At 34.2% G+C, this 57,133-nt stretch overlaps 5 protein-coding genes across 5 annotated transcripts; all 5 read right to left on the minus strand.

Moving 5' to 3' along the window:
- Window positions 1–19,307: 19,307 nt before the first annotated feature.
- LOC108201523 (uncharacterized) lies at window positions 19,308–20,111 on the minus strand. The gene has a single exon (XM_017369810.2). It carries the CDS (start codon window positions 20,109–20,111, stop codon window positions 19,308–19,310), a length of 804 nt encoding a protein of 267 aa, XP_017225299.2.
- Window positions 20,112–30,528: 10,417 nt separating this feature from the next.
- On the minus strand, window positions 30,529–31,731 carry LOC108201522 (F-box protein At5g07610-like). Its single transcript, XM_017369809.2, has one exon. The coding sequence runs from the start codon at window positions 31,729–31,731 to the stop codon at window positions 30,529–30,531; it is 1,203 nt and encodes a 400-aa protein (XP_017225298.2).
- Window positions 31,732–37,068: 5,337 nt separating this feature from the next.
- Window positions 37,069–38,700, minus strand: LOC108201521 (disease resistance protein Roq1-like). Its single transcript, XM_017369808.2, has 2 exons — window positions 37,977–38,700; window positions 37,069–37,789 (listed from the first exon to the last, which is right to left on the minus strand). The coding sequence occupies exons 1-2, from the start codon at window positions 38,651–38,653 to the stop codon at window positions 37,069–37,071; spliced, it is 1,398 nt and encodes a 465-aa protein (XP_017225297.2). The 5' UTR covers window positions 38,654–38,700.
- A 504-nt stretch (window positions 38,701–39,204) lies between these two features.
- LOC108201520 (disease resistance protein Roq1-like) lies at window positions 39,205–40,879 on the minus strand. Its single transcript, XM_017369807.1, has 2 exons — window positions 39,896–40,879; window positions 39,205–39,303 (listed from the first exon to the last, which is right to left on the minus strand). The coding sequence occupies exons 1-2, from the start codon at window positions 40,877–40,879 to the stop codon at window positions 39,205–39,207; spliced, it is 1,083 nt and encodes a 360-aa protein (XP_017225296.1).
- Window positions 40,880–41,795: 916 nt separating this feature from the next.
- Window positions 41,796–42,293, minus strand: LOC108201519 (TMV resistance protein N-like). Its single transcript, XM_017369805.1, has one exon. The coding sequence runs from the start codon at window positions 42,291–42,293 to the stop codon at window positions 41,796–41,798; it is 498 nt and encodes a 165-aa protein (XP_017225294.1).
- Window positions 42,294–57,133: the final 14,840 nt, after the last annotated feature.

Here is a 57,133-nt window from a genome sequence, read left to right on the forward strand (position 1 = left end):
GTATATTATTCTTGAAAAAAAGGTTCTGTTCGTAAAGAATCACAAGTGTTTAATGAGAGTGTTAGATCGAAGTGTTTGGTCAAATGATTTTTTCATATTGTAATCAGCTTTATAACATGCATTAATAAATATCTTAATAGCTATTTTGGTGTTGAAATTAGGGTGGAGACCATGTATATGTATAGGTACTTAATCAAGACAAAAGATTTGAAATTCCATATTTATATTCTTATTATTGTTGCACGTTTATTTTCGTCTCATTGCATATATCAAAAAAAATTAATCGTTAAGTTATCTTTTATAGTATCATTGATTTAATTTGTCATGTGTGACTAAATAAATGCCTTTTAAGACTATTTTCATGAATAAGACCGTGATATTTTGTTACGGTGAAGAATAGTATTCCATTGATCTATATAGTTTATACGGGTATTTCGTCTTTTTGGTCCCATTTTTTTTTGACAAAAATCTTGGAATATTATTACGAAATCAAATCCAAAGCAATACAATTTTGAATCGATATAGGAACAGAACTCCTATCGATAATACGACCTGAGAGAAAATATGATTCCCTAGCTACTTGATGGGGATTGTTTGACAAAAAACAAAGTGATTTTGTTTAACCATTGTAGAAGTCTCCGGCACTCCTCAATAATCAAGCCGAAGTATGATCTCATGGGACCTTTGCTTCTGACAGCTTGAACCATGGGTCAGCAATCGGATTCTATAATAGCTTCATGCCAACCTCGTGCATCCATCCAGCTCAATGCTTCTTTAAAAGCCATGGCTTCTGCTACTACTGGTGCAACCAAATGAGGGTGAACCACAGCCCTGGCTTCAATCAACTCACCATCAGAATTTCTAGCTACGAAACCAAAACCAACTCCACCTCGATCTTCAAACACAGCAGCATCCACTGATACCTTAACTAAGTTTTGCTTAGGCTTGACCCAAACAGTAGCTCCATCTCCTTCTACATGAGGCTGAAGAGGATACACGAATGTCCTAATTTGGGTTACACTCCATTGTGTAAGGTACTGCCTTGCGACTGCAACTGTTCTGTAAACCATCTTGGATTTTTGATTCCAGATTAGATCGTTTCTAGATCTCCAAAGTGACCAGCACAGAGTGATAATTTCAGCATATTTACCCTTATCAACATTACTGAACATACGCTTCAGCCAAGTCATGAAACACGCGGCCTCGTAAAACTGAATATCAGGAAGGAGAGTTGCCCAACATTCACGAGCGAATTGACAGGAAACAAGACTGTGCAAGATAGATTCAATCTCCTCATGGCAGCAAAGGACCTGTATTGGAACATGTTTTTGAGCCAGCTGGTATAGGGTCGGAAGACATCCTGTCAGAGCTCTCCACACTAAATTGAGAGTCTTTTTGGTCCCATTTAATATATAATAATATTAAAATAAAAATCTTATATGCGTATACTATATGGAACGGAACATGTCCAATTTTTAACGATGCTTGAATATGTACTTGTTCGAAGTGCCTATTTAAGAACTTCTACATCTTCATTTGATGATTAAATCAACTAAGAAGAGATCACACTATGGGCATCATCTTAGCTTTCATACATGAAAAAAAATGTGACTTTTCATATAAAATGAGAGAAATTTTGGGAAAATTTTTATGTAGTTAATTTTAAAATATTTATGAGGCAATGATTATTTTTGAGAATTTCTTGAGGAATTAGTTGATTTCAACGCAATTTATATTTAAGGAAAGGCCTTCTCAACTTTTAAATTCATCAAACTCTAGCTCTTGCATAGATCTATGGGCCGGGTTTGCTTATTTTAATGAAGAAGTTAATTGCATATTTAGGTGTCAAAAGGATGTGATAGTGTTTTATCATTTTGTTTAGTTATTGAACAATGTTTTTAAGTTATTTATAAAACATATATTCTTCTTAATCAATTATTATTTTAGATAGTTTAGTGGAGTAGGCAAAATTAGAATGTAATAGAATGGATGTGATATTCTAGTTGTAGAGTTTTTTTTATTTGGGCTACTATGAGCTTTTTTAGATCATAATTAATTATGGATGGCACGAACTTATAAGGAACGGGCTTCATTATCGAACTCATGTTTAAATCTTTTGACTTCAAAGAGATTATATAAATAGACACCCATCTATTGCCGTCATAAGCATGTATAAACAAGTTCTAGTCCACGTAAATTTCAAAGTAAATACTCCTTTTGACATAATTAAGCTTACATATTCTAGCCAGATTTATTCATATATTATTACTCATCAATTATTAGTTTGATTAATTCAATAGATGATTTAATTGATTCCTCTTTCTAAACAAAAAGTTCTAGGTCTAAGCGATCCATAATCTTAAGTAAAGAGTAAATCTATCACTTACATTTATATGATGCATTTGATTTCATTTTATTATAATCCTCTTATATATTTTGTATTATTTCACCTACATATGTATAGATGTAAATTGAGATTGCCATGAAAAAATTACTAAAGGAAGAGAGGAGAAACCAAAAAACCAATATATTTGTGCCACGATAGTTTTATAAAAAAATATTTTAATAAGTAATTTGATAATAAAAAATAATTCAACAATTTTAATTTTAAGATGTAAGGTAACTTTTGTAAAGATAATAAAAAACATAAATCTCTAAACGTATTCAAGGAAAAATTATATACTTATGTTTGTTTTTATTACATGTTGTATTAATTTTATTTTATATAAATAATTTTGTACAAATTATACATATATTTTTATCACCGACCAAATATTAAATATATATTTTTATCAAGCCGGCTAAATTGGGGTTATAATTATAAATTTTAATTTTAAGTTACTTATAAAACATATACTCTTAATCCATTGTCATTTTAGATAGTTTAGTGAACTAGGTCAAAAGAGTTTTTTTTATTTGGGCTTGCTATGGATTTTTTTAGGTCATAATTAATCATGCAAGATATGAATCTTATAGCCCATGGGCTTTTGTCAAACCCATGTTTAAATCTTTTAAGTGCAAAGAGATGATATAAATGGACATCCATCTTGCGGTCATAAATATGTATAAACAAGTTCTGGTCGAGATAAGTTTGAAATTAAATACTCATTTTGACATAATTAAGCTTACATCTTCTAGCCACATTTGTTCACATATTATTAATGTAATTTGATAGATAATTTAATTGATTGCGCTTACACGTATTATTAGTTTGATTTGATAGATGATTTAATTGATTCTCCTTTCGAAACAAGAAGTTCTAGTTATAAGTGATTACATCTCATAGATTCAGACATCCTAAGGTAAGAATTCCGACTTCGAAAGTATCATATCTATCACTGTATGATGTATTTGATTTTTTATTTTAATTTTAGGTGTATATATATATAGTTGTACATTATATAGTGACCACCTTAATATCGAAACAAATTTGACCGTATAAAAATATATCTGGTGAGTAATTTGATAATAAAAAATAACTCAACAATTTCATTATTAAGATGTATTACATCTGATGTAATAGGATAGCTTGTGTAAAGATAACAACAATCATAAATCCCTAAACATACTTAGAGAAAAAACTCTATACTTATGTTTGTTTTTATTACATGTTATATTAGTTTTATTTTATATAAACATTTCTAGTATCTAAAGTTTGAATGCAAAAAATCAGATTTAGAGTTCGTAAAGTCAAGTTGTTGACGTTTAAGTAGAGTTATTTGCATCACGCTCAAGATTAAACTTCATATGACATGTCAACTTGAATTGGATATAGTTGATCCCAAATATATTTTAGAATTTAAATCTTAAAGTAAAGATAAAAACTTGCACCATATATATAACTTTAATTCATTAACTTTATTTTACACATTTGACGTATAATTGATAATTCACTTGTATATGTCTCTCATAGACAATAACTTGCACTATGTTAACTTTTATATGTTTGTTGTTTTACCAAGATGAACAACTAGTTTATGATTTGGTTCGTATCATAAGTTGGTTAGTGACAGATGAGTTTATACATACTTTATATTTGAGGAACAAAAAAGGCTGAAGACGGAAGGTTGGAAATGAATAAATTTGGAGAGTTTTTTGTTTGAGATATAGTTTTTGGCACTCGAACTTCTTGATATTAAAAAATGCATTTAGAGGTTAAGGATAGTTATCAAATTTAATGGGGTATATTCAATTGGGATTTTAAAAGGATTTTTGCATTCATGAAATCCGAGGGTATTCCACTGAGATTTTAAAATATGTATCACAATCGTGGGATATTCAATTGGTATTTTAAATTATGCTACAAAATTTGGTGGTATTCAATTAGGATTTTAAATCATACTTAAAAATCCTATGGTATTCAATTTGGATTATTTAAAATTCATTAAAATTTGATGGTATTTAAATGCTAATGCATTTTTTTAGGCTTCGTACAATAATGGATTTTGTGGAATTGTTCGGTGTATTTTAGGTGTTTTGAAATCCCACCAAAATCCATGAAATTTTGAAGAATTGCTCGTAAATTCTAAATAATTTGTATCAACTCTGTTTCATTTTATCAAAAATCCGCGAAAAATCAAAATCAAATACAATCCGTTAAAATCCACGTATATTAAATTTTGTCAAATGACTGATTTTAACTATTTATATGTGGGTCCCATTATGAGTGAAACCACTTAAAACTTGCCAGCTATGCAAAAAATCAATAATAATTTTATAAAATTTTGCTGGATATATATTTATCATTTTCCTTATATAAATGTGATTCTCACTTACTTGGAGCGATTGGCAGCTGTATCAAATTCAGATCTGAGGGAGCTCCAAGAAGCTAGGGTTTAGGATTTCTGGTAATTTCATATCTCTGGTTTCTTACTTATTCACAGGGCTAGTAATCTCACATCTGATTGTTTGTCTGGAAATGTTTGTATATGTTTTTCTGCTTACATGCGTTTAGTTGCATCTGAATCCATATACCTTAATATTACTCTAAATTTTAGGAACAACTACTCATTTTGTTAAATTATGGGTTCTCCTGTAATTTCAAGATGTTTTGGAATTGACTTAATTGAGCACTTTAATGGAAATCTCATTTATGGATCAAGAAGTAGATTTCTAAGTAGAGAATTAGTCTGTTTTAGGGTTTAGCTTCCAATGAAATTTAAGTTACTTGGGGGAGATCTGGTCCCATCATTGCGCCACCATAGCATAATAATCAGTGTAGAAAGCTTTAATACAATGCTAAGTCAACAGTTTAAAAATCTTAAGATGGATTGAAAAAACTTAATTGGATCATATGATATAATTCCCCAAAACTTGCACACCCGAAATTGGTTTTCATCAACCATTTACGTTAGAGATAACTGATAGCCTTGTGATTGACGTTAAAATTAGAAGGATATAGTTATACACAAGGATTGGAGAGGTGATCACCCAGTTTAGTTTCTCTCTGCATCCTAAATGTACAGTCATTTTTCTAATGAAACTAGCTCATATATAAAATATTTCAATTCATTTCTCCATGATATGTATATTGTTTCTTGATTAATGTATGGCGACTTATTAGCTTCTCGCTTTGTGTCACGTTAGAAACAGTGAGTGTTTATCTCTACTTAGATTGTGTATCGTTAATTGCTGGTGCAGTACGTTTGGATTTGACATTGACTGAACATGACAAACAAACGAAGAAAGAATATTAATGGTGCGAGTGGTTCTGGAACAAAAAATAATGATGTAGTCAGCAAAGTTGGCAACCAACGATCTGTTGTTGACTTCATCAGCTCTCTTCCGGATGACATTTTGACTAGAATATTTTCTATGTTGTCGACGAAAGAAGCTTTGTCCCTGTGTAATTCAAGCAGGAGATTTAAGCATCTGTCAACCACCATACCAAATGTTGAAATAAGAGTAACTATAAATGGCTTTTTCTCTAAATTTCAATCTTTTTCGAGGTTCCTGGAAAACCATGGTAGTGTGGTTGAAAAGTTTCAGCTGTCAAATAGGACTGCTGGAATCATTTCTCATGTATTAGAATGGCTCCGTTTGGTTGTTAAAGATGGTATTGAAGAGATTGACCTTAAGTTTGATTATTCGGACTTGTGCCCCCATATCCCTGCATCTCTTTTGACTGCCAAAACTCTGAAAGTGCTGAAGTTAAGAAGGTGTATAGTTGATGATCTCTCATCTATCACCGGCTTTAAATCGCTGAAATCGCTTCTTCTTGAAGCCATGTACATTTCTGATGATGTGATTGGTCTACTTTGTTGCCATTGTGAATCACTTCAAGACCTGGCCATCCATAAATGCACAGGGTTCGGGGAGATTAAAATTTTAAATCCAAGGAGCAAGCTTGAAACATTAATACTGGATCATCCATATGATGACGTTGATTATTTCAGGTTGAATATATCAAGTTTAAAGACTCTTCTAATTAGCAATAGAAGAATGAACTTCTCTTTTATTGGTCGCCCGCATATTGATGACCTGGTGTTATGCCGAGGAGCAGATCTTGGAATCACCGAGGAAGAATCGGAGAATATGAAGGTTAATATAATCAATAAACTTGGGAATGTAAGGTTTTTGCAGCTAGATGGATGGGCTTTTGAGGTAATTTTTATATATTTTGTTATCATTAAATGTTAAAATTTGTAAAATTACAGCTCCATTCAGTGTTTGAGAGCAAGTGCTTTGCTTTTCTGTCTTAACCTATTATAAGTGCTCACTTTGAGAAATTTATTTTGATTCTCGAGCCCTCTTTCTCGCTCCAATTTAACGCTATAATTATTATTAGATGACTTTTTTAAATACTTACCAATTGTTTCTTTGTTGAAAATGAAGTGTTTGCCGGCAAATAACTCATCAGCGAATCACTCACTGAAAAACCTGGAGGTGTTGGCTTTGGAGTTCGATGTCGGCCTATCTAATCAAACCAAGCTTAATAATCTGATCGTCCGTGCAAAGTGTCTGAAAACATTGCTCATATCGGTGAGTTGCCAACCTTTGATTTCTCTTTTGGTCCCTGCACACACTTAAACATACTTTTAAAAGTATTTCCTCCCCATATTTTTACTCTTATTTGATGAAATATATTTTGCCATGTTATAAAGAGTTTTATATTATAGAACTGTCACTAGAAAGATATAATCTAGATTATCTATTAGATTGTTTGGATTTCTAATATCGACTGTGATTAATTTAGTATACAAGTCATTTAGTTTTGATGAGTTACGATATATTAAGTTATATACAGAAGAACAATAATAAGGTCTTATTAGGCAACCATTCTGATAACATAGTACCTTAATTGTTATCATGTGGCAATCAGTAATTATTGTTTGTTTCAGATAAAACAAAAGAACACTGCAGAATATCATTCAATCTATACTGATGGCAAGTTTGAGAGAGTGATTAAATATTATTTGGACCGTGCGTATGGGCCGATCAAGCCAACAGTTTACTTTGGAAAGAATACTGTCCCTGTCAGCAGCAGCACTCTCCAGAATATCAACATCAAAGATTCTTCTTTCTAATCAAGAAGTTCTAGGTCTAAGCGATTACATCTGATAGAATCAGCCATCCAAAGCAAAGAATTGGGACTTGGAAGGTATCATATCTATCACTTACATTTATATGATGCATTTGATTTCATTTTATAATCCTCTTATATATTTTGTATTATTTCACCTACATATATATATAGATGTAAATTGAGATCGCCTCAAAAAGTTACGAGACGAAGAGGGGATAAACCATTTTTTTGCTTGTCACGATAATTGTATAAAAAAAATATAAAGTGATTTGATAATAAAAAATAACCCATCAATTTCAATTTTAAGATGTAAGGTAACTTTTGTAAAACTAATAACAACCATAAATTCCTAAACGTGCATCAAGAAAAAACTATATACTTATGTTTGTTTTTATTACATGTTATATTAATTTTATTTTGTATAAATAAACTTTTTAAGAATTTTATATATTTTCTTCATCACCAACCAAATATTATATATTGTTTCATCAAGCCATCTAAATTTGGGGATATAATCATTAATTTTAATTTGTGAGGAGTACTCTTAATTCCTATTAAGTCCCCCATCAAAATTAAGGTTCAAGAAGAATGGATAAATTTTAGGGGAACACATGACTCTCATATTTCATAAGTTTTAGGAGAGCACATGGCTCCCGCATATTCAATGTCATAATTATCCATACTAAATATTTGTGAACATTGTTGTTAAGAGAGAATTGAAGTACCTTCCTTGTTGACACTTTTATTTGCAGAAGCTTTTATAGTGTTTAACTTACCACAACCTCTAAGACCTTAAGTGGAACCATGGCATCGTTCCACGGTGTCCTAGAACATATCGGGTGTCTGAACATATCCTTTTAGTTAAAGATCTAACTTGCAATTTGATAATTATACTCCAAAAGCTATCAAATAGATAATAACTAGCATATATTTGTTATCCACAAGTAAATTATAACTTTACAATATATAGTGTGATATTGTTCTTTCTCCACGGAACTTGTACACATTTAATTTTGGGCACATTCCAAAATATCTCAGACTAATAGAGTTGATGGACTAATTATATATATAGAAGATATTTTCTCTTTCTCCACTCAATATGATACTTGTGCTCACACCACACAATTGTCATCGCCTCAATTTAAAAACTACAAATCGTGTGACCATGCATTGTACCACTTATATCAGATGTAAGACATGTCGTTGACCACACATCACTTTATCACAAAGACTTTTGATATAAGGTTTCGAAACTTTTTCACGGCCCATTCACACTCATAGGCATTCAAGTCATATAATTGCAGCCCATTACCCCCAAATATCCTAATCCTAGCCTTTGATTTTGATACCACTTTTTAGGCCACAAGCAACCTCTAACCCATAATAAAATGATGTTATCTATTTTGGACCAAGCATGCACGGAACTAGTTTTGGGCACACCCAAAAGACCTCGTGCTAATAAAGTTTATTGGCTTCTTATATACGAGATCAGTTTTATCTTGTCTATACTCAAAATGGTATTGGGGTTAACACCACCCAACAATTCTCCTCTTAAACCAAGAAACACAAATTATGACAGTCGGTGTCACCAATTAATGAGACTCACAGATTAACCATAAATAGCAAATGGTAACTCCATTGACTCCACATTTTAGGCTGCCAAATAAGCAATTTCTTACTACAACAGAAGAGAAGAAAAATATGGAACATATGCCTTATGCTAATGTAGTTAAAAATTTGATGTAGGCAATGGTGTGTACACGTCTGGATATTATACACAGGTAGTTAATTAGTGTGGTCAGTAGATTCATCAAAAATCCTAGGAAGGCATAGTGGCAAGGAGTAAAATGATTATTGTGGTATTTTAAAGGCAGTACAGATATAAAGGTTTATGCTTTGGCCTTTGGTAGTGATAGATGTGAGGTTATGTGTAAGTCATTTTTTAATTTACTAAGCCGCTAAAAATTATCATTTAATAATATCTCATGTATGTTCTTTATTGTAAGTCATCTTTTTAATATAAATTATGTGTGCCGGTAATGAGGCTACTATGAAATATTTACTCATGTGGAGGTCATATGCTCTCTAACCTTACATTTTCTCAAAAAAACTGTCTATCTTTCTACATGATGTATACATTAAACAGTTTTAAATAATTTTTGGTGTGGAGGTGATATGCTCTCTAACCTTATAATATAAATCGTAAGTTTCCTTCTCTCATGTATACATCTATCTGATAGGTGAAAATTAACTGTGACCGGGAAATGATTACGAGAAAGAGAAAGAATAAGGATGGTGTGAGTAGCAGTGGAACAATTAATAAGTCTGATGACCTTTTTAGCTCGCTTCCAGATAATGTTTTCACCGTCATCTTTTCGTTCTTGACTATGAGAGAAGCTTTCTATGCATGTATTTCATGTAAGAAACTAAAGCATTTGGTGACCCTAATACCATATGTTGAATTCAATGAGAAGGAAAATGATTGTTTCACTGATAAAGAAGAATTTGTGCAAAGTGTTTCAAGGTTCCTGCAAAATCATGGTTGTCTGATTATGAAATTTGAGCTAGTATTCGATCCTCTTGGAAAAGTATATAGTAGTTCTGTTTGTGATTGGCTCTCTTCGGTTGCCGAAAAAGGTATTGAAGAGGAAGATCTAATGTTGGGCAGCACGAAAAACTTTATAATTCCTCCATCTCTTTTAACTGCTGCAACTTTAAAAGTGTTGAAGTTGAGGAATTTTACTGTGGATGAAACATCTATTACTGGTTTCAAGAACCTAAAATCTCTTCTTCTTGAATCAATGAACGTCCCCGATAGTGTGATGGGCTTAATTACTTTCCATTGTGAGTCACTGCAGCACTTGACCCTGGACAATTGCTCAGGTTTTATAGAGATTAAAATTGTAGATCCCAGGAGCAATATTGAAACATTGATACTGAGAAATTGCTGCATCGATGATTTCTTTTCGCTGAACGTTGTAAGTCTCAAAAAGCTAGTCATTCGACAGAGTATTATGAACTTCTTCTTTCAGGGTTCACCAGATGTCGATAACTTTATCCTGTATCGAGGAGCAGAGCTTCCAATTACCCGGCTAGAATCTGAGAGAGTGAAGGAGCATATAATTGAGAGCCTCGGGAATGTAAAGTCTTTGCAACTAGGTGGCTGGGCTTTTGAGGTAAAAATTAATTACTTTCGAAATTTTACTACTTTGTAAATTAAGTTGCATTATGATTTTTAAGTCTTATAGTCCTCACAAGCTATTGGCTTCCCCCGAAAATCCAAATGTCAATTTTACCTGTATTCTCGTCTCATCAGCTTTCCTAAAACTTCCACATTCAAGCAAACCTAAAAATATGAATTCACTAAGAGTATTTACTTTATGTTTTTCATCCTTTTTTTACCGTCAATCCGTATCTCAGATTTCATTTTAATACTAAGTAAGTGTGATAGATAATTGTTTCTTATGCTTCACCATTATTAGTTGTAATTTTAAAAAAATCCTGCAGAATGGTTGGTCCGATCTGTGCTTGCTTCAATCTGGTACTAAATAATTGCAGAAAAAATACAAATTCGTGTAACTTATTTCTTTGCTAAAAATTGAAGTGCCTTGCTGGACATCGGTCGAATCACCAGTTCGCAAAGCTAGAGGAGATTCTGCTTCTTGATTTCAATGTCTGCCTAAAGAATACGGCTGCACTCACTAAACTGATCAGCCAAGCGGTTGGTGTGAACAAATTGCTTATATCGGTGAGTTTGCATCAGCTTCAATTTTTTTTTTTTGTTAATATAAATATGTGAAGACCTGTTGGTATAATTGCATTCACCTTCTATCATAATGCTATATTAAATTGTACATCGTTATTATGTTATATTAAATTTCACCACACAATCATTTCGTAAAACAAATACTAATTCGTAAGTTTTCATGCTTGCCTACTATAAAAATAAAAATAATATATATATATATATATATATATATATATATATATATATAAAAGAGTCGATTGCCAATTTTTTTAATATCTTCTCTTCAACAATTCAATACAGGTAGGTTGATATGTTATATCATTAAAATTTATTGGAGACTTCAAAGAGCGCTATAAGAAATTATGTATAATATATATAACAGAACATTGGTAAGAGGTTTAGAAGTTAAATTTTAATATATTTAGATTAAAAAATAGATCAGATCACCCAACCATATTTAGTGTACAACCAAAATTCTGTATGTATACATTATATAATGTAATGTTTACATGTTAATCCTCGTTAGCTTCCATCCAAATTCTAGAGATATTATTTGTAAAGAGCTTCAGACCAAATCATTTTAACTTCAGACCAAATCATCCAAAGATTTAAATAATGTCAACTAATTAATTATTTCACATTCAATCCTTTGTTTGTGTTTATGGGTTCCAGATAAATCAAAACTCTGCTGGAGATCATGGAATTTATACTGATCGCAACTTTGAGAGTGTCCTTGCAAACTTTTCAGACGATGAATACGAGAAGCAGCCCAGAATTGCCTTAAGCAACAATAGCAGTCTCAGAAACAGCACAATCCGTGTTGTTAAAATCCAAGGTTTTACAGGAACAATTTACGAGTTATGTCATATTAAGTTTATGCTGGCCCACTTTCGGCTACTGAGGCTCTTTAAAGTGACTCCAATTAAGGATATAGATGAAGACCAAAGCCGCGCCTATGCAAAGCTTATTTCAAGCTATCCTAGGGTTTCTGCAGATGTCCACATTCTAATGGGATCTGAGGAATTTAATTTGGAAAACTAAAAAAGCTTGATATATGGTGGCTATCTCTTTCTATCTATTCCTAAATATAAAACTTCAGTTTGATGGTTTGGAAGCTTTGTGTATCGAGCACTGTGTTTATTACATTTCAATTCAGAACAAATTATCTTTTTCAAATAGGGTTTTCAAATTATATCTAGCTCCCCAGCATCTAAAAGATGTTGATATCCGAAAAATATATAACAAGAGAACCCTAGGGTTGGGGAGAGAACCCTACTTTCAAGAGAACAAGAAGAAAAACCATATAACAAGAGAACCCTAGGGTTGGGGAGAGAACCCTACTTTCAAGAGAACAAGAAGAACTCTTAGAGATCGTTGATATAATTTATATGCATGATTTTTATATTTTTCAATATGATAAACTGTTTCTAATGATGTGGTGTGTATTGTTAACATTGTGATCGTTCACCTACAAACTTTCAGTCATTTTAATAATTATGTGACATGCCTATTTTTTGATATGAATTACACATATATTTTGCTAATTTATAGTTTACTCATTTTAAATGTTATATCATGTAGATATATGATGTTTTTTTTTGCAGATTTAGATTTTCTTCATAGATGTGTTAGGTTGAGATAATTAATTTGTTTTAAAGTTTATGCTCCTTATTTTGTACTCATTTTATTTCACAATTTTTTGTACAATTTTGGTGATTGTAGTGATCAGATATTGTCACTTTGGTGTCTAATTTAATTCACGAATGCATTCTAATAATGATACGAAGTCCAGAGATTAAGCATCCCAAGCTTTAATTGATTATTTCACCGGTCATATTTTATAGTTCAGAATTATTATGTGTGCTATCATATATAATCTGGACAACTTCAATAATTTTAATAATTCAACAACATTAATTATATCAGAAAAAGTTGAGGAAATAGTTAACGAATTGATGAACTTGTATAAAGGAAATAAATCATTATACTACTCCACTCCATTAATTTATTGATTAAGCTCATGAATTAACTAATTTTTTATTGGTGTAAATGCTCTTACAATGACATTCCCTGCTCTTGGGAGGTGAACATTTTGTAAGAACGCGACAAAAATATTAGAATACAAATATCCCCTCGTTACTGCCTATATATAACATACACCTTTATATTTTACTCCGTGTCCCGTTCAATTTTATACATTTTTCTTCCCCGGCTTCTGCTTGACAATACTTCTATAAAGTATGACTTAATATTCAATCAAAAGATGACACGCGAAATTTAGGAAAAAATTTTGAGGCACCTAGCATTTTTCTATTATGAAATTTAAAACTATAAAACAGTTTTTAAATACGAAAAATATAAAACAGAACAATCTTGTGCCTGGAAAATAGAAAACATAAATTAAAACCGAACAATTACCTGAAAACTAAAAGCAAACGTTTTAACGTTCAACCCAACATATTTCATATTCCCTCCGTCCCTCTGAAATGTATACGTATGTGGACACGCAGACTAAGAAAAGTATATAAAGTAATGTAAAGTAAGGAGAAAGAGAAAGAAAAGTGGGTAAAGTAGTGGGACCCATCAATATATAATTGATAGATTTGAAAAAGTAGTTGGAAGTAGTGGGTGGGTGGGGTTTTTATATTATAAAATCTTACTATTTTGGGAAAGTTTTGAAATGTACAGAATTGAGTGGGACATCCAAAAAAGGAAAGTGTATAGAATTAAATGGGACGGAGAGAGTATATGCATTAACATGGGAATGTTGTTGACAAGCTAAAACCAATATCAATTGTTGCTTACAATTAGCTTCTAGCTAGCTTAGCTTTGTAGTTTATGGTAGTAATAATCAGACTAGCTATGTATATGCAGCAGAGAACATCATGATTTCTCAATGGTGAGAAATCCCCGTTGCTCCAGTTCACACAGCATCAGAAGACAACTAGAGTCTAAAGAACATTTCTTGTCTGGCCGTGCTTGTCCATTGACTACAACAGTACAGCGGTCTGGAATAGTCAAGGTAATTTCCGACACAAAACTACTAAATCCTTGCCTTTTTTCTAAACCGTCTGTGAATTCAATGGGAGATCTGCGATGGAAGTGGCCACATAGTCAAGACAGCCATATAATTTTAAGGCACAAAAGTATAAACTGTAAAAGTAGAAAAATATTTTGGTGTTACTAACAATTACTAACCTTGACTTTTCCTCGCTGTCTCAAATTTAGGCAACGGCCACTGTGCTCTCCTGCACACATCATACAGAGAGATTCACGGCCCACCTTTATTCCGGTTGATTGGTTTGACTGCTGCATGAAAGGATTTGACAAACAAATATGAAGATAAGTCAATTGGCCTAAACAAGGAAGTGGAGCATTCTGAATTAGAGTGTCGTGTTTAGGACTTGCATCTGTTTTTTTACAGTGTAAAGTTTAGTCTGTCCACATCACATGTAAATATTACCAACACAGAAGAAGCACAAAATACCCTGATCATTATTTTTACATCTTTGCTGTGAGTTTGCAACAAACTCCATCCATTCCTTAATATAACAAAGAGAGATGTGCCAAGTGAGTTTCTTCCATAAACAAGTGATTTGACTGCCCCGCTGGACTGCATAATCGGATACTAATTACAGATATATAACATAATCATGTTAACCAGCGGTTTGTCCCTATTGTATTTCAAGAATTAATAGGCAAGCAGTTACATCTGCCTAGAATTTGTACAGACAACTAAATACCTATGTTCACAAAGATATCGTCATATTACTAATGCTTATATCAAGGGCTTAAACCACATGAGTAGAGGTACAGTTGTTCTTTTATGACTACTCAATCAAGCTAACTAGCCAAGTCAGGTAATGCAAAAAAGTAAAGCAGTCCATATCTAATAAATAGCACAGGATAACAAGCTGTTATAGACTACAATCCACGAATTTATCCAATTCTATTCTACATGCAACTACTGTGCATCCTGTAAACTCCATAATGTGCAAGTACTGTTATTATTGTTGCTTCATTGACTCAAAAGGACAATTTTAAATTGACCAGGTGAAACATGATATCTTGAATAGCTACAGCACATTACATCATAATGTAAATAAGTTTTAGATGACCCATACCGAGTATATCAAGATCAGATCCACCATTTGCACTAGAAGTGTTAGTTGTGGTTTGAAAATCACACGTCTTTTGCTTCTTGAATGATGGAATAATGGACAAAGCTTCAGGGCATGCTTCTACCGAATGTGTTACAAATCACAATATAACCAACAACTTCAATAAATTCTCATTGAAATGAAACAATGTATCAAACATCTGTTACACTACACAAGCTTGGATTACTGTATACTACAAATCTGGAGAAGAAGTAATGGAGACAGAGCTACTGTAATCACCTATCATTCTAGAGAGAGAGAAGACTACATAACAGCCAAACTGAATGAATGTAAATGAATGAGTGTGTGAGTCTCATTATATAGAAAACAGATTTCTGTTATGAGCAAATGGCATTCAGTTAGTTAGGTGCAATGCTGGCATGCTGACTGTGCTCTGTGAGACCATCTGCTTCTAGCTCATTACTCTTAACAGCCTCCCTCAAGCTAAGCTGGCAATGTGACATGCCTAGCTTGGACAGCAAATTGTCAAACTGAGCAGATGGTAGTATCTTTGTAAATACATCTGCAATCTGTGAGCTTGTAGGTACATAGGCTAACTCCAGCAACCCTTCAAGGACCTTGTCTCTTGTGAAATGCACATCTATTTCTATGTGTTTAGTCCTCTCATGTTGGACTGGATTCTTGGCTATATGAATGGAGCTCTGATTGTCACAGTGTAGAGTTATTGGCTTTAATTTCTGTATACCAAGCTCTTCAAGCAACCTCACACTCCATGTTACTTCGGATGCTGCATTGGGCATTGATCTGTACTCAGCTTCAGCTGAGCTTTTTGAAACAGTTGCTTGTTTCTTTGATTTCCAGCTCACAGGTGACTTTCCTAACAACATCACATAACCAGAAATAGATCTCCTAGTATCCTTGCAAGCTCCCCAATCAGAGTCTGAAAAAGCTTGTAATACCAGATCATCACTTCCTTTTAGAATGATTCCTTGTCCAATGGTTCCAGCCACATACTTAAGAGTATGACATAATGCTTGGAAATGTGGCATTCTTGGTGTCTGCATAAACCGACTTAAGTGTTGAACAGTGTAAGAGAGGTCTGGTCTTGTATGAGTTAGAAAATTTAATTTTCCAACCATACACCTATAAAAACCTGGATCATCATACAGCTCTCCTTCTTCTGTACTCAGCTTGAGGTTTATAGGCAGAGGTGTAGCAACTCCTTTATCTATTATCAGACCAGAATCCTGTGCTTCTTGTAGCAGTTCTTTAGTAAACTTCTTCTGTGACATAGATATTCCAGATGCTGGATATCCAATCTCAATCCCAAGAAAGTAACTCATTCTTCCCAAATCTTTGATACTGAAAACTATATCCAAATGCCTCTTAATTTGAAGAATTTCTGCTTCATTACTTCTGGTTAATATGACATCATCCACATACACTGCTGCAATTGTGGTGTGATGTTTTCCCTTTTTGATGAACAAGGAATAATCATTCTTTGACTGTGTGAAACCTCTATCCTTCAACTCCCCCACTAACTTAGAAAACCACTGTCTGGAAGCTTGTTTAAGCCCATACAGTGATTTTATAAGTTTGCAAACAAGATTGGCAGATGCAGTAAATCCATCAGGTGGCAACATATAGACTTCTTCATGTAAGTCACCATGAAGAAATGCATTGTTGATGTCTAATTGGTGTAAATGCCAGTTCTTATTAGCTGCAATAGCCAATAAACACCTAATAGTAGTCATCTTGATTAATGGAGAAAAAGTCTCCTCATAATCTATCCCCCACTGTTGGTTGTAGCCCTTTGCTACAAGTCTTGCTTTAAATCTTTCAACTGTGCCATCAGCTTTGAGTTTGATCTTAAAAACCCATTTAGAGCCAATCGGTTTCTTTCCCGGAGGGAGAGGTACCAGTTCCCAAGTTTTATTAGCTTGTAATGCCTGTAATTCCTTTGTCATAGCTTCAATCCATCTGGGATCCTGAGAAGCTTCTGCATATGTTTTAGGCTCCACCAGAGATTCACATTTAGCAGTGAAAGCATGACAAGCATGTGGTAAATGATGATAAGACACCAGATTACACCAATGAGTCTGTTCTGGAAAATCTATAGCAGTTGCACATACATAGTCTTGAAGATGTGTAGGAACTTTAGATTGTCTAGCACTTCTTCTGAGATTAAGAGACACATCATTCTCAGAATATTCAGAAGTAGTTCCAGTGTCAAAATTAGAATCAAACATTCTCTCAGAATTTTCATGATTATCTTGCTCTGTGGAAATTTGAAACAACTCAGGCAAATCAGTGTGAGAAATATCAGTATGACCTGTGACAATAGGTAAAAAGAAAGGAAGAACAGTGTTTGCTGGGGATTTCAGATGAAAGGGAAAATGTTGTTCTTGAAAAACAACATCCCTTGAAATGTGAACATGAGAAGTTTGAATATTCATGACTTTGTACCCTTTAACACATTTGGTGGATAGCCTAAAAAAACATGTGGAGTTGTTCTGGAAGCAAGCTTATCGTGTAGAGACAAAACAAAGGCAACCAAATACTCTTATGTGACTTAAATCAAGAGGTTCTTCAAAGAATTTCTCATAAGGAGTAAGAAACTGCAAAACCTGTGAAGGCATTCTGTTGATCAAGTGAGTGGCACATAATATGCATTCTCCCCAAAACTGAACAGGTAGCTTGGATTGAAAAAATAATGCTCTAGCTGTTTCAAGCAAATGTCTGTGTTTCCTTTCAACCACACCATTCTGCTGTGGTGTGTTAACACAGCTTCTTTGATTAATAATGCCTTTCTGTTGGTAGAAATCCTTCAAAGTACCAGCACATAACTCAGGAGCATTATCAGTTCTGACAGTTTGGACAGACAATATGTATTGCTTCTCAACATGGATTATAAAATCCATAAAGCTTTGCACAACATCAGATTTATGTGTAAGAAGAAATACCCAAGTCATTCTAGAAAAATCATCTACAATTGTACAGAAGTACTTACAACCATTATATGTAGCTTCTTTGTAAGGACCCCAAACATCCAAATGTAGCAATTGTAGTGATTTAGTAGATTTGATAGAACTGACAGGAAAGGATTGCCTAGATTGCTTGGCAGATGGACAGATCTGACAGAAATGATCCAATGTGCAAGATGAAGTGAAGATAGGATTGATATGATGAAGCTTGTTAACAGGTAAATGACCCATTCTAAGATGCCATAGTTTGATTGTAGAAGAATCTGTGGAAGATGGCTTAGTTGTAGCAAGCATGACCTGTGAATTGTTTTCCTCTTCAAAATAATAAAGACCACTTTTAAATCTTCCAAGAAGTAAATTTTTCATTGAGGTGGTCTGCAAGTAACACTTGCTATCAGTAAACACAACTTTACCATTCAAATCTTGGCACAATTTGGGAATTGAAATCAAATGTCACTTGAAATCAGGAACATAGAGAACATCATGTAGTACAATCTTTTTGGTAAGATGTATTGTGCCAGTATGGGTGATAAGTGCCTTTTTACCATTAGGAATCACAATGTAATTATCTGACCCTTGAATCTGCTTATAGTCTGAAAAAACTGTTAAATCATAGCACATGTGGTCTGTAGCCCCACTGTCAATAATCCAGCTAGTGCCACTAGAGGATAAGAGACACATTTTTCCTGCCACAAATGCAGATTTCAATTGTGATTCTGTAGAAGATGAATCAGTTTCCTTGCCAAGTAACTGCATCAATTGTTGCATCTGGGCCGGTGTAAAAGCAGAATTATCAGCAGCTAGAATTGAAGACTCTTGGTCAAGAGTATCGGTCTGAGAAAGATTTGCAGCCATTCTTTTAGTGCCATCAGTCTTAAAATTAGCAGGGTACCCATGGAGTTTATAACACCTCTGAATTGTATGTCCTGTCATTTTGCAATGATCACAAAAATAATTGTTTCTGCCCTTTCCATCAGTTTGGTCCCATAGTTGTTTCTTGATTTGAACTTATCATGAGACTCATCATGAGATTGTGAACTATGAGTAAGCTTCTTATGGTTTTCTTCTTGTAACAGCAATCGATAAGCATGAGAAATAGATGGTAAAGGGTTCATAATCAGCATACTACCCCTAAGAATCTCATAACCACTAGCAAGTTTCATCAAGAATTCAGTCAATCTACGATTCTCTCTTGACTTAATCAATTTCTGAGTAATTGCACACGTGCAATTATTGCATTCACAAGTAGGAATTGTATCTATAGCATCTAATTGATCCCAAATCATCTTTATCTTGGTAAAATATGCAGAAATAGAGTCTGTGCCTTGTCTAATTTCATGTAATGATTCTTGCAAAGAATATAGAGATGTGCCAGAAGCTTGACCATACCTTTCTTCGAGATTAAGCCATATCTCTCGAGCAGTCGGAAAATAGAGTACACTTCTGGAAATGCTTGGATCAAGACTACCAACTAACCACGAACTTAACATGCTGTTGCAACGCTCCCATGGCTTGCTCAAAACATCAGTATCTGGAGGCTTAACAATAGTTCCATCAATGAACCCAGTTATGTTCTTAGCACTTAAACTCATCATCATAGATCGCTTCCAATCACCAAAACCAGTACCATCAAATTGAAGAGAAACTAACTTCATTCCAGGATTATCTGAAGGATGAAGATAATAAGGAGACGTAGGAACCTGAGATTGATCAACTATATTGGTAGTCGCCATTGTCAAATTAAGAAAGCTCCACAAATCACAGAAATCAACTGGAAAAGAGCCACAAATTTCGCCAGAAAAATGCACCAAGAACTCGAAATATCGAGAAATATCAGCAATTATACTGAGAAATCAATCAAATCGTGATGAATCAAAACACAATCGCGAAACAAATTACAATCAGGATCAAATCCGATCGCTCTGATACCATGTTACAAATCACAATATAACCAACAACTTCACTAAATTCTCATTGAAATGAAACAATGTGTCAAACATCTGCTACACTACACAAGCTTGGATTACTGTATACTACAAATCTGGAGAAGAAGTAATGGAGACAGAGCTACTGTAATCACCTATCATTCTAGAGAGAGAGAAGACTACATAACAGCTAAACTGAATGAATGAAAATGAATGAGTGTGTGAGTCTCATTATATAGAAAACAGATTTCTGTTATGAGCAAGTGGCATTCAGTTAGTTAGGTGCAATGCTGGCATGCTGACTGTGCTCTGTGGGACCATCTGCTTCTAGCTCATTACTCTTAACAGAATGCATAGAAGATGAGCCAACAGCAGGATCCTCATTCTGTTTTCGTAGTAAAAATCCTTTACCCTGTGCCGATAAATACATCAGTGATGAAATGTCATAAAGCTTAATTCACAACTTTTACATGTGGTCGATGTTATGAATCATAATTAATCATGTCAGAACTATGAAAGTTGATGATTGAGTGGTACATACAGACAATTCACAAGTAGGCTTCCTTTAAAGTACAAGTATAATAACTAGAAATATGCACAGATCAACCATAAGACAAGGATTTGCAAATTCAAGTCCTGGGGCAATAAAGACCAAACACTAAGAAGGAATCTCATTGAATTTTCTTCTACAGTGTTTAGTGATAGCAGCAAGTGCAAAAGAAAATTTCAGGAATAAACCATGAAACAAAGAAAATTGAAACAGATTAAAATATGTATCTTCAAGCTGTACACTAAGCTCAGCAAAAACTGTTTCTCCTCTGGTAAGAAAACTTTCTTTAATAAAAAAACCCGAGGGAGTCGCACAACAAAATTAATTCACACAGAGGGGGTAGTTCCAGTTTATCAGGTGTGACAATCGGCGATAATATTGGCTTGAAGACTCTCCACACTTCATCCAAATTAAGCCTGCTATCAATTAATATTGCCCCTGCAATACTCTCCACCAAGTCCCCAAGTGCCTGTAACGCACATATTTTGTAAACCGTCAGACTAGTTAAATGGAAGAAACAAAAGATCAGACGTCAAGCAAAAAAGGGGTGTCGTGTCACGTGTGTCATCCATTATTGTTAGATGACTAGAGGATACATCTACATTTTATCATCTTTATATTCCTAATATAAGAACATCTAGTCTTACTTGGCTATAACCATGCCAATTTCATCAGTCAAATATTTTGATTTGAAACATTATATTTGGCTCTCTGCCTGTTATCTCCAGAGTGTCAACAACCTTCTTATTAGATTTAGTTTATTACTTTATTCTGATCTTTCATTGATTAAAACATATATAATGCTATATTTAAATTAAAAATCATCGATACTAGATTCCAGATCTTTCCTATTGCTAAGGACAATATTAGACTTAATTTCTTACCTTTTCAATAATTCTTTAATTGACTAAAAATTATAGTATTATATGGTTTGGATCAAATAAAAACGAAATTCAAGTAGATAACATTGAGAAAAACCAAGACATCTCCAACCACAACAACAATATAGTGAAGATCCTGCACAATTTACTGTAAAAATTACACTATATTCACTATCAACTCCAACCCAATAACACCAAATCCCACTCCAAAAGGTACATCTTTTGTATTAGGAGGTATATCTGTGACTTCTTGGCAGAACATGGAAGGGACAAATCTTTCAACAATGCAAAAACTTTTTCTTCTTATGATCATCACACTCGTGTGGTTTGCAGCTATAAAAGACCTTAAATATAAAAAAATGGCTTAATAACCTTTTAATCCCCAAAGTTTGGGGGTTTGTACCGATGCGGCTTCAATGTTTGAACTCAGTCGATTCAACCCTCCAAGTTTCACAAATGTTCCTTTCAACCCTCATACCGGTATGAATGAATAAAATGGTATACAATTGATGGACAATCATGACATTTTACACGTGAGAGTTATAATTTGGTCTATGTGAACAAGATTTGAGGATTGAGAACAAAAAACACAACTCCAACGCAACCCCCTATCCCCCATTTATTTAGGTGAGAGAAAGTTCAGCCCTTAATTGAGGGATGAAAAAGAAACCCCTTATATTCTCCATGTCATCACCCTCTCAAATCTCATCTTATTTTTCTGTTATTTACCATTGCAATCTCTCTCTCTCTCTCTCTCTCTCTCTATTTCAGTTGCATGTATGAATTTGAAATATAGGGTATCAATATAAGGAATACCATTGGAGGAAACTAACTTTTCAGTCCCCCATATTTTAAATAACCATTAATATATAATAGTGTAGGGGTTGAAAATAGGGAATTGCTTTGGGCTTGCTCGAGCAACCCCAATGGTTTTACCTATTTTGAACCCCTAAAATATAATAAATTAATGGTTATCTAATATATAAGTAACCAAAATGTTGTTTTACTCTAATGGTATTCCCTATAATCATCTATATATTTGAAAAAAAATAATATTTTATTATTACTTGTACCATGATGGTGGAGATAAAAAAGGAGGGAAAATAAAAAATGAAAGAAAATGAGAGAGGGAAATGAGGTGGAAGAAATAAGGGCTTACTTTTCTCTCCCCTAAAGAAGGGGTTTTGTTTTCTCTTACCTAAAAATTTTAAGTAAGGAGAGGAGGGTTGGAGTGAGCAATTTTTACTTAAACCACTATTTTTGTCCACATAAGCCATTATAGGTAAGGGAGATGTTCCCTTGGAGTTGCTCTAAGGGCATTAAAACATTGAGGGTTGAAAGGAACATGTAATGTATTTATATATATTCTTTAGGGTTAAAAGGAACAAGATGTTTACTTTAGGGGATAAAAGTAACGAGCAAACTTTACCTTAATTAAATAGTAAATGTCAATTTTACCTCCTTTATATATCGTTTTTTTGGCTTCATATCGGTATGAGAGCTAAAAGAAACATTTGGGGAACTTGAAGGCCAGTTGAGTCGGCCGCATTAGTATATACCCCCAAACATTGAGGGTTAAAAAGTTATTAAGCCTAAAAAAATTATATGTATTTGGTTCGCATGATACCCACTCTTGTGTGATTCTCAGTATTAATCAAATATATATAACGAAGAGAGAATTAGTTAAGATATTTGATGTCATACCTCGGCAATCTTCCAAAATGTTTCAAATCTGCTAAATGGCATGTCCAGGAAAACAAGTTTTTGTAGGTGAATAGCAGAAGGAAAATGTGTCCAAGGACAACCATGCCAACTAATGCACCTTAACTCAAGAAATGAAGTTGTAAAATTTCCTTTGATACCATGGACATCAACTAATTTTAATAACCTTAAGTTTGGCAACCTTTCAAATATCTCAGCATTGCAGTATTTGTACTTAGAAACCACAATTGGCATATGTAATGAAATAAAAACATGTATGATTTCTCATAATGAGGAATAAAATATTTAGCTGTTTGTTTACCCCTTGATTTGGTAAAGCCTGACATGCTTCTTCTTGATTCAGGTACAAGCGCCGGCATGGAGCATGTTTGGATTCTTCAAAAATAACGTTCCTTCCCATGTCCTGTATGAGATTACGCATCTGAAGTCTATTATTCAAATCAATGGTTAGTAGACACCTTTCGACTAGAATTGGTATCCCAGCCTCCGGAAACAAAACACAGGATTTGAATACATCAACAGCCTCATCTATGTTCTTTCCCACGAAGAAGAATACAATATCAAGGAAAATAGCCTTCTCCGTGTCATCTTCTAATTCATCGTAACTCATTTGTAGGATTTTTTGGATATCATTCATTGGCATTTTTTGAACTTTTTGAAGTTTAGCTTTCCAGAAGGACACATTTGTCCTACCACATAAAGATGAACCCAACATCTTTAGAGCTAATGGAAGGCCTCCCGCATAAGTAACAAAACTTTTAGACAAAGCTAAGTATTTTCCTGGAGGCTTTGATTTTTTAAAGGCATGATAGCTAAAGAGATGTAGTGAATCCATTCGATTCAAATGCTTCACCATATATGTATCTACATTTAACATTTCCACTTTTAGTTGATTTGGAAGGTTTGCATCCCTTGCCGTAATTATAACTCTGCTTCCATCAATAAATAGCTTTCAAATCCTTGCTAGCAATTCTGTATAGCTTGACCCGTCCAAATCATCAAGAACAATGAGGGCTTTCTTAGAACTGAGAATGTAATTTTTGGCATACATAAATAGTACATATTTTCAATCATATCCGCTTCACTCCTGTTGATTTTGATAGAAAACACACCACTGTAATTTTTGGCATGTGCTTAGTGTTTTTGCTGCATTCGTGTGCGCACTTAGGTGGTGGAGCATAACACACTAACACAAGTTAAACACTACAAGAGTGTTCTACTATATAAAGCCATTGAAGGCCCATATTCTTTTCTATGTGGGATACTAGCTTTCTTTCCAAATTTTCCACTACCAAGGAAGCAACTTTGGATCATCACAACTCATCCATTCCTTAGTCGTTTTGAGTGAATAAACATGCATTGGAAAGCTCTCTCGGAGGAGAACATAATCCAAGCATAACCCGTCACGAACACGTAGCCGAGCCTCACTCAAATTTGTGCTCAAAATGACAAACTTCCAACACTCATCGTAGAGGAACTTACTCTTTCGTGTCTTTCAAATGGTATCCTGATAGATTTGCGATTTCAGTAAGCGCGGACTTCCACTTCTCAATCCGATGCTTCTTATGCTTTGCAAGAGCTACACCAAAATTCCCCTTGTGGTGTCGTAGATCTGATGGATGAACATAGTATAATACGGGAACAACCTGAGTCTTTGTTCTCTTGCAACTAAGAATCTCTACGAGCTCATCAAGGCACCATGAAGAACGAGCATAGTTCTTTGAGATAACAACTACAAACATCTTTGAATGTTTGATTGCATGACGCAGAGCTGATGAAATATCTTGACCCTTTTCAAGTGCAGGATCATCTCTGAAAGTTACAATCCCCGCATGATCCAAAGCATAATAAAGATGCGAAATGAAATTTCTGCGAGTGTCCTTGCCGTAAAAGCTCAAAAAGACATCCCATAGAGGGGATGAATAATTGACAGCTAACTGACTAGTTGTGGTATCCACCGGAACTTCATTTTTGTCTTTCACCACCAAACACTGCTGCTGGGGGTGAGCAGAGGGCTTAAACATCACCGAAATAGCGTAGGACAAGGCAAGTCCCAAAGCTGCAAAAGTAACCAAAGTCATTAGTTAAAAATGAAGGAAAACAACTAAGGTTTCTATCTGATGCCTCTCTGTATGCTTGGGAGTTTTTTGATTCTAGTCTTGGCTCTTTTTTACTATTACAATGTGTTTCCTACCTCTCCCTCGGATCGTTATCCCATTTTTATCTTTATTAAATGCCTATTGTTTACAAGCTAGATTAGTAAAAAAAGATTATGTTGCAAATAGCCCCGCATATCCATGCATTTTCACGTTACTTTTTTTGTCCACTTGCTTGCTGTTTTCTTTTGAAAATTACGCTTTTATATTTGGTCTGCATCTCCGAGCCCGGTGCTCCCGGGGCGAGCTGGGTGGATTACCTTTAATTAACCAACCCAATTTATTTAGTTCGGTGTGTCTAAAACTTTATCATGTCACAAAAAAAATTATAAACTAATTAGATTTTTTTACGTGTATTTTGAGTGGTTGGGATGGGAGGAATTGATCGGGTTGATACAAAATAAAGAGTAAACATATAAACTTAACTTAGTTTTGGATGTTCTGTCCAACATTATTCGATTCTTTCATGAATTAACAATTTACAAATATACAAATCATCATGTATACTTTAATTTCAAAAACCTTGTAAATAAATCATGTATACTGTGAATATACATCGTTCGACAGTTTGCCTTTTTTCTAGACTTTAATTTACTCATGAAATATATATGAAGTACAAAATGTCTGCATATATGTAGAGCTAGTGGTAAATATAATTTTATATAATACGCACTCCCACCCAGTTATTTCTATTTGGGTTGACATGGAGGTTAGAAATATTTATAAAATAAGAGTGAAAAAATAAGAGCGGTCGATATTTAATATATAAACACTACAACAATTCGAGACATTTACGACGGATTTTTTTCGCCTTTTCTGTCGTAATTAATATGATTTACGACGGAAATTTTCTGTCATTTTTGCTGGCGTTCCATGTTCAAAAAAAGTAAGTAATTTACTTTGTGTCGCAAGTTATCTCTTCCGTCGTAAGTTCAGCCAGGTGAACCCCACTGCTCAATTTTAGCAACCACAATATATGACGAAAAATCCGTCGTATTTACAGTGTGGGCCCACCATATTTTCGCCGGAATTAACATCGTAAATTCAGTCGTGGACCCCACTACTCAATTTATCAACTACAATATATGACAAAAATATCCGTCGTATTTTTAGTGTGGACCCCACTCTTCCATTTATCAACCACAATATATGACGAAACATTTCATAGTATGTTTGTCACGTAGACCCCATTGGCCAAATTATAAACCACAACATGTGCAGAAAATTTGTGTCAAGTGTTGCATTTATAACGGAATTTTAGTCGTTTGTATCTCAGATGTAATTATAAACATTTGAATATACAATTTTTTGTTTTTCACTTCGTGACCATTATTCTGGCATTGCTAAATTATACATAAATAAACCTGCCCAATACCATACAACCAAAACTCCATCCAAATCCAATTGCAACAATATAAATAGATTAGATAAAAGACTAAAGTTCATATATCAAATGGGCCATTCATTGGGTCACAAGCAGTATAAGCAATGCAGTTAAAGATGATTAAGTTGTGGCCTCGACCCTATATATATAGTAGCTTACTCACTTCAAATTAAACCTTGATAGAAAAAGAATATAATTTTTCTGTTTCAAGAACTCACATCGGCTGACACAAAAATGGAATTAAAGAAAATGACATCCAACCATTTAAACATATATTTCAATATTTAACTGATCCAAAAATGAACATGAAAAAGAAATTCAAGCCTGTAGGTACGCTGCATATTATAATGCAGAAATAATAAAAATTCTGAAACCACATTGAGGGGAATATTGTTGCACAAACGGCTCTTACAAATATTCAGCAAAAAAAGAAGTTGAGACTAATGTTTCCAAAGAGGAGAGCATTTATCTTGAAAGTAACACTTCACCCATGACTTTTTATTGCTTCTACTCTTTAGAAACATAGTTGAGAGCACCGCCAATTTCAACTTATATCCCCTATTCCCCATGACTTTCCCATGACTTTCCATTGCTTCTACTCATTAGAAACATAGTTGAGAGCACCAGTGATTTCAACTTATATCCCCTATTCCCTGTGAAAAAGCAGCAAAACGTATAATAGTCAATAATACAGAAAATACGAAAAGAGAAACTCGGATTTGATTCAGAGAACATATCACATTGGGCAACATATTTTACCACACAAGTACAAAGGTAAAATGAGTCGCTAGAAATAACCATCCCAAGCTTACCTTTAAGGGAAAAATCTTTACTAACAAATAAACCTAGCAGATCGACATTGGAGATAAGGGCACACCATTGCTTTGATACCGATTTGAATCGGGTCAGTGATTTGACAGGCAGACGGGGAAAGATAAGACCCAGTAAGCTATCGTTGCCCCCGATCAATTTTGCTGATGGTGAACTAAGTTTATTCCTCTTCACCATTTCTTTTCAGGCGGGGCTTTAGGAAAATGAATTTGTGGTTGTTTGGTTTATATAAACTAAGTTTGTTCGTTTTGTTTATTTTATCCAATAAATTTTGTGGGAAATATTGTTACTTGTGTATTATCTGAGATTTACTAGTACCAGTTTATAACGCGTGTCAAATTTAAATAATTTTTTAATAGTTATTAATTATTAATTATTATAATTTTATAACACATATATATTAGTTGATTTGTAGGGTTTTTAATTTTTGATAAAATTGAAATTCTTAATTCTTAATAATAGGTAAACACAATATATATAACATTGTTTGGAGTTTTTGTTGTTCTAATAGTGGTGTGGTGGTTGTTTCGATGATTGTTTGATAAATTAATAAAGAAGTCTCACGAAGTTAAATAACTTTATTTCACAACTAATATATTACAAATATTTTGAGACAATATCTTGTTTTCGGTCCTTTTACTATATGCTGCAACGATATGGACAATTGTTCTAACCTTAGTTGTCATAATGACTTTATTGTAGTTGAGTTTCTATTTATCATGTCAATGTTATCACCATCATTTCTTCTTTCTCGTAATCTTGTAAAGGGCAATCAAATGAATGAATGAGTCCGAATTTTTGCCCAAAATTTAAAATTTCAAGTCAAATGTTCGAGAGATTTAATTTCGACAATAAATTGTCGAAATTAAACTGCCGAAAATACCTATATATAGTATGGCTAATTTCGACGCCCTTAATTTTGACGGTTAGAATTCTGTCGAAAATAGCATGTTCGATTGTCGAAAATAATTAATTTTGTCAGAATTTTTCCGTCAAATTAAATTACACGAGTTATGTGAAATCCCATCATACAAAACTATATCCACTCTTTTTTTTTTTAATATTCACTAAGTCTATTCTATTCCATTCCATTTATCATTAGAGTTTGGCTTGACAGGCCAACAGGCTAGAAATCTGACTTTTAAAACGAAAATCGAATTGTTTCATCTTCTATACGATCACAATTCAGGTGATGTGCTGATCTCATAATAGTGGGCCAAATAATTACTAGTTTAAGAACATAGTCAGTATTTATCTCTAATTAGAGGATTACTATCACATATATTCATTACGACTGAAACAATATACATTTATATGAAGTGACCAAAAGTTTTTAAATATATTATATTCTACCCGCATGAGTCGCCTTTATTATTTTCTACCATCTATCGTTGAATTTACTTAAAACGAATTTGAACTTTTCATTTCTAAAAGGGTAGTAAAATTTCCGCCAAAATACATAAATTCTATAGATGTATATTCCACCATTACCAGTTGAATGTAACGACATCCGCAAAGTTTCCGTCCTCGTCTTAGCTAGTGGGTTGCAATTTTTAATTCGATCGAGCTTGGGCGAATATATATATATATATATATATATATATATATATATATATATATATATATAACAGAACCACAATGTGAATTTTAATCCCTAATATTTAGGTCACAACACAAAAATAGAATTAGAGAAAATGACGTCCGACCATTTAAACATAAATTTTAATATTAAACTCATCCCAAAATGAACATTTAAAAGACATTCAAGCCTCTATTGGTACACTGCATATAATGCAGAAATAATATAAATATTCAACCACATTGAGGGAAATGTTGCAAAAACGGCCATTCAAATATTCAGCAAAAGGAAGTTGAGACTAATGTTTTCCTAAGAGGGGAACATTTATCTTGAAAGCATCCCCATTACTTTCTATTGCTTCTACTCTTTAGAAACATAGTTGAGAGCACCGGATTTCAACTTATATCCCCTATTCCCTGTGAAAAAGCAGGAAAACTAATAATAGTCAATAATACAGAAAATACGAAAAGAGAAACTCGGATTTGATTCACAGAACAGATAACATTGGGCAACATATTTTACCACACAAGTACAAAGGTAAAATGAGTCGCTAGAAATAACCATCCCAAGTTTACCATTAAGGGAAGAATCTTTACTAACAAATAAACCTAGCAGATCGACTATGCTGATCAACAGATATATTACGTAATAAGTAAACTTAGTAAACAAGTAGCAAATTCAGCTAAATTTTCTGTCAGATCACAAAATTTTCTGTCATCGGTAGTAGTTGTTCCAATGGGGATGTTAAGCACATCGGTGTTTTTCAGCTGCCCTTTTCTTGTAATTAACTGATTTGTTGATAGATTGAACAGTTTTAAGACGACAGAAATGTTTTTTTGAAAGAAGGAAGATTGACTCCATTAAACTGTGCAGTACAGCGTATTGCCTTGTCTAGGTCCTTCCAGTATACTATAGATCACGTCCAAAAATTACCATACACATCAAGGAAGAATATTAACATGTCTATTCCCATATGCACACCCAACACAAACTCGAGTATACAAACCGCAATAATAAAATGCAAATCAAGATTAGTAGAACAGCTAAATTAATTATACATTGAAACAATAATATTGTAACTAAACTTTAAGCACTAAACTATATATAATGAATAGCTTATACTTACAAAGGATGTAGGCTTGCAATCAGTGGATATGCAGGAACAAATGGAGGTCCAGCAGAAATACTCCTAATATCATCCTTCCATTGGAGCTCAGATAGCAGTACCTCAACCTTCTTACGCTTGAAATTATACGAAACAACTGTGCCCAAAACATTTGCAATAAGAGCTGAGTCTTCATCCCGTTCTCCCCTAAAAACACCTAACATCGATTGGGTGGAGTGACACATCTGATTTCCCCCATTCACAATAACCTGTGGGAATGATGATATGAGACGATCAATATGAACCCAGTGCTTGATTTTCCACTTCATATTAACAAGGTCCAGCTCGTACACATTTAAAATTTTTGCTGTATTATCTCGGACACCTGCAAGGTACAGGTGTCCACAAGATTCTCCAAAATGCCGGAAGTGTGAACCACGAGCCTGTGGAGGCAGAGCGATTTGGGTCAATTTCGCAGCATCGATATCAAAACGATAGCAAGATAGCCTGTTTACCCGGATCAAATAAACTGCACCATTGCAATACTCACCCCTGGCAAATTCCAGCCCAGTTCCAACCACAGAAACACTGGTATCTACCCATTGACCAGTTTCTGAACTAAATTTTAAAAATTTAGACACTAGTCGGCGTCGGGATGGACAAATAACCACTTGCACACATATAACTTTGAAATGGGGTGATACTAAAGGCTCAAACGCCAAACAACAATTAGCAACATAACCATAATTTTCAGCATTTAATTTGGGCACAGGTACTAACTTTAGTTGATTCGTAACTAAATTACGAACACAATGGAAATTATGAGCATAAACAGCATTGAATCTAAATAAAGACAATCCATTACAAGACTGTACCATCCGCATGATATTTTTCTCTGGGAGCCTCAACTTGATTGGAGCATTATCAGGTAGTTCAACTGGATCTGAAAAAGAAGGAATTTTACGCCCTAATTCATCAACAGAGATTGAATGAACTGTATTATCCCGATAACAGACGGGCCTGTATAAGTAGAGTCCAGAGGGGATGCGAGAACTAGGGTTTTCAACAGTGTGGCGGCGGCCGAACTGGGCATTGGAGATTAGGGCACACCATTGTTTTGATACCGATTTGAATCGCGTCAGTGATCTGACAGGGAGACGGGGAAAGATAAGATCCAGTAAGCTATCGTTGCCCCCATCAATTCTGCTGACGGGGAACATAATTTTTGAGATTTAGGGTTCTTCCTGGTTACCATTTCTTGTCAGGCGGCGCTTTAGCAAAATGAAATGAAATGAGTTGTTTTGTTTATATAAGCTAAGTTTGTTGTTTTGTTTATTGTGTCCGATAAATTTTGTGAAAAACATGAGTACTTGCGTATTATTTGAGATTTACTAGTACTAGTTTATTACAATAACGTTTAAATATTTATTATTTATTATAATTAGCACACATATAATTAGTTGATTTGTAGGATTTTAAATTTTTAATAAATTTAATTTTTTTTAATTCTTAGTAATAGGTAAACATAATATATAACACTATTTGGATTTTTTCTTGTTCTAAGTGGTATTGTAGTTGTTTCAACAATTGTTTGATAAATTAATAAAGAAATATAACGGAGTTAAATAACTTTAATTCACAACTAATTTATTATCATTTTTCTTAAACAATATCTTGTGTTTTGGTCCTTTTACTATATGCTGCAAAGTGGATAATTGTTGTAACTTTAGCTGTGACAATGACTTCATTTTAGTTGAGTTTCTATTCATGTCCGCGTTACCACCATCATTTCGTTTTTATCGTAATCTTGTAAAGGGCAATGAATAAACGAAATTTGTATTAACATAAATTAGGTTAATAATATCAATATGAACTTCATATTTATCTGAATTTTAAAACATGATAGGAAATTAAATAGAGTTGTCTACAAATCAAATAATTTGATTTTTAAAAATTAAAAGAAATAGTTTGTTTTGTGATATAGTTTTATTGTTGGAATTAATAATTACATTACAAAATTCTAATCAATATAAAAGTCTTTTATAGCTGTATAATAATAATAATGATGATTAGATTAAAAAAAATGATGTTAAACAAATTTGCGGTATTTTGGTATTATTTCTTATTTATTTGAATTTTGAAACATTATAGAAATTTTATAAAGTTATATTGTGAATTAAATTATTTGAGTTTAAAAAATTAAAGCAAATAGTTTTGTTGATGATGACTATGTCTGTTGATGAAATATATAGAATACTCAAAACTGATGAGCTTGAGATAGAGCAAAGGAGCAAGATACATGGTGGTAAGTTTAAATCAATAGCCTTGAAGGTTAAGGAGAAATCACCCAAAGAAGTTGCTGTAAAGAGGAGTCAAAGAAAGACTCTAATCAAAAAGTCTGATAATGAGTCATCAAACTCCAATGATGACTCAAACTCTGATAATTTCAAAGATTTGTGTAGTTTTTTGGTTTTAGTTTTGATTGCGTGAAGATTTAAGAACTTTAGTTTTCTTGTATTTGCAGTGAGAATTTATTTTTAAAATGCTATTTCTCTTTGTATTTATGAAGATAATATAATCTATTCAACTGAAGAGTACTAGTATTTAAAAAAGCTCCAATGAATCACGATATCTCAAGAAACCATGATGATAATGAAGAAGAAGTCGACGAAGAAGGAGAGCTATATTCCTTGTAATAGATGCAAGATTTATAAGGGACTAACTCATCTTTTGAGACTAACTTTTTAAAATTCCCCGTGAATTAAATTTTAAAACTAAGATACAGAAGTATAAATGTATATACAATGGTGTAAGTTGTTAGCCTAACCTTCGTGAATGAATTTCTAACTGTTGTAGTAATTAATTTTGTAGCGTAAAACTTTTACCATCACTTATTAGAATGGTGTATAATCAAGTTTGTTTAATGTTTATCTAATTTATTTTTACATCAGAATGCAAATTATAATATAGTTTGATTCGGTTATTGTGATCGGATTGGATTAGTTTATTTTGGTTTGGTTATAGGTGGGATAGTAGCATATATATACAACAAGATCATGTCATTTTTTTTGGCAATATTTTTATTAAATTTGATTGCTTTGAGTTGCATTCAACTTATTATATTTGACAAAAACAGTCAAATTTATAAATTTGACTACCAAACATCAGTCAAATTTATAATTTGACTACAAATTATCTGTTGTAATTATAAAATTGACTAACTAAAATAAGTGGTCAAAATTATAAATATGACTGAACACAAGTAGTAAAAAAAATTGACCGATATGCCCAAATTAAATTAAAAAAGGCGCGCGAGATTTGAATATTCATGAAAATTTTAACTTTGAAAACAATAAGCAAAAGTGATCGAAAAAGACCAAAAATAGCATGTTCGACAGAATATTGTCGAAAATGACTAATTTCATGAGAAATTTTCCGCCGAAATTACACGAGTTATGTGAAATCTCATTATAAAAAATTTATTTCCACTTTTTTTTTTAATATTCACTCGTTCCATTCCATTTTCTTCCATTTGCCATTAGGTTTGGCTTGATGGTCCAATAGAAATGTGACTTCGAAAACGAGAACCGAGGTGTTTCATCTTCTATACTATCACAATTTAGGTGATGTGCTGATCTCATAACAATCGGCCGAATAATTACTAGTTCAAATAAACGAGCCATTTTGGAAAAAACACGATGACAAGTTAAGCAAACTTCCGGTGATGTGCTGAAACTCCACATAAGAAAGCAACACAAGCAATCACGACAATGAGACACCACCAACACAGAATCGAGCATTACAATGCCAACAATTGGACTCATTTCTCCCATTCTCATACTAAAACACACAACACACATAATAAAAATCTGGATGATAAATGATGCTTATTAATTCTAATCAACACCAACACTAACCTGAAGGTGAATCTCCTTTAAATTGACTTTTAATGTGCTGCCGTTGCGATAAACATCCAGTGTTTCCAAATCTCTCAACGTTGACAGATCTGGAAAGTCTTGTAGGCTTGTACATCCAGTAACTCTAATGCATGTAAGCTGAGGTGGAAGTTTGTGGAGAGATTGAAGGCTGCAGCATCTCTTTATGGACAGTTCCGTCAAGTGTTTGAGGTAGGACAAATCAGGTACTTGTTCCAGTGAAGCGTGGTTTTCTACAAACAACCATTGTAAATACGGTGGTAGTTCGGGAAAGGACGACCCATGACTTGTACTGTTAGTCAAAGTAAGATATCGAAGGTTGAAAAGCTGAAAGAAACTAAAGGGTTTGGTTGGAGAGGGACTCCCGCACTCATCATAGAGTTTTAAATCTCTCAGAGAAGAGAAGCTCAAAATCATGGGCAAACAAACTCTTATATTACAACTCAGACTCAGCTCCTCCAAGTTCATATCATTCACAGCCTCGATCAACTCCATTTTTATTATGTCCTCATCACCCGTGGTAAGATATAAGTTTTCAAGTGATTTAAGATTGCCGATGCTATTTGGGACACATGTAAGCTTCTCGCATTTATCAAAATGCAACATTTTGATAAATGCAAAAACTTTTTCTTCTTATGATCATCACACTTTGTGGTTCGCATGATACCCACTATTCTGTGATTCTCGGTATTTATCTAATATATATAACGAAGAGAGAATTAGTTAAGATATTTGATTTCATACCTCGGCAATCTTCCACAATGTTTCAAATCTGCTAAATGGCATGTCCAGGAAAACAAGTTTTTGTAGGTGAATAGCAGAAGGTAAATGCGTCCAAGGACAACCATGCCAACTAATGCACCTTAACTCACGAAATGAAGTTTTGAAATTTCCTTTGATACCATGTACATCAACTAATTTTAGTAACCTTAAGTTTGGCAACCTTTCAAATATCTCAGCATTGCAGTATTTGTTAGTTGACATTGTAAGGTCGACAATGAGACCTTCGATCTTATCCATCTCCTGAAATGTTCAGTAATAGATAATAGAATAAGTAAAAAAGTGTACTTAGAAACCACATTTGGCATATGTAATGAAATAAAAGCATGTATGATTTCTCATAACGAGGAATAAAATATTTAGCTGTTTGTTTACCCCTAGATTTGGCAAAGCCTGACATGCTTCTTCTTGATTCAGGTACAAGCGCCGGCATGGAGCATGTTTGGATTCTTCATAAATAACGTTCCTTCCCATGTCTTGTATGAGATTATGCATTTGAAGCTTATTTTCCGAATCAATGATTAGTAAACACCTTTCGACTAGAATTGGTATCCCAGCCTCCGGAAACAAATCACAGGATTTGAATACATCAACAGCCTCATCTATGTTCTTTCCCACGAAGAAGAATACAATATCAAGGAAAATAGCCTTCTCCGTGTCATCTTCTAATTCATCGTAACTCATTTGTAGGATTTTTTGGATATCATTCATTGGCATTTTTTGAACTTTTTGAAGTTTAGCTTTCCAGAAGGACACATTTGTCCTACCACATAAAGATGAACCTGTTGGAATAATCTTAAATTTAGTTATTATTATTATTTGTTTAGTTATTTATTTGGAGGATTAATTTAAGATTGAAGTAGTTGGATGTTTGTTGGAGTTCTAGAGAGTTTGTAGGAGATATTGAGTCTATCTTGTTTTAGGAGATTTATTAAATAAGTAGTAGAATATTATTAGGAGTCAAAGTACGTTTGTTTTAAATATGGCATGTAATATCTTTTTAGAGGAAAAAGGAGGAATATAACAAGAAGAAGTACAATGTAGTTCTTGAGAGAGTTCCGTTCTTGTACATATCAATTGCTATCTTGTTCTATAGTTATAATTCTAGTTTTTATTTTCAACATGGTATCAGAGCGAGGTTCTTTGTGGCATAATAATATGATTTTAAAGAAGCAATTCAAGCTGAGAAGGTGGTTACAACAGAAGGGCTGCCGAGAAAGATTTGATGCGGTATGGGATGCATATGGGCCTACTTTCTACTCTGTTTGCACTAGCCAGTAGAAGTTAAAATTAGAGAAAAAAGCTGAAGCCTTGGTGCTCAGGATGATGGAGAGAAGTGCTCCAGTGAATATAGTGTTGATGGGAAGTGTATCAACAAATTGGGTGTTGATGAGAAGTGCATCAACAAATTGGTGTTGATGAAAAATGCATCAACAAATTGGTGGTGGTGAGAAGTGCATCACAGATGAAGAGAAGTGCTTCATAAATTATGTTAAGTAAATTTAAGATTATGGGGGTGATTGTTGGAATAATCTTAAATTTAGTTATTATTATTATTTGTTTAGTTATTTATTTGGAGGATTAATTTAAGATTGAAGTAGTTGGATGTTTGTTGGAGTTCTAGAGAGTTTGTAGGAGATATCGAGTCTATCTTGTTTTAGGAGATTTATTAAATAAGTAGTAGAATATTATTAGGAGTCAAAGTACGTTTGTTTTAAATATGGCATGTAATATCTTTTTAGAGGAAAAAGGAGGAATATAACAAGAAGAAGTACAATGTAGTTCTTGAGAGAGTTCCGTTCTTGTACATATCAATTGCTATCTTGTTCTATAGTTATAATTCTAGTTTTTATTTTCAACAGAACCCAACATCTTTAGAGCTAATGGAAGGCCTCCCGCATAAGTAACAAAACTTTTAGACAAAGCTAAGTATTTTCCTGGAGGCTTTGATTTTTTAAAGGCATGATAGCTAAAGAGATGTAGTGAATCCATTCGATTCAAATGCTTCACCATATATGTATCTACATTTAACATTTCCACTTTTAGTTGATTTGGAAGGTTTGCATCCCTTGCCGTAATTATAACTCTGCTTCCATCAATAAATAGCTTGCAAATCCTTGCTAGCAATTCTGTATAGCTTGACCCGTCCAAATCATCAAGAACAATGAGGGCTTTCTTAGAACTGCAGAGAATGCCTTTCAATTTTCTTATTGCACTTTCAACGTCACGGACCTTAAAATCCTTCACTCTGAGAAGCTCAATCAAAATTTTCTGAAGTAAAGGACCTGCTTGAGAATTCTGTTTTACATTTTTCATAAAACAACTTACATCAAATGTGTGGGAGTACTTGTTGTAAAAAGCCTTGGCTAGTGTAGTTTTCCCAACTCCACCCATTCCACATATTCCAAGGGCACGAACATCATCCGACTCCATGCTTAGTTGTTGATATATCTCTTCAACGGCAAGATCTGTCCCGAATAGATCACTTTCAAGGTTTAGTACCTTTCTCGATGCTTGTGACAGAACATCCTCAACAATATTTTCAATCATATCCGCTTCACTCCTGTTAATTTCAAAAAAAAAAAACACAAAACTGTAATTCTTAGCATACATAAATTACATAATGTGTTGCATTGTAAGTCCTTTTGACCAGTGAATATGTCATGTGCTCACTGCAGAAAGTGTAACTGAACATCACTAAAAACAAATGGTATATTATTAGATAAAGAACTCATGATAGAGGTACTTACTCTTCTTTCGTGTCTTCCAAATGGTAACCTGACAGAGCTGCGATTTCCGTAAGCGCAGATTTCCACTTGTGAATCCTATCAACAGAGTAACGCTTCTCATGCTTTTTAAGAGCTACACCAAAACTCCCCTTGTGGTGTCGTAGATCTGATGGATTAACATAGTAAAATACGGGAATAACCTGATCTTTTGTTCTCTTGCAACTCAGGATCTCTACAAGCTCATCAAGGCACCACGATGAAGCAGCATAGTTCTCTGAGATAACAAGTACAAACATCTTAGAATTTCTGATTGCTTCACGCAGACCTGATGAGATTTCTTGACCCTTTTCAAGTGCAGGATCATCTCTGAAAGTTACAATCCCCGCCTGATCCAAAGCATGGTAAAGATATGAAATGAAATTTCTACGAGTGTCTTTGCCATGAAAACTCAAAAAGACATCCCATAGAGGGGATGGAGTGACAGCTGCTAATTGAGTAGTTGTGGTATCCAGTGTAACTTCATTATTGTCTTCCACCACTGCGACTTGCTGCTGTGGCTGAGCAGAAGGCCTCAACATCAGCGAAATAGCGTAGAACAAGGCAAGTCCCAAGGTTAAAGATGTAAGCAAAATCGCAGGAGAGAGATCTGCGTATGCTGAGATTGATTCTTTCAACATTTCCCATAACACAAAAGCCATTGATTCAAAATAAATTAAAACAACTCAAGTTTCATGCACTCTGTATACTTTGAGTCTTTCGTTTACTTGTGAGTTTCGATTCAAGTCTTCGCCAGTGCTTTTATAACTCTGATGGTTGAAATGTCTCCGTTCTCTCTTAGAGTATTATTACTACAATTTATATTATTAAATGCTATGGGCTGCTGGCTACAGTGGTAAAAAAAACTTTCAAAGCAGCATACGCATGTGGACGCCTTATTTTTAGGACTATATTTTTAGGGATGCTCGCCGGCACTTCGAGATCGGGAAATGCCAGTTCTCTATTTCCGAATCCAACCTGAACCTTGAACGGAGACTTTTGTCTATATCATTTCGATATCATTTATTTTGGTATTTCAATATCATTTATTTTGATTCTGAAACATGATAAAAAAATTAAAAAGTTATTTTGTGAATTAAATTATTTGAGTTTAAAAATTAAGGCAAATAATTTTATTGACAATGACCATGTTCCTGGAAGCTACAAATCGAGTCAATTAAGACACAATTAAAGCTTCTATTCTGAAACCAACTCACAGATCCCATTCTGATACCGGAACAGCTACGCCGTCCTCTTCGGCCACCACTGCTGCCCTATCTCTCCCGCAGCAGTTGTATTCATCATATGGAGTCTAACAGAGAAAGGATGGTAGAAGAATTCAGAGCCTGACTCAGACGATATGACATGAACCATGATGGCACGATCAACCGCGAGGAACTTGCAGAAGCTCTCCGTAGCTTCCGAATATGGTTCGGATGGTGGAAGGCTCGTGAAGGGATAAAAGCCACATATCAATATCAATATATTCTAAATTCCTGCTAATGCCCATTCAGCATATGGATCTTTTTATGATCCGACCCGGCAGTTAACTTCCCACCGCAGCATTCCTCTTTCTTCTCTCTTTTCCAAATTTTACATCTGAGTCAGTTTTACATCCCACATTTGTAGGCACGACTTTCAGTTTCAAACTACTCTCCATCTTAAATACAGTAAAAGTGAAAAAGTGTACTCGGAGACCACATTTGGCATATGTTATGAAATTTATAAACTAAATTTAGTTAGGGAATAATTTTTCTGCATAAATACATGTTTATAAGTCACGTAATGAACTATAATTTATTTATAATGTAAAATTTGATCATTCAATTAAATATTTGTAGGAAAAAAGCATGGTATGTTATCTGGTAATTAGAAAGGGAATATTTAAGATTTTGTTTAATTACCCCCAGATTTGGCAGAGCCGGAGATGCTTCTTCCTGATCCAAGTACAAACGCCTAAATCGAGCATGTTTGGATTCTTCATGAATGACATTCCTTCCCATATCTTGAATAAGATTATGCATTTGAAGTCTATTAGCCAAATCAATGGTAAGTAGACATCTTTCAACTAGTATAGGTATCCCGGCCTCCGGAAAAAGATCACATGATTTGAATACATCAACAGCCTCAGTTATGTTCTTACCCACGAAGAAGAACACAATATAACGGAAAATAGCTTTCTCCGTGTCATCTTCTAATTCATCGTAACTCAGTTCAAGAATTTTTTGGATATCTTTCAGTGGAATTTTCTTAACCTTTTCCAATTTAGCTTTCCAGATTGACAGATCTGTTCTACCGCACAAAGATGAACCCAACACCTTTAGAGCTAGTGGAAGGCCTCCCGCATATGTTATAAAACTTTTTGACAGAGCTATGTAATTTCCAGGAGGCTTTGATTTTTTAAAGGCATGATAGCTAAACAGCTCCAGCGAATTGATTTCATTCAGATGCTTCACCATATATGTATCTACTTTTGACATTTCTACTTTCAGTTGATTTGGCAGGTTTAAATCTCTTGCCGTAATTATTATTCTGCTACCATCTGAAAACAACTTGCAAATTCTTACTAGCAAGTCTGAGTAGCTTGAGTGGTCCAAATCCTCGAAAACAACGAGAGCTTTCTTATAACTAAGAATTTCTCCCAATTTTCTCAGTGCACTTTCAACATCACGGACCTCAAAATCCTTGGCTCTGAGAAGCTCTGTCAAGAGGTGCTGAAGTAAAGGAAGTAAAGGACTATCTCCTTGTGAATATTGTTTTACATTTTCCATAAAACAACTTACATCAAATATGTGGGAGTACTTGTTGTAGAAAGCCTTGGCTGTTGTAGTTTTCCCAACTCCACCCATCCCACATATTCCGAGGGCACGAACATCATTTGACTCCATGCTTAGTTGTTGATATATCTCTTCAACGGCAAGATCTATCCCAAATAGATAGCTTTCAAGGTGTAGTACCTTTTTCAATGCGTGTTGCAAAACATTCTCAACAATATTTTGAATCGTATCCGCTGCACTTCTGTTGATTTTGATAGAAAACACACCACTGTAATTCTTAGCATACATAAAAAAATAGTACATAATGTGTTGCACCACATATAAGTTTTCTTAACAATAAGACTTAATGACCTTTTAACCCTCTATGTTTGGGGGTATATATCAATGCGGCCTCGATGTTTTAATTCGGCCGATTCAACCCTCCAAGTTTCACAAATGTTCTTTTTAGCCCTCATCCCGGTATGAAGTCAAAAAACGGTATATAACAGAGTGTAAATTTGATATATATATTTACTATTTAAGGTAAAGTTTGCTCGTTCTTTTTAACCCCTTAAATATACATCTCGTTCCCTTTAACCCCTTAAATATATATACATCTCGTTCCTTTTAACCCCTAAAGAATATATTAGAATACATTAGATGTTCCTTTTAATCCTCAATGTTTTAATGCCCTTTTAACCCTCACGTGTGAATGTCATGATTGTCCATGCATTATATATTGTTTTTTTCATTCATACCGGTATGTGGGTTAAAAGGAACAATTGTGAAACTTGGAGGGTTGAATCGGCCGAGTTAGAACATCGAGGCCGCATTGGTACAAACCCCAAACTTTGAAGGTTAAAAGGTCATTAAGTCTTACAGTAAATATGCCAAGTGCTTACCGAGAATGTAACTGAACGACAGGTAAGAATTGATCACAGAGGTACTTACTCTTTCGTGTCTTCCAAATGGTGCCCTGATAGGTCTGCGATTTCAGTAAGCGCGGACTTCCACTTCTCAGTCCGATGCTTCTTATGCTTTGCAAGAGCTACACCAAAACTCCCCTTGTGGTGTCGTAATCTGATGGATCAACATAGTAAAATACGGGAACAACCTGAGTCTTTGTTCTCTTGCAACTAAGGATCTCTACGAGCTCATCAAGGCACCATGAAGAACGAGCATAGTTCTCTGAGATAACAACTACAAACATCTTTGAATGTTTGATTGCATGACGCAGAGCTGATGGAATATCTTGACCCTTTTCAAGTGCAGGATCATCTCTGAAAGTTACAATCCCCGCCTGATCCAAAGCATAATAAAGATGCGAAATGAAATTTCTGCGAGTGTCCTTGCCGTAAAAGCTCAAAAAGACATCCCATAGAGGGGATGAATTGACAGCTAACTGACTAGTTGTGGTATCCACCGGAACTTCATTTTTGTCTTTCACCACCAAACACTGCTGCTGGGGGTCAGCAGAGGGCTTAAACATCACCGAAATAGCGTAGGACAAGGCAAGTCCCAAAGCTGCAAAAGTAACCAAAGTCATTAGTTAAAAATGAAGGAAAACAACTAAGGTTTCTATCTGATGCCTCTCTGTATGCTTGGGAGTTTTTTGATTCTTGTCCTACCTCTCTCTCGGCTCGTTATCCCATTTTTATCTTTATTAAATGCCTATTGTTTACAAGCTAGATTAGTAAAAAAAAACATATCTAGATTATTGTTCACGTTACTTTTTTTGTCCACTTGCTTGCTGTGTTCTTTTAAAAATTACGCTTTTATATTAGGTCGTATGTTTGTCACTTAGACCCCATTGGCCAAATTATAAACCACAACATGTGCAGAAAATTTCCGTCAAGTGTTGCATTTATAACGGAATTTTAGTCGTTTGTATTTCAGATGTAATTATAAACAATGACAATTTTTTCGTCGTAAGTACCCGTGGTATGAATATACAATTTTTTGTTTTTCAGTTCGTGACCATTATTCTGGCATTACTAAATTATACATAAATAAACCTTCCCAATACCATACAACCAAAACTCCATCCAAATCCAATTGCAACAATATAAATAGATTAGGTAAAAGAATAAAGTTCATATATCAAATGGGCCATTCATTGGGTCACAAGCAGTATAAGCAATGCAGTTAAAGATGATTAAGTTGTGGCGTCGACCCTATATATATAGTAGCTTACTCACTTCAAATTAAACCTTGATAGAAAAAGAATATAATTTTTCTGTTTCAAGAACTCACATCGGCTGACACAAAAATGGAATTAAAGAAAATGACATCCAACCTTTTAAACATATATTTCAATATTTAACTGATCCAAAAATGGACATGAAAAAGAAATTCAAGCCTGTAGGTATGCTGCATATTATAATGCAGAAATAATAAAAATTCTGAAACCACATTGAGGGGAATATTGTTGCACAAACGGCCCTTACAAATATTCAGCAAAAAAAGAAGTTGAGACTAATGTTTCCAAAGAGGAGAGCATTTATCTTGAAAGTAACACGTCACCCATGACTTTCCATTGCTTCTACTCTTTAGAAACATAGTTGAGAGCACCGGTAATTTCAACTTATATCCCCTATTCCCCATGACTTTCCCATGACTTTCCATTGCTTCTACTCTTTAAAAACATAGTTGAGAGCACCGGTGATTTCAACTTATATCCCCTATTCCCTGTGAAAAAGCAGCAAAACGTATAATAGTCAATAATACAGAAAATACGAAAAGAGAAACTCGGATTTGATTCAGAGAACAGATAACATTGGGCAACATATTTTACCACACAAGTACAAAGGTAAAATGAGAAGCTAGAAATAACCATCCCAAGCTTACCATTAAGGGAAAAATCTTTACTAACAAATAAACCTAGCAGACTCTGCTGATCAACAGATTTATTAGGTAATAAGTGAATTTAGTAAACAAGTTGCAGATTCAGCTATTTCATATATGGACTGGATATGAGACCACAAAATAGGTGTGCATATATCAGATTGCATGATAATTCAGTCACTAAATTTTCTGTCGTCGGTAGTAGTTGTTCTAATGGGGATGTTAAGCACATTGGTGTTTTTCAGCTTCCCTTGTCTCGTAATTGCTCTAAAATGTCTTTGCCTATTTAGGGGTAAATTAACTAACTTGTTGATAGATTGAACAGTTTTAAGACGACAGAAATGTTTTTTAAAACAAAGAAGATTGACTAGCTAGAGACTCCGTTAAACTGTGCAGTACAGCTTGACTTGTCTAGGTCCTTCTAGTATACTATAGAGTTAAGAAATACCCAACAATTTGTGGCTATAATATGAGAGAGTTCTGGTATATTTTTGCTACCATTGTCTTACACGTCCAAAAATTACCATAAACATCAAGGAAGAATATAAACATGTCTATTCCCATATGCACACATACCCAACACTACAAACTCGAGTAAACAAACCACAATAATAAAAATATTGTAACTGAAGTACTTTAAGCACTAAACTATATATAATGAATAGTTTATACTTACAAAGGATGTAGGCTTGCAATCAGTGGATATGCAGGAACAAATGGAGGTTCATCATAATCACTAAAAATACGCTTAATATCATTCTTCCATTGGAGCTCAGATAGCAGCACCTCAACCTTCTTACTCTTGAAATTATACGAAACAACTGTGCCCAAAACATTTGCAATAAGAGCTGAGTCTTCATCCCGTTCTCCCTTAATTAGAACACCTAATATCGATTTGGTGGAGTGACACATCTGATTTCCCCCATTCACAATAGCCTTTGGGAATGAAGATATCAGATGATCAATATGAACCGAGTACTTCATATACCACTGCATATTAACCAGATCCAGCTCGTACACATTTAAGACTTTTGCTGTATTATCTTGGACACCTACAAGGTACAAGTGTCCACAAGATTCTCCAAAATGCCGGAAGCGTGAAACACAAACCTGTGGAGGGACAGAGATTTCGGTCAAGTTCTCAGAATCCATATCAAAACGATAGCAAGATAGCCTGGATTCCACGATCCAATAAATTGCACGATTGCAATACTCACCCCTCGAAAATACCAGCCGAGTTCCATCCAAAGTAACACTGGTATCCACCCATTGACCAGTTTCTGAACTGAATATTAAAAATTTAGAGATCATTCGGGGTCGCGATGGACAAAAAGACGCTTGCACACATACAACTTTGAAATGGGGTGATACCAAAGGGTCAAACGCCAAACAACAAGTAGCAACATATTCATAATTTTTAGCATTTAATTTGGGCACAGGCACTAACTTTAGTTGATTCGTAACTAAATTACGAACACAATAGAAATCTTGGGTATAAAGAGCATTGAATTTAAACAAATACAATCCATTACAAGACTGTACCATCCGCATGATATGTTTTTTGGGGAGACGTTGCATCAACTTGATTGGAACATCATCAGGTAGTTCAACTGGATCCGAACAAGAAGGAACTTTACCCCCTGATTCTTCGAGAGAGATTGAATGAACTGTATTATCCAGATAACAGCTGGGCTGTATAAGTAGAGTCCTGAGGGGATGCGAAAACTAGGGTTTTCAACAGTGTGGCGGCGGCCGAACTGGGCATGGAGATAAGGGCACACCATTGTTTTGATACCGATTTGAATCGGGTCAGTGATTTGACAGGGAGACAGGGAAAGATAAGACCCAGTAAGCTATCGTTTCCCCCCATCAATTCTGCTGATGGTGAACATAGTTTTTGAGATTTAGGGTTTTTCCTCTTCACCATTTCTGGTCAGCGGCGTTTTAGCAAAATGAAATGAAATGAATTTGTGGTTGATTGGTTTATATTAACTAAGTTTGTTCCTTTTGTTTATGTTATCCAATAAATTTTGTGGAAAATATTGGTACTTGTGTTTTATCTGAGATTTACTAGTACCAGTTTATAACGCGTGTCAAATTTAAATATTTTCTTAATATTTATTAATTATTAGTTATTATAAATATAACACATATATATATTAGTTGATTTGTAGGATTGTTAATTTTTAATAAATTTGAAAGTTTTAATTCTTAATAATAGGTAAACATAATATATAACAACACTGTTTGGAGTTTTGTTGTTCTAATAGTGGTGTGGTAGTTGTTTCGATGATTGTTTCATAAATTAATAAAGAAGTCTCACGGAGTTAAATAACTTTAATTCACAACTAATATATTACAAATATTTTGAGACAATATCTTGTGTTTCGGTCCTTTTACTATATATATGCTGCAACAATATGGACAATTGTTGTAACCTTAGTTGTCACAATGACTTCATTGTAGTTGAGTTTCTATTTATCATGTCAATATTATCACCATCATTTCTTCTTTCTCGTAATCTTGTAAAGGGCAATCAAATGAATGAATGAGTTTGAATTTTTGCCCAAAATTTAAAATTTCAAGTCAAATGTTGGAGAGATTTAATTTCGACAATAAATTGTCGAAATTAAACTGCCGAAAATACCTATATCAGATAGTATGGTTAATTTCGATGCTCTTAATTTTGATGATTAGAATTCTGTCGAAAACAGCATGTTCGATTGTCGAAAATAACTAATTTTGTCAGAAATTTTCCATCAAAATTACACTGAGTTATGTGAAATCTCATCATACAAAACTACATCCACTCAATTTTTTTTTAATATTCACCAAGTCTACGCCATTCCATTTCATTTATCATTTTGGTTTGGTTTGACAGTCGAACATGCTAGAAATGTGACTTCTAAAACGAAAATCGAGCTGTTTCATCTTCTATACGATCACATTTAGGTGATGTGCTGATCTCATAACAGTGGGCCGAATAATTACTTGTTTAAGAATATAGTCAGTATTTATCTCTAATTAGAGAATTACTATCTCATATTATCATTACGATGGAAACAATATACGTTCATCTGAAGTGATCAAAAGTTTTAAATATATTATATTCTACCCGTATGAGTCGCCTTTATTATTTTCTACCATCCATCGTTGAATTTACTTAAAACGAATTTGAACTTTTCATTTCTAAAAAGGTAGTAAAATTTCCGCCAAAATACATAAATTCTATAGACGTATATTCCACCATTCCCACTTGAATGTAACGACATCCTCGAAGTTTCCGTCCTCGTCTTAGCTAGTGGGTAACAGATATATTAGGTAATAAGTAAACTTAGTAAACAAGTAGCAAATTCAGCTATTTCAATTCATATATGGACCAGATATGAGATCACAAAATAGGTGTGCATATATCTGCAGATTGCATGATAATTCAGTCACTAAATTTTCTGTCATCGGTAGTAGTTGTTCCAATGGGGATATTAAGCATATCGGTGTTTTTCAGCTATGCCCTTGTCTTGTAATTAACTGATCTGTTGATAGATTGAACAGTTTTAAGACAACAGAAATGCTTTTTGCAAAGGAAGATTGACTCCATTAAACTGTGCAGTACAGCTTATTGCCTTGTCTAGGTCCTTCCAGTATACTATAGAGTTAAGAAATGCCTTACACGTCCAAAAATTACCATACACATCAGGGAAGAATATTAACATGTCTATTCCCATATGCACACCCAACACAAACTGGAGTATACAAACCGCGGGCAATAATAAAATGCAAATTAAGATTAGTAGAACAGCTAAATTAATTATACATTGAAACAATAATATTGTAACTAAACTTTAAGCACTAAACTATATATGATGAATAGCTTATACTTACAAAGGATGTAGGCTTGCAATCAGTGGATATGCAGGAACAAATGGAGGTCCAGCAGAAATACTCCTAATATCATCCTTCCATTGGAGCTCAGATAGCAGCACCTCAACCTTCTTACTCTTGAAATTATACGAAACAACTGTGCCCAAAACATTTGCAATAAGAGCTGAGTCTTCATCCCGTTCTCCCCTAAGAACACCTAATATCGATTGGGTGGAGTTGTTGGAAACGGAATGGACCTCACAAGTATTTAAACTTGATTTGAATAAAAAAGACACACAATATATGTGCAGGAGAATTGTGTAATAAACCAAACGCACTCTTGTTTATATTAGTAATAGGAATAAGCTACAGCTTTTTCTAAGTACATGCAGAGACAGAGCTACGGCTCTATTTCTTTTTCTCTCAGTCACTCTCTGATTTTTCACTTCTGTGTATTACAATCTTGCTGAGAGTCCTATTTATAGGCTATATTGTACGTGTCATGGCTTCTCTCTATCTCCTAGCTGCTGCTATTAATACATACGCGTAGCCACCTTATTTCATGGGATCAGTGTTTGTCTTTTTACTTATACCAGCTGTTGTGTGTAGGAGGCTACGTTTAGGACACTTCTTTGCATCTCTTGTGAACTCTTGACCATGCATGTACGTAGGAAATAAACAAACTACTGCCCACCTTAATTCCTGGTATTCAAACTTGGACAGCAGCACTTCTTCATAATCTACACGGTTTCATTAATACATGTCTGACTAGCTAGCATGTTGACAACACCACAATTCACCAAGCTGCTGCATCACCACCTTATCACCTGCTTGTCACCAGCTTGTCACCTTTGTACTATTACATATTAAATTAACTTAAAACGGGTTTGATTTTTAACAGGAGTGACACATCTGATTTCCCCCATTCACATTAACCTGTGGGAATGAAGATATCAGACGATCAATATGAACCCAGTGCTTGATATTCCACTTCATATTAACCAGGTTCAGCTCGTACACATTCAAAATTTTTGGTGTATTATCTCGGACACCTGCAAGGTACAAGTGTCCACAAGATTCTCCAAAATGCCGGAAGTGTGAACCACGAGCCTGTGGAGGCAGAGCGATTTGGGTCAATTTCTCAGCATCGATATCAAAACGATAGCAAGATAGCCTGTTTACCCGGATCAAATAAACTGCACCATTGCAATACTCACCCCTGGCAAATTCCATCCCAGTTCCAACCAAAGAAACACTGGTATCTACCCATTGACCAGTTTCTGAACTGAATTTTAAAATTTTAGACACTAGTCGGCGTCGGGATGGACAAACAAACACTTGCACACATATAACTTTGAAATGGGGTGATACCAAAGGGTCAAACGCCAAACAACAATTAGCAAAATAACCATAATTTTCAGCATTTAATTTGGGCACAGGTACTAACCTTAGTTGATTCGTAACTAAATTACGAACACAATATTTTTTCTGGGGGCATCTTGATTGGAGCATGATCAGGTAGTTCAACTGGATCTGAAAAAGAAGGAATTTTACCTCCTAATTCATCGACAGAGATTGAAAGAACTGTATTATCCCGATAACAGACAGGCCTGTATAAGTAGAGTCCAGAGGGGATGCGAGAACTAGGGTTTTCAACAGTGTGGCGGCGGCCGAACTGGGCATCGGAGATAAGGGCACACCATTGTTTTGATACCGATTTGAATCGGGTCAGTGATCTGACAGGTAGACGGGGAAAGATAAGATCCAGTAAGCTATCGTTGCCTCCGATCAATTCTGCTGATGGTGAACATAATTTTTGAGATTTAGGGTTCTTTCTAGTTACCATTTCTTGTCAGGCGGCTTTAGTAAAATGAAATGAAATAAATATGTGGTTGTTTTGTTTATATAAGCTAAGTTTGTTGTTTTGTTTATTGTGTCCAATAAATTTTGTGAAAAACATGGGGACTTAATTGTGTATTATTTGAGATTTACTGGTACAATTTATTACGCGAGGTTTAAATAACTTTTAAATATTTATATTTTATTATAATTATCACACGTATAAGTTGATTTGTGGGATTTTAAATCTTTAATAAATTTAAAATTTTTAATTCTTAATAATAGGTAAACATAATATATAACACTATTTGGAGTTTTTCTTATTCTAATAGCGGTATTGTAGTCGTTTCAACAATTGTTTGATAAATTAATAAAGAAATCTAACGGAGTTAAATAAATTTAATTCACAACTAATTTATTATCAATTTTCTTAGACATTATCTTGTGTTTTGGTCCTTTTACTACATACTGCAGAATGGACAATTGTTGTAACTTCATTGTAGTTGAGTTCCTATTCATGTCAGTGTTACCACCATCATTTCGTTTTTATTGTAATCTTGTAAATGTCAATGAATGAATGAAATTTTGTATTAATACAAATTAGGTTAATAATATCAATATGAACTCTATATTTATCTGAATTCTAAAACATGATAGAAAATTATATAGAGTTGTTTGTAAATCAAATAATTTGATTTTTAAAAATTAAAAGAAATATATAGTTTATTTTGTGATATAGTTTTGTTGGTGGAATAATCATTACATTACAAAATTGTAATCAATATAAAAGTCTTTTATAGTAGTATAATAATAATGATTAAATTAAAAAATATATGATGAGAAACAAATTTCGGTATTACTCCTTATTTATTTGATTTCTGAAATATGATAGAAATTTTATAAAGCTATTTCATGAATTAAATTATTTGAATTTAGAAAAGTAAAACAAATAGTTTTGTTGACCATGACTATGCCTGTTGATGAAAATTATGAAATACTCAAAACTCATGAGCTTGAGATAGAGTAAAGGAGCAAGATACATTGTGCTAAGTTTAAATCAATCACCTTGAAGGTTAAGGAGAAAGCACCCAAGGAAGTTGTTGTAAAGAGGAGTCACTCAAAAAAAAAGGCTCTAATCACAAAGTCTAATAATGAGTCATCAAACTCTGATGATGACTCAAACTTTGATAATTTCGAAGACTGTGAAGAAGATTTGTGTAGTTTCTTCGGTTTTAGTTTTGATTGCGTGAAGATTTAAGCACTTTAGTTTTCTTGTATTTGCAGTGAGAATTTATTATTAAAATGCTATTTCTCTTTGTATTTATGAAGATAGTATTATTTATTCAATTGCAGGGTACTAGTATTAAAAAAGCTCCCATGAATGACGACATCTTAAGAAACCATGATGATGATGACGTAGACGAAGAAGGAGAGCAATATCCCTTGCAATAGATACAAGATTTATAAGGGACCAACTCATCTTTTAAGACTAACTTTTTGAAACTCCCTACGACTTTTAAGACTAAGATGCAGAAGTATAAATGTGTATATAATGATGTAAGTTGTTATCCCAACCTTGGTGAATGAATTTCTAATTGTTGTAGTAATTAATTTTGCAGCGTAAAACTTTTACTATCACTTATTTGAATGGTGTCTAATCAAGATTGTTTAATTTTTATCTAATTTAGCAGCGTAATACTTTTACCATCACTTATTTCGAAGGTGTATAATCAAGTTTGTTTAATGTTTATCTAATTTGTGTTTACATCAGATTGCAAATTATAGTATAGTTTGATTGGGTTATTGCGATTGGATTGGATTAGATTATTTTGATTTGGTTACAGGCGGGATAGTAGCATATATATACAGCAAGATCATGGCATCTTTTTGGTAATATTTTTAATAAATTTGACTACTTTCAGTTGCATTTAACTTATTATATTTGACGAAAACGGTCAAATTTATAAATTTGACTGCCCAACATTAGTCAAATTTATAATTTGACTACAAATATCAGTCACAATTATAAAATTGACTAACTAAAACAAGTGGTCAAATTTATAAATATGACTAAACACAAATAGTAAGAAAAATTTGACCGATATGCTCGAATTAAATTAAAAAAGGTGGGAGATTTGAATTTTCATGAAAATTTAAACTTTGAAAACGATAGCAAAAAATGATCGAAAACGGCCCAAAATAGCATGTTCAACATAATACTATCAAAAATAACTAATTTCGTCAAAAATATTCGGCCGAAATTACACGAGTTATATGTGAAATCTCATTATACAAAAAATGTATATCCACTTTTTTTTTTTAATATTCACTCGTTCGATTCCATTCCATTCTATTTGCCATTAGTTTTGGCTTGACAGTCCAACAGGCTAGAAATGTGACTTCTAAGATGAGAACTGAGGTGTTTCATCTTCTATACAATCACTATTTAGGTGATGTGCTGATCTCATATATAACAATCAACCGAATAATTACTAGTTCAAAAAACGAGCCCTTTTTGGAAAAAAACGATGACAAGTTATGCAAACTTCCGGTGATGTGTTGAAGCTCCATATAAGAAAGCAACACAAGAAATCACGACAATGAGACACCACCAACATAGAAACGAGCATTACAATGCCAAAAATAAGACTCATTTCTCCCATTCTTATACTTAAGCACACAACACATAATAAAAAGAAAAATGTTTGGTGTACATAATTGTGTACATAATGATATGTGGTGGGTTTTAGTTGGAATGATCCCACTATATTCACATTAACCACCCCAATTAAAATCTTCCACATCAATTGCCACATTAAAAATTTGGATGATAAATGATGCTTCTTATACACTACAACATAAGGCTATTTACGATGGAAATTAAGCCTAATATTTGTCGTAAGTTCAAAATTTACGACGGAATATTTACGTCGTTTTTGCTCAAGTAAGTATAGCCCAGCGTCGTAAGTTCGGCCTGGTGGGACCCACAATTTCATTAAAGTAATAACTAAACTTACGACGCTTAAATCCGTCGTAGATTTTCAATTTATGACGGAAATTTCCGTCGTAAAGTAACTACCGACGAAGTCTTTTATGAACGTCCGTCGCAAGTTCTGGAAAAAACTTAAACTTACAACATGTATTTCCGTCGTAAGTTTAAATTTATCTATTGCAAAACTCTGTTTTATTTTTTGTATTCCTGCCATTTATAGCATTCAAAATAGGTCCAAAACTAGTCCACACATCCAATCCTCTTCAATACCTTTTACTAATAACAAACATTTAGAAACAATCTAACAAATGAATCAATCCGCAATATCATAGTTAATTAATCAATCCGCAATACCATAATTTCATTAAATAACATCCTCACAAACATTTGTACACAAGCAAAAGGCTTAAATTATACAAACATCCATAACAAGGTGGAAGCCAATATAAGCAACAAGGTTTTAAAATAATGAGTATATTAACTACAAGAACTCAAGAAGTGACAATGTTGTGGAAACTGCTCCCTGAGAAGCACGTCTATTCTCAAGTGTCTCTGTTAAAGTTCGGTTGTCACTGCCATCACATCTCAGATGCTGCATGGGACCATGGAGTTTATGTTGTTTCTTGTTAATTCATTAGCATTTGGTCCATTATATATAGGTTCAGTGACTTCTATCACAGCAACATCTCAGGAACAATATACTCTCTTTGTAGAAAATGGATATATTATATTTTGTAGAAAATAACATGTATATCCAAGCTACAATTTCAGAATTAAAACAAGCCTAGCATTTACAGAAACAATATACTCTCTTTGTCCTAATTATTTCTTTACACTTTTTCTCATTCAGTTATTTACATTTCAAAACTTATCAAATATAATAAAATTTTATATAACCCAAATGTGTAAACTTTAGGTGGGACGAAAGGAGTATTAAAAGGGAACAGAGCTTGTGGAAGACGGTTTTAGTATCATGTGAACCCCGCACATCATCACTTCTTGTTGAAAAGGCGCTCCAAAAGAAACCGTAATTTTGTCCCCGCTCCTCATTGAAATTTCATCTTCCCCCATGCATTCTATGACAGATAAAAGTTGACCTACATTATATAAATTATGAAGCGCATCTGTCCCATGACTATAATGATTTGTCACACCCTCAGTTATATTTGTGATATCAAACTGAAGATATGAATGTCCCCTGTTGATGTAATTATAAACAACCCAGAACGCAAGTCCCAGAAAGTTATCTCCCGTGTTTGGTGGAACATCAAAAGATAGTGTGCATCCGCTGTTTTTATAGCTGAACCATTCTGCAATCTCCCTGTTTTGTAGAATAGCTCCAAAGGTAGACCACGAGTCTCCTCTTATCTGTAATATACAAGAGAAATGTAAATAGATGTAAATAAACGTGAATGTGTATCACTGGGAAAGAGAGACCAACACCAACCTGCAGGTGACTCTCCTTTATATTGACTTTTAATGTGCTGCCGTTGCGATAAACATCAAGTGTTTCCAAATCTCTCAACGTTGACAGATCTGGAAAGCCTTGTAGGCTTGTACATGCACTAACTCTAAGGAATTCAAGATGAGGTGGAAGTTTCTGGAGAGATTGAAGAGGCTGCAGCATCTGATTATGATCATAATCTTCAAGTGTTTGAGGTAGGACCAGTGTTGTGAAAAGCGCGCCTAGGCGCAAAGCGAAGCAAAGCGCACCCTTAGCGCCTCATATATGTCGAGGCGAAGCAACTTCAATGAAGCGCACGCTTTTAGCCTTGAAGCACAAAGCGCGCTTAAGCACAAAGCGGCAGAAAAGCGCGCTTTAGCGAAGCTAAGCGCATAATAAGATATTTAATGTTATTGGGCCACTTCTAAGGCCCAAAAGTACTAACCCATAAAAAAAAGGAATTTTGGGTCACTTTTAAGGCCCAAAAGTCCTAACCCATAACAAAAAAAAGAATTTTAGGCCCAATAAAAGTACTAGCCTGGAATTCTGCCTATGAAACATAAATTTTGAATTTTAATATTTAATTTTAGGATTGTTTTTCCCTCTTAAAGTATTATTTAATATATTATAAAGGATACATTAAGTTATTTTTGGCTTAAAGTGTGATTTAATATATTATGAAGTATAAATTATGTTATAAACCTATATACATATATCCTAAATAATAAATAAAAAAATTGTAAAACATGCGCCTAGCTTCAAAGAAGCACGCGCCTCGCTTTTGCGCTTTGCGCCTAGGCTCCAGAGAGTTTTGCGCCTCGATGCGCTTAATGCTTTCAATAACACTGGGTAGGACAAATCAGGTAGTTGTTCTAGTGAAGCCTGCTTATCTAGGGCCAACTCTTTTAAATTGAGTGGTAGTTCGGGAAAGGAGGACCCATGACTTGTACAGTTGAATAAACAAAGTCTTTCAAGGTTGAAAAGCTGAAAGAAACTAAAGGGTTTTGTTGGAGAGGGACTCCCGCACTCATCATAGAGTGTTAAATCTATCAGAGATGAGAAGCTTAGAATCATGGGCAAACAAACTCTTATATTACAACTCAGATGCAGGGCCTCCAACTTCATATCAGTTACGGCCTCGATCAACTCAATTTTTATTATGTCCTCACGAACAAGATGTAAACTTGTAAGTGATTTAAGATTGCCGATGCTATTTGGGACACATGCAAGCTTCTCGCAGTTATCGAAATCCAACATTTCTATCCTAGGCAGTGATCCAATAGAATCCGGTAATTCTTTAATTGATGTATGAGATGCATCTTCCCCAACTGCTCAGGCACTGCATCTTCCCCAACTGCTCAGGCAATCTCTTCAGCTGTGAACAGTTAAACAGATGCAGAGAGACCAAATTAAGCAGGTCTGAAAACGAGTCTGGCAGTTGTTCGAGTCCACTTCCATATGCTTCCATGTTCCCAAATTGCTCAGGTAACTTCCTAAGCTTCTCACACCCGCTCAAATCCAAATGAACTAATTTCTTCAAGTGAGCAATTGAATCTGGCAGTTGCTCAATTGCTGTACAACTTGCATCAAGCCTCTGTAAGCCTTTCATATCGCCCAATTGCTGCGGCAATAGTTTCAGATTTCGGCAACCACTCATATCCAAGAAACTCAGAGTAGCCAATTGTGTGATGGGTTTGGGCAATCGTTTTAGAGTCACACAATCATTCACATTCAAATGGTCTAGTTTGGTCAAGTGTCCAATTGACTCCGGCAATTCTTTCAAATGTATGCACCCATCCAAATTCAAATGATGCAAAGAAGGTAACTGTAATTTTTAATGGTCAAGAAGGTAACTGTAATTCAAATGAACTTTTTCTTCTTATGATCATCACACTGTGTGGTTCGCGCATGATACCCACTATTCTGTGATTCTCGGTATTTATCTAATATATATAACGAGGAGAGAATTAGTTAAGATATTTGATTTCATACCTCGGCAATCTTCCACAATGTTTCAAATCTGCTAAATGGCATGTCCAGGAAAACAAGTTTTTGTAGGTGAATAGCAGAAGGTAAATGCATCCAAGGACAACCATGCCAAACTAATGCACCTTAACTCACGAAATGAAGTTTTGAAATTTCCTTTGATACCATGGACATCAACTAATTTTAATAACCTTAAGTTTGGCAACCTTTCAAATATCTCAGCATTGCAGTATTTGTTAGTTGACATTGTTAGGTCGATAATGAGACCTTCGATCTTATCCATCTCCTGAAATGTTCAGTAATAGATAATAGAATAAGTAAAAATGTGTACTCAGAAACTATGTAATGAAATAGAAGCATGTATGATTTCTCATAATGAGGAAAAAAATATTTAGCTGTTTGTTTACCCCAAGATTTGGCAAAGCCTGACATGCTTCTTCTTGATTCAGGTACAAGCGCCGGCATGGACCATGTTTGGATTCTTCAAAAATAATGTTCCTTCCCATGTCCTGTATGAGATTATGCATCTGAAATCTATTATTCCGATCAATGGTTAGTAGACACCTTTCGATTAGAATTGGTATCCCAGCCTCCGGAAACAAATCACAGGATTTGAATACATCAACAGCCTCATCTATGTTCTTTCCCACGAAGAAGAATACAATATCAAGGAAAATAGCCTTCTCCGTGTCATCTTCTAATTCATCATAACTCATTTGTAGGATTTTTTGGATATCATTCATTGGCATTTTTTCAAGTTTTTGAAATTTAGCTTTCCAGAATGACATATTTGTCCTACCGCATAAAGATGAACCCAGCATCTTTAGAGCTAATGGAAGGCCTCCCGCATAAGTAACAAAACTTTCAGACAAAGCTAAGTATTTTCCTGGAGGCTTTGATTTTTTAAAGGCATGATAGCTAAAGAGCTCCAGTGAATTGATTTCATTCAGATGCCTCACCATATATGTATTTACTTTTGACAGTTCTACTTTCAGTTGATTTGGCAAGTTTAAATCTCTTGCTGTAATTATCATTCTGCTGCCATCTGAGAACAGCTTGCAAATCCTTACTAGAAATTCAGAATAGCTTGACTGATCCAAATCATCGAGAACAACGAGGGCTTTCTTAGAACTAAGAATTTCCCTCAATTTTCTTAGTGCACTTTCAACGTCACGGACCTTAGAATCCTTGGCTCTGAGAAGCTCTGTCAAGAGCTGCTGAGTAGTGAAATGAAATAGAGGACTACCGCCTTGTGAATTTTGTTTTACATTTTCCAGAAAACAACTTACATCAAATTTGTGGGAGTATTTGTTATAGAAAGCCTTGGCTGCTGTAGTTTTCCCAACTCCACCCAGCCCACATATTCCAAGGGCACGAACATCATTGACTCCATGCTTAGTTGTTGATAGATCTCTCAACG

Source organism: Daucus carota, chromosome 9 (assembly GCF_001625215.2).
Source record: "Daucus carota subsp. sativus chromosome 9, DH1 v3.0, whole genome shotgun sequence".
NCBI classification, from domain to species: domain Eukaryota; kingdom Viridiplantae; phylum Streptophyta; class Magnoliopsida; order Apiales; family Apiaceae; genus Daucus; species Daucus carota.

What these genes read in the sequence shown, in the direction of transcription:
- LOC108201519 (XM_017369805.1), bottom strand. Translation starts at nt 42,293, where the DNA reads ATGACTTTGGTTACTTTTGCAGCTTTGGGACTTGCCTTGTCCTACGCT.
- LOC108201521 (XM_017369808.2), bottom strand. Translation starts at nt 38,653, where the DNA reads ATGGCTTTTGTGTTATGGGAAATGTTGAAAGAATCAATCTCAGCATAC. An exon ending in TTGGAAGACACGAAAGAAGA is followed by an intron (nt 37,790 to 37,976) that starts GTAAGTACCTCT and finishes TGAAATTAACAG; the next exon opens with GAGTGAAGCGGATATGATTG.
- LOC108201520 (XM_017369807.1), bottom strand. Translation starts at nt 40,879, where the DNA reads ATGGAGTCAAATGATGTTCGTGCCCTCGGAATATGTGGGATGGGTGGA. An exon ending in CGGCTCTGCCAAATCTGGGG is followed by an intron (nt 39,304 to 39,895) that starts GTAATTAAACAA and finishes TTTCTCTGTTAG; the next exon opens with ACTCCATATGATGAATACAA.
- LOC108201523 (XM_017369810.2), bottom strand. Translation starts at nt 20,111, where the DNA reads ATGGCGACTACCAATATAGTTGATCAATCTCAGGTTCCTACGTCTCCT.
- LOC108201522 (XM_017369809.2), bottom strand. Translation starts at nt 31,731, where the DNA reads ATGTTCCCCGTCAGCAGAATTGATGGGGGCAACGATAGCTTACTGGAT.